This window comes from Pseudophryne corroboree, chromosome 10 (genome assembly GCF_028390025.1).
Source record: "Pseudophryne corroboree isolate aPseCor3 chromosome 10, aPseCor3.hap2, whole genome shotgun sequence".
NCBI classification, from domain to species: Eukaryota; Metazoa; Chordata; class Amphibia; order Anura; family Myobatrachidae; genus Pseudophryne; species Pseudophryne corroboree.
The window spans coordinates 297,103,754-297,175,842 of NC_086453.1; the positions used below are offsets into that span (position 1 = coordinate 297,103,754).

The window sequence follows — 72,089 nt, forward strand, 5'->3', positions numbered from 1 at the left end:
GAATTCCCCCCAAATATGTGCTTGCGATACCGACCTAGTCCCTATCACACAGTCAGAATCGGGGTTAGCCCAAATATTACCATGTGTACACACCTTTAGAATTAAAAATTATACCAAAAACATGCTGCCTGTACTGCGTGCAGCTGAGCACCACCCCAAACGAAAGCACTGGTTACACGTTTACTAAACAGAAATAAAAACGATTAAATTATAAAATAGCAGTAATAATAATAATAATAATAATAATAATAATAACAACAATAATAATAATAATAATAATAATAATAATAATAATCAGGGCTGCCATCAGATATTGTGGGGCCCGTGGCTGACAAAATAGGCAGCCCCCCCCCCCCAAAATAAATAAATAAATTAAAAATGTATTTATATAGAATGTAAGCTCTTCCCTCATGTGCTTATCATTTTTCTTACTTTAATAATCTTCAAGTGCACCAAATCCATCAGTCTTCTGCCACCTGATACTTATTCCAGTGTCATCTGCTGTTGTAGCTATGTTTATTTACCCTGTACCATACTTGCCTACCCTCCCGGAATGGCCGGGAGGCTCCCGAAAATCAGGTGACCCTCCCGGTCCCCCCGGAAGAGCAGGCAAGTCTTCCGATTACAGGGGTCCCCCCCTGCCCGGCTGCCCACTTAGCGAGTGAAGTGGGCGGTCTGGGCAGGCGATGACGCGATTATTGTTGAATCGCGTCATGCAAGCCACGCCCCCCACTGTATAATGCCGGTAATTGCGGCATTGCACAGTGGGGGGCGTGGCTTGCATGACGCGATCCAGCAGCCACGCCCCATCCATCCTCCGGCCCGCCCCCCTCCTCACATCAGCTCACTGCCCGGCGTGCCCGCCCCCCTGCTGAGCCGACTGGCTGCTCTCTCCCGGAGAGAGCAGCCCAAAAGTCAGCAACTATGCCCTGTACTTGTCCTATATTGTCGTCAACTGTAAGTTGCTGTTTTCCTGTTTTTGATTATTTGTTTATGTACTCTGTAATTGGGCGCTGCGGAACCCTTGTGGTGCCATATAAATAAAGGATAATAATAATAATAATAATAATAATAATAATAATAATAATAATAATAATAATAATAATAATATACTAGCTGGAGTACCCGACATTGCCTGGGATTTTAAGAATGTCTGTTACAAATATAAATGTAAATATTAAACACACAGTGTAAATAACATTGTAGATAGCTGAATACCCATGCTTCGCTACAGCATGAGGATGGTAAATTAGAATGATAATTGTTTGCTAATTTACGTTGGTTGGAGATCTAGTATATAGTAGTGATCAGGGGTTAAAGTGGGCCGGAACGGGGCGGAACTGCGTTCCGTCACCTCCTTCTGGAGGCGGAACCGTTCCGCCTCCGCCAGCCCACCTTCCCCTGCTTATACCCGAACAGCTACTGCTGGTGATGCGCCGCGCTGCATATTTAAATAGACGAGGGAGGCGGGCGGCACTACAGTGACATGGCCCGCCTCCCCCATCCGATGGCAGGCTGGGAATGAGACGCGGTGACATCATGGAGGGACGTCTGCCTCGTTCCCTGCGCTGCGCCACACACGCCGCACAGAGAGCAGCAGAGGAGCTGCTGCTGGGGTCGAAGCTGGATCCATGCTGCTGGATTTACAAGGCGGTAAGCATGCCGTCGCTGCACAGATTAGGAGCGGGCACACAGATAGGAGTACTCGGCCAGCCCTACCTTACATGCAGCTGAGCCCACTCTGTTGTTGGCTGTGGGAGGTGCACACAGCAGCCCACAGGTTAGCAACAGTGGGTGAATGCTGGAGGAGGTGTGTGTGTGTGGAGGGGGGGGGCTATTTATATCACATATGTCTAAAAAGTATTGAGGTTTGGGTTGTTGTTGTTTTTTTTTTTTTTGGGGGGGGGGGGTGTTGTTACTAGTCATTGAGAATTGCTAGGGGTGTAATTAGTGAATGTGGGTGTGGGTGCTCTGGGTTTTTTATTAATGAATGATGGTGTGGGTGCTCTGGGGTGTTATTAATGAATGTGGAATGTGGGTGCTTTGGGGTGTAATTAATAAATGAGGGTGTGGGTGCTTTGGGGTGTAATTAATGGGATGGCGCTGGAGAGATGAAGGCAGGGATGGCGCTGGGTAGATACAGGAATGGATGGCATTAATGAGACAGGGGGAGGGAAGGTGCTGGAGAGACGCAGGGAGGCGGGGATGGCGCTGGGTAGATACAGGGAGGGATGGTGATGAATAGGCAGAGGGAGGGAATGCTGGAGTGACGCAGGGATGGCGCTGGGTAGATACAGGGAGGGATGGCATTGAAGAGACAGGGAGGGAAGGTGCTGGAGAGATGCAGGGAGGCGGGGATGGCGCTGGGTAGATACAGGGAGGGATGGCGGTGAAGAGACAGAGGGAGGGATGGTGCTGGAGAGACTCAGGGATGGCGCTGGGTAGATAAAGGGAGGGATGGTATTGTAGAGACAGAGGGAGGGATGGTGCTGGAGAGACGCGGGGATGGCGCTGGGTAGATAAAGGGAGGGATGGTATTGTAGAGACAGGGAGGGAAGGTGCTGGAGAGATGCAGTGAGGCGGGGATGGTGCTGGGTAGATACAGGGAGGGATGGTGATGAATAGGCAGAGGGAGGGAAGGTGCTGGAGAGACGCGGGGATGGTGCTGGGTAGATACAGGGAGGGATGGCGTTGAAGAGACAAAGGGAGAGATGGTGCTGGAGAGACGCAGGGAGGCAGGGATGGTGCTGGGTAGATACAGGGAGAGATGGTGCTGGAGAGACGCAGGGAGGCAGGGATGGCGCTGGGTAGATACAGGGAGAGATGGTGCTGGAGAGACACAGGGAGGCAGGGATGGTGCTGGGTAGATACAGGGAGGGATGGTGCTGGAGAGACGCAGGGAGGCAGGGATGGCGCTGGGTAGATACAGGGAGAGATGGTGCTGGAGAGACAAAGGGAGAGATGGTGCTGGAGAGACACAGGGAGGCAGGGATGGTGCTGGGGTAGATACAGGGAGAGATGGTGCTGGAGAGACACAGGGAGGCAGGGATGGTGCTGGGTAGATACAGGGAGGGATGGTGCTGGAGAGACGCAGGGAGGCAGGGATGGCGCTGGGTAGATACAGGGAGAGATGGTGCTGGAGAGACGCAGGGAGGCAGGGATGGCGCTGGGTAGATACAGGGAGAGATGGTGCTGGAGAGACGCAGGGAGGCAGGGATGGCGCTGGAGAGACGCAGGGATGGCGCTGGGTAGATACAGGGAGAGATGGTGCTGGAGAGACGCAGGGAGGCAGGGATGGCGCTGGGTAGATACAGGGAGAGATGGTGCTGGAGAGACGCAGGGAGGCAGGGATGGCGCTGGGTAGATACAGGGAGAGATGGTGCTGGAGAGACGCAGGGAGGCAGGGATGGCGCTGGGTAGATACAGGGAGAGATGGTGCTGGAGAGACGCAGGGAGGCAGGGATGGCGCTGGGTAGATACAGGGAGAGATGGTGCTGGAGAGACGCAGGGAGGCAGGGATGGCGCTGGGTAGATACAGGGAGAGATGGTGCTGGAGAGACGCAGGGAGGCAGGGATGGCGCTGGGTAGATACAGGGAGAGATGGTGCTGGAGAGACGCAGGGAGGCAGGGATGGCGCTGGGTAGATACAGGGAGAGATGGTGCTGGAGAGACGCAGGGAGGCAGGGATGGCGCTGGGTAGATACAGGGAGAGATGGTGCTGGAGAGACGCAGGGAGGCAGGGATGGCGCTGGGTAGATACAGGGAGAGATGGTGCTGGAGAGACGCAGGGAGGCAGGGATGGCGCTGGGTAGATACAGGGAGAGATGGTGCTGGAGAGACGCAGGGAGGCAGGGATGGCGCTGGGTAGATACAGGGAGAGATGGTGCTGGAGAGACGCAGGGAGGCAGGGATGGTGCTGGAGAGACGCAGGGATGGCGCTGGGTAGATACAGGGAGAGATGGTGCTGGAGAGACGCAGGGAGGCAGGGATGGCGCTGGGGTAGATACAGGGAGGGATAGTGCTGGAGAAACGCAGGGAGGCAGGGATGGCTCTGGGGTAGGGAGGGATGGTGCTGGAGAGACGCAGGGATGGCGCTGGGGTAGATACAGGGAGGGATAGTGCTGGAGAAACGCAGGGAGGCAGGGATGGCTCTGGGGTAGGGAGGGATAGTGCTGGAGAGACGCAGGGATGGCTCTGGGGAAACGCAGGGGAAAGCTGTAGGAGGATGGTGTCTCCAGCATGTTTGTTCAGGGAAGTTCACCTTTACCCTGCCCCAAACAATATTTAGTTAAACCTTTATTATATTAAGATGACAATACTATTCCTATGCAAACAGGTGGCTTCCGGGACACATCTCCTATATGTATACTTTACTGAATACCATCTCAAGACATTGTCTGCACAGGGAGACTCCCCCGATGCAAAGAAACCACCAAACAGGTAAGAAAAGACCCAAACACAGGGTATACATACAGTAGGGGTTGCCAAAAAAAAAAAACATTAAGTGACGAAGACTTGGATACCCAATTAAAAAAACAGAAACGGGTGGCAGAAAAATAATTGCGTGGCATAGAATTTTTCTTTTTCTTTTTAAGAGACCTAATATTGTAATCGCAGCTGGTGAAAGGGGTGTTAAAAAGCATCTAGAATGTATAACACACTATCATAGCCCCTACAGCTTCTGGGGGCCTAAGCGGCCCCCAGGCACCCGGCTATTCACTTTCAATTTCCTATACACAACAGTGTGTTTACATGTGCACATGGTATTCATTCCATGTGTATTGATGTTTAACACCATGGGGGTAATTCCAAGTTGATCGCAGCAGGATTTTTGATAGCAATTGGGCAAAACCATGTGCACTGCAGGGGAGGCAGATATAACATGTGCAGAGAGAGATAGATTTGGGTGTGGTGTGTTCAAACTGAAATCTAAATTGCAGTGTGAAAATAAAGCAGCCAGTATTTACCCTGCACAGAAACAAAATAACCCACCCAAATCTAACTCTCTGCAAATGTTATATCTGCTCCCCCCTGCAGTGCACATGGTTTTGCCCAACTGCTAAAAAATTTCCTGCTGCGATCAACTTGGAATTACCCCCCATGTTCTTATGCTGAAATTATTTGTGTTGCTAGTGTGTATTTTAGTACCTATATAACTACATTTTTTTCAAGATATTAAGTGCAACACTTCTTATATGTGTTCTACACACCAACCCTAGTTGGTTGCAAATCCGGCAGTGGCAAGACACCATTTCAGGGTAGCTCCCCACCTAGCACATGGGGAAGGGGGTTTGGAGGACATGGTAGGGGGGGGGGGTGTAAGCTGGCGATGATGGGTGAGTTCCACCACCTCTCCAGGACCACTTTAAGCACTGGTAGTGATGAGCGGATTCGGTTTTACTCGGTTCTCAAAACCGAATCTTATTGGCTCACTGATGTCACGTGTTTTGGATAGCCAATAAGAATCGGTTTTGAGAACCGAGTAAAACCGAATCCGCTCATCACTAGTATATAGGCATATCTTGCTTCCCTGGCGCACTTTGTGTAGTGGCCGGACCCCTTTTTGGTCCCCCAAGGGACCCTGCTCTTCTCACTATACAATTCTCAGTCTGTGGCTTCCTGCTGCCTCCATTCCCCTCCTCACATCATGTCATTGCCCCTGTGAAATTATCGATTTTTTTACAGTTTCTTATATAGCGCAGCACATTATGTATCTCCTGATATACTCTGTGCTGCTGGGGGACCCGGCTACTTCCACTATATAACTCTCAGTGTGTGGGTTTGTGCTACCTGCATTCCCTCCTCACACCATGTCACTAGCCCTGTTACATGCAGCCCTGTCATCACTGACATATCATGCATGTCCTGATATAGTATGTGCTGCTGTGCCACCCCTAGGGGTGCTGGTGGTATGTTACCCCCAGAGTGTTTGTTCCCGGAGTGTAAGTCATATGTGTACCAAGTTTGGTGTACATTGCTCCAGGCATTCCAGAGTTATGCTGTCTGCTGAAAAACTCTGTGCTGCTGCCTCACCCGTAGGGGTGCTAGGAGTGTCTTACCCCCACAGTGTTTGTTCCCAGCTTGTAAGTCATATGTGTACCAAGTTTGTTGTAATTTGGTCCAGGCATTCGGGAGTTATGCTGTCTCCTGCAATACTCTGTGCTGCTGTCCCACCCCTAGGGGTGCTAGGGGTGTCTAACCCCCACAGAGTTTGTTCCCAGATTGTAAATCAGATGTGTACAAGTTTGGTGTAAATTGCTCCAGGCCTTCCACAGTTATGCTGTCTGCTGACATACTCTGTGCTGCTGTCCCACCCCTAGGGGTGCTAGGGGTGTCTGACCCCCACAGTGTTTGTTCCCACAGTGAAAGTCATATGTGTACAAGTTTGGTGTAAATTGCTGCAGGCATTCCAGAGTTATGCTGTCTGCTGACATACTCTGTGCTGCTGTCCCACCCCTAGGGGTGCCTTCCCCCCACAGTGTTTGTTTCCAGATTGTAGTACCAATTTTTTAGTACATTGCTCCAGCAATTCTGGAGTTATGCTGTCTCCTGATATACTCTGTGCTGCTGTCTGCCCCCCTAGGGGTGCTAGGGATTTCTAATTGTTTTAGTTGCCTCCGCCGTGTTTTAATACACTCGTATGTAAAATTTCACGATCTTTGCTTGTAAACTGTGGATTTGTATAGAAAGATAGAAGGACGGATTTTCGCTTTTATATAGTAGGTATATAATGATAAAGGCGCTTAACTTTAGTGATCCACTCAGCAATCGTGCAAGGTGCTTTGTATGAAATTGTCTCTGTATATGCACTCCCTGCATTGTCCAGTGGCTGCCGAAAACCCGATCCTATGTCTCCATAGGCAAGATTCCTGTGGTAAAAAAGTGGCAAAAGGCGCCCCCTAGTGCATTAAATATGGGTTTTCAAGCTGACATATAAAAGGTATTCATCCACATGTACCCAAATTAAAGTATACCATTTGGGCTGAAAGCACTTGTATATAAATTCCTCTGCATATATTCTCAGCAACACAGATGTACTAAGCCTTTGACAGTGATAAAATGGAGAGAGATAAACAGGGTCGGTCCAAGGTTGTTCGGCGCCCCCTGCAAACGATAAATTTGCACCCTCCCTTCCATAATAAAGGGAGAGTGTGCACGGGACACCGTCTGCCGTAATATGTAAAAAGGGGTCCTGGCTGCCGCAATGTGTAAAAACGGGTACACCGTCTGCCGTAATGTGTGAAAACGGGGACGCTGTCTGCTGTAATGTGTAAAAAGGGGACGCTGTCTGACGTAATATGTAAAAAGGGGGCCTGGCTGACGCAATGTGTAAAAAGGGGTACTGGCTGCCGCAATGTGTAAAAACGGGGATACCGTCTGCCGTAATGTGTAAAAACGGGGACGCTGTCTGCTGTAATGTGTAAAAAGGGGACACTGTCTGCCGTAATATTAAAAAAGGGGACGTTCTCTGCTGTAATGTGTAAAAAAGAGGGACGCTGTCTGCCGTAATGTGTAAAAAAGGGGACGCTGTCTGCCGTAATGTGTAAAAAGGGACGCTGTCTGCCGTAATGTGTAAAAAGTGGGACTGTCTGCTGTAATGTGTAAAAAGGGGGACACTGTCTGCTGTAATGTATAAAAGGGGCTCTACCTGGTGTAGTGGCGCTACTGTGCAGCGTAATTTGAATAATGGAGACTACTGTGAACCCTAGTATGAATTGCTATTATTTTGTGGCCACGCCCCTTCCCCATGAAGCCACGCCCCTATATAACTGCCCCTATCTTACATGGGGGGGGGGGCGCCAATGTCATCTCTTGCACACAGTGCTAAAATGCCTAGTTACGGCACTGCTGGCCGGATCCTCACTGTGCAACACAATCTCTCGGGTCTCCAGCTACTGCACAGCTGGAAGGCTTTGGCAGCAAGGAAGGGCAACTGCCTCACATAGGCACTTCAGCGGCACCCAGAGTGTGGAGGAAGTGAGAGATGTGGCCGCACCACAGCACGGAGAATGCAGGAACCCAGACGCCAACAGCCGGGAGAAGGGACGCCAGCTCAATGCAGGCCGAGTGTACAGCCTCCGGACCCCGGGCTGCTCAGCCAGGCAGCGCCTATGTATAAGGGACACTGATGTGTTACTGGTGCTTTTCGGTTTAGCCATGACCCCCTTACATCGCCGGCTCCTCACTCTGGGTTGCTGTCGGATGCAGTGATGTGCGGTGAGGTAAGTGGCTGGGGAGGGGGTGGAAAAAAAACAAAAGAGTGTAGTCCCCCACACATCACTAAAACCAGCACCAGGCAGAACCAGCCAGGGGGGATAGTGCCATAGCAGGGGAGACACTCAGTGTGGGGTCCCCCTGCCATAACATTAGTCACCCCCCAAGCCAGTCAGCCCAGGGCTGGAATTCCTTGGAAAGTGGGGACCCCAAAAAATAGAAATGGGGTCCCCCCTCCCGAGGCCCTAGGCAAGATTTTGGCTGGTGCCCCCTAGCACCGCCGCTAGTTCTGCCGGAGATGCCTGGCATGAGTCAGCTGGTAGCTCTGCTAACGTCGGGTTCCTTTTGTTTATGAAAATGCATCATATTATTTGCATTACTATGTGTCAAGGATGCACAAGCAGCTTCTGCTGATTAAAATGATATGCAGCATGCCTATATTCTGTGTGCGACTGCAGCTGTATCTGCATACATTACAGTGATTTCCAGGAATAAACTGTAACGTAGCATTTCGTATGCAGATACAGACGCAGTCACACACAGAATATAGGCATGCCGCATATCATTTTAATCAGCAGAAGCTGCTGGTGCCCCTAAGCATACCAAATGCCCTAGGCATTTGCCTAGTTTGCCTATGCCTAAGGCCGGCTCTGCCTGCATCCCTGGTGGCGGTGGGTGTGGGGTTCATTGTATGTTAATATTGTTCTTTACAGGTGGCCTACAGGTCCCAGCAAGCCTGCCCCAGCATGCTGGCACTTGGAGAACCACATAAAGGGCCCGCTGGCACCTGTAGTCCACCTGTAAAGAAAATATTAAAATAAAACACCACACTGTCTCAAAAAAAAGTTTTATTAGACAGGGTCTTCACCTGGGGGCGGCGGCCTTTAAGCTCTTTTGCATGGCCACCGCCTTCCCAGGGTTTCCGGCATCTTCACCTGGGGGGGGGGGCTCCGCCTCCCCAGGGCTTCCAGCATCTTTACCTGGGAGGTGGCGGCCTTTAAGCTCTATTGCATGGCCGCCGCCTCCCCAGGGCTTCCGGCATCTTCACCTGGTGGGCGGCGGCTGTTAAGCTCTTTTGCATAGCTGCCGTCCATCCAGGACTTCCACGGCGTCTTCTTTCTTCAGGAGCTCTTCACTGCTCCTCCTCTGCCGTTGGACTGACGCCGCTGCCTTGCACTGACTTATATAAGTCAGCCGAAGGGGGCGGGGCAATGACGCAGCGATCCGTGATTGGCTCGCGGCGGTCATCTTGAATTTAGGTGCCATTTTTGAAACTGGTACCGCTCCGCTGCCCAACTCTGCAGAATCCAGGCATACTATCACATCCCGCCGCCCACACCACCGCCACACTCACCACCGCCACATCCCGCTGCCCGCACCACCGCTGCATCCCGCCGCCCGCACCCCCGCCACATCCCGCTGCCCACACCTCCGCCGCCACCGACGCCCACACAGTGATGACAGCGGATCCAGTGACGGATCCGCTGGCCAATCACTGTGGCCTCACTGACAGGGGCGTGCTTTCATTGGTTGAAAGCACATCCCTGTATGAAAGTGGCACCTCTAATGGTGCCGCTTTCCCATGCATTTTCAATGAGCTGTTACTGCCCATGGCTTGGCCCCGCCGGCGCCCGCCCCCTGCTCCCACACCTTTCCTCATTGACAACAGGAGGCACCACGATCAGTGCCTCCCAAACCCATCCTAACATTAGAAAGGATTAGATTAATATAAAGGAGATACTTATGACACAGAATATGTGTCATAAGTATCTTCTTTGTATTATTTTAATCATTAATGACAGGGGAGGCATTGCCTCCCCTGCCTTCCCTGACTGCACGTCCCTGGTCGGATGTCACGTGATGTCTGCAGGCCAGAGCACCGAGACAGTCACATAGGAGGAGCGAGCGCCATTGATGATAGATGCTGCGCTTGGTGGCTCCTCTACTACAGCAACTGCATAATGGGTACAACAGAAGAAGTGCCCCCTTCTGGGCTGGAACCCGGTGGCAACAGACTCCATTGTCTCCGGCAGTTCCGCCCCTGGACAGACACATAGATCCGCCTATAGGGGAGTGTATTTTAGCATAGCAGGGCTGCGATCACTTGTGCAGCCCTGCTATGCTAAAAAAGTTTATCACAAATCAAGACCAGCCCTGGACATACTTACCCTGTGTGACGGATCCAGCGATGATGGTCGCGGCTTTGACGTCAGACATCCGCCCTCCGTTCGCCTGGACACGCCTGCGCTTTTCTTACCACTCCACGAAAACGTCCTCCTACGTCCTCCTATGTCTGTATGTGCTCTTCTATGTCCATATGTGCCTACAGTATGCATATATGTGCTCCTCTATGTCCGTATGTGCCTGTGTCTGTATGTGCTCTACTATGTCCATATGTGCCTACAGTATGCCTAAATGTGCACCTCTATGTCTTTATGTGCCTATGTCTGTATGTGCTCCTGTATGTTCGTATGTACCTTTGTCTGCATGTGCTCCTCTGTGTCCATATGTGCCCATGTCTGTATGTTCTTTTGTATGTCTGTATGTGCCTATGCATATATGTGAATCTCTATGAGTTGGGTGCGGGATCCCGACAGCGAGGATGCTGGCAGTCAGAATCCCGACACTTCTTGGTAAGTAAACTAATCCTATCCCTTAACCTCTCCCTAAACCTCCTGCAGCCTTAACCTAACCCTCCCCTCATGCAGCCTAACCCTAACCTTCCCCCACAGCCTAACCCTAACCTTCACCCTAGTGCCTTACACAGAGAGAGAGAAAGAGAGTTAGAAAGGGGAGACAGAGAGAGAGAGAGACAGAGATAGAAGGGTGGGAGATACACACTGTGGGCCAGATGTACTAAGCTTGATAAGTGATAAATATCACTGTGATAAAGCACCAGTCAATCGGCTCCTAACTGCCATGTCACAGGCTGTGTTTGAAAAATGATAGTTAGGAGCCGATTGGCTGGTACTTTATCACCGTGATATTTATCACTTTTCAAGCTTAGTACATCTGGCTGATTGAGAGAAGGGGGAGACAAAAAGAAAGAGAGAGAGAAGGGTGGGAGACACACACACAGAAGGGGAGAGAGAGAGAAGGGTTAAGAAACAGAGAGAGAGAGAAATGAAGGGGGGAACAGTGAGATAGGGGGGAGAGAGAGAGAGAGAGAGAGAGAGAGGAGGGTGACAGAGAGAGAGAAGGGAAAGACACACAGAGAGAGAGAGAGAGAGAGAGAGAGAGAGAGAGAGAGAAGAGGGAGACAGAGCAAGAGGGGAGAAGTGTGTGAGAGAGAGGGTTGAGAAAGGATTGGACAGGCACTCTCCCCCCTCCCCCAATCCAGTACTGGCATCACTGTAACACTACCCCCCTTCCCCCTGTATAGGTGGCACTGAGTACCTCCTTCCTCTCTCCCGCCCTGCGGGCGGCACTGTACCTTCGGCAACAGCAGTTCTGCTTGTCAGTGGTGTCGGCTGCAACGGATCCCCGTCATTTGGTTTTCACGCTGATGGTGATGTTGAGCCCCGGCAACACAGCTTCAGAGAGGAGGCAGTAGAGGACTGGCAGGAAACGTGAGTGGCGGGGAGACGCTGGACTGCCTCCTCCTGTTTTGTTTCCGCCCGCAGACAGCATAGCACTAGATTCGGAAAAGGCGCAGCTACTACTACTACTGCGCTGGCTGCACAGAGATGGTGCCGTTGTAGTGTACATGGGCACTAAGTCAGGTGGAGGGTGCGAGGGAGGGGGTGGGCGGTTCTTCGGATGGCCACTGATGGTGACAGACAAAAAAATTCTTTCTTGTCACCAATGTCTACCATCACTGCCTGGGCCTATTTTCATGGGGGAGGGGGGGGGGGGGGGGGCTGGAGCTGCAGCTCCACCCAACCCATTGTTAATCCAGCTCTTGTTGTTGGGATCCCAGCGTTAAGGAGACAGAAGTCAGAATTCCAACACCGCCGATAAACAGACAGCCGGAATCCCGACAACAACCAGGTATTCCCAGTCGGTTGGAGGATCCACACCGCCAGCCAAGTGGGAATAGAACCTGTGGCAAGCGTAGCAAGCCTCTAGGCCCAATGCGTGGTGTGCGCAGCAAGCCCGCAAGTGGACTCACTTCCCCCTCTGCTTGGATTACACTGTCGGTATATTGACAGCCGGCATCCCATCTACCAGCATATCCTATGTATTCCGATTCAGCAGTTAGTAACACAGACTCTCAGATAATGACAGGGGCGTATCTACACATTAGCCAGGATGGCACTCGCCAGGGGCACCAGCCAAGGAAGGGGCGCCACCTGGCAGTGCCACCCTCAGCCAATGGGTGTACTCACTTAGTAGTACCATCACCTGGGCTGGAGGTTTGCACAGTAAGCAGGAACAGGCGCTAGCATTCGGCACTACAATGAAGAAGTGAAAATAAACTACAGCTCCCAGCAGCCCTTGCTGTCGGGAGCTTCAGGCAGCAAGGGTTGCTGGGAGCTGTAGTATATTTTCACTTTCTTCAAGTCTGGTGTTCCTGCCTACTGTGCGATCCTCCAGCCCAGGCGATGCCCAGCTCATCAAACTAGGTATTGCAAAATATTACGGATACAGTATGTGCTTCGAGGGGGGAGACTACGTCCTGGGAGGAGAGATGACTATATGCAAAGAGGGGAGAGATCATGTGCTGGGAGGTGGATGGGGACTATGGATATGTGCTGGGAGGGGGATGGAGACTACTTCTATGCGATGGGAGGCCCGGAGGGGGATGGGAACTGTGGCTATGTGCTGGGGGGAGACTATGGCTATGTGCTGGGGGGAGACTATGGCTATGTGCTGGGATGGGGGCTATGGCTATGTGCTGGGGGGAGACCATGTCTATGTCCTGGAGGGGGATGGAGACTATGGCTATGTCCTGGGAGGGGGATGGAGACTACGGCTATGTGCTGGGAGGGGGTGGGGACTACGGCTATGTGCTGGGAGGGGGATTTAGACTACACCTATGTGCTGGGAGGGGGTGGGGACTACGGCGATGTGCTTGGAGAGAGTGGGACTATGGCTATGTGCTGGGAGGGGGATGAGGACTACTTCTATGTGCTGGGAGGGGGATGGGGACTACTTCTATGTGATGGGAGGGGGATAGGGACTATGGCTATGTGCTGGGATGGGGGCTATGGCTATGTGCTGGGGGAGACTATGGCTATGTGCTGGGCTGGGGGGTATGGCTATTTGCTGGGGGAGACTATGGCTTTGTCCTGGGAGGGGGATGGAGACTATGGCTATGTTCTGGGGGGAGAATATGGCTATGTCCTGGGAGGGGAATGGAGACTACGGCTATGTACTGGGAGGAGGTGAGGACTACGGCTATGTACTGGGAGGGGAATGGAGATTACGCCTATGTGCTGGGATGAGGAGGGGGATTACGGCTATGTGCTGGGAGGAGGAGGGGGACTACGGCTGTGTGCTGGGAGCGGGATGGAGACTACGGCTATGTGCTGGGAGTGGTACGGGGACTACATCTATGTGCAGGGAGGGGGTGGGGACTACGGCTATGTGCTGGAAGGGGGTGGAGACTACTTCTATGTGATGGGAGGGGGATAAGGACTATGGCTATGTGCTGGGGGAGACGATGGCTATGTGCTGGGATGGAGTCTATGGCTATTTACTGGGGGAGACTATGGCTTTGTCCTGGGAGGGAGATGGAGACTATGGCTATGTGCTGAGAGGGGGATGGGGACTACTTCTATGTGATGGGAGGATGATAGGGACTATGGCTATGTGCTGGGATGGGGGCTATGGCTATTTGCTGGAGGAGACTATGGCTTTGTCCTGGGAGGGAGATGGAGACTATGGCTATGTGCTGGGAGGGGGATGGGGACTACTTCTATGTGATGGGAGGGGGATAGGGACTATGGCTATGTGCTGGGATGGGGGCTATGGCTATGTGCTGGGGGAGACTATGGCTATGTGCTGGGCTGGGGGGGTATGGCTATTTGCTGGGGGAGACTATGGCTTTGTCCTGGGTGGGGGATGGAGACTATGGCTATGTTCTGGGGGGAGAATATGGCTATGTCCTGGGAGGGGGATGGAGACTATGGCTATGTGCTGGGAGGAGGTGAGGACTACGGCTATGTGCTGGGGGGGGGAATGGAGATTACGCCTATGTGCTGGGATGAGGAGGGGGATTACGGCTATGTGCTGGGAGGAGGAGGGGGACTACGGCTGTGTGCTGGGAGCGGGATGGAGACTACGGCTATGTGCTGGGAGTGGTACGGGGACTACATCTATGTGCAGGGAGGGGGTGGGGACTACGGCTATGTGCAGGGAGGGGGTGGAGACTACTTCTATGTGATGGGAGGGGGATAGGGACTATGGATATGTGCTGGGATGGGGGCTATGGCTATGTGCTGGGGGAGACGATGGCTATGTGCTGGGATGGGGTCTATGGCTATTTACTGGGGGAGACTATGGCTTTGTCCTGGGAGGGAGATGGAGACTATGGCTATGTGCTGGGAGGGGGATGGGGACTACTTCTATGTGATGGGAGGATGATAGGGACTATGGCTATGTGCTGGAATGGGGGCTATGGCTATTTGCTGGGGGAGACTATGGCTTTGTCCTGGGAGGGGGATGGAGACGATGGCTATGTTCTGCAGGGAGAATATGGCTATGTCCTGGGAGGGGGATGGAGACTACGGCTATGTGCTGGGAGGAGGTGGGGACTACGGCTATGTGCTGGGAGGAGGTGGGAACTATGGCTATGTGCTGGGATGGGAATGGAGATTACGGCTGTGTGCTGGGAGCGGGATAGAGACTACGGCTATATGCTGGGAGTGGTACGGGGACTACTTCAATGTGCTGGGAGGGGGTGGGGACTACGGCTATGTGCTGGGAGGGGGTCGGGACTACGGCTATGTGCTGGGGACAGGAGGTTATCTACCAATTGGGTGGCACTCACCAGGTGCACTGGCCGAAGAGGGGGCACTGCCTGGTGGTGCCACCCTTGGTCAAGGGGTGGAATCACTTAGTAGTGGCAGTGTATGGGCTGGTGGTTCGCACAGCAGCCAGAAGTTGGTGCCGGAATTTGGCACCGCAATGCACCACAGTGAAGAAACTCAAAATAAACTACTAGAATGCTTTTCTTAATATATCACTACATCACCAATACTAGGTAGTGCGCATAGATACCTATTCACTGCCATTAATATTTAATTATACCCCCTGGTCGCGGGTGGCATCGCCGGGTGGTGCCCCTCCTTGGCCGCGCCAGGCACTGCTGATCTCTCCACACTGTGACAAGGATTACTGTGTTGGCATGATGTGTAAGGGGCACTATTGTGTGACATAATGTGTATAAGGGGTTACTACTGTGTAACGTAATTTAAATTAGGAGTAATATTGGGGGTAATTCCAAGTTGATCGCAGCAGGATTTTTTTTAGCAGTTGGGCAAAACCATGTGCACTGCAGGGGAGGCAGATATAACATGTGCAGAGAGAGATAGATTTGAGTGTGGTGAGTTCAATCTGCAATCTAAATTGCAGTGTAAAAATAAAGCAGCCAGTATTTACCCTGCACAGAAACAAAATAACCCACCCAAATCTAACTCTCTCTGCAAATGTTATATCTGCCCCCCCTGCTGGGTTTAGCCCTGCCAACGGCGTTCTAACCCTTCCCGCAACCGCCTCAATCAGGCAGAGGCGATCGCAGATAGTGAAGATGCTGATAGCATCTCACTGGGCTTCCGGGGTGCGCACGCGCAGTGCGGCCGCTGCACGTGCACACTCCACAAAGTGATTCAAACTGCAGTCTGAATTACCCCTCTGGTTTTGCTCATTAGCTAACAAATTTGCTGCTGCGATCAGGTCTGAATTAGGCCCTTAATCCTAAACTAGAGATTAGCGGGTTCGGATTTATTCGGTTCTTTACGCCAGAATTATCGCCATTTCTTATTTTCTGGATTTTTTTTATTGGCTAACCAAAACACGTGACGTCCGATAGCCAATAAGGAGATTCGGGTAAATCCGAGTAAATCCAAGTAAAACCGAACCCGCTCATCTCTATTCTAAACCAGTGGCAGTACTACCACCAGTGCAAGCGGTGCCTTGTCAAGGGTCCCAAAACCAGCGGCATATAATGACTCAAACGAACTCATTACATGCCGCTTTGTGCTGCGGGCCAACGAAGAGGAGAGGAGCAGCAGAGCGCAGGGACGCAGCCACGGGGAGAAGGAGGAGGAGGGAGGGGGACTAGGGAGCCGCAGCAGCGCAATGTAATTGGTGGCGGCGCCGCTGCAGCTGTCCTTCTCCTTCCAAATAAGCTGGACCCTGCCGCTGTGAATGCTGGGATGCGCTTCCCTCATCTATCTATCTATTCTGGCTGCCGTAATGTGTAAAAAGGGGTACTGGCTGCCGTAATGTGTAAAAAGGGGGACTCTGGCTGCTATAATGTGTAAAAAGGGGGACTCTGGCTGCCGTAATGTGTAAAAATGGGGACTCTGCTGTAATCTGTAAAAAGGGGACTCTGTCTGCCGTAATGTGTAAAAAGGGGGACTGGCTGCCGTAATGTATAAAAAGGGGACTCTGTTGTAATGTGTAAAAAGGGGACGCTGTCTTCTGTAATGTGTAAAAAGGGGTACGCTGTCTGCCGTAATATGTGAAAAGGGGATGCTGTCTGCCGTAATGTGTAAAAAGTGGATGCTGTCTGCCGTATTTGAAAAAGGTGGATTCTGTATGCCGTAATGTGTAAAAAGGGGACGCTATCTGCCGTAATGTGTAAAAAGCATAATCTGTCCGCCGTAATGTGTAAAAGGGGCTCTACCTGGTGTAGTGGCGCTAATGTGTGGCGTAATTTGAATAATGGAGACTACTGTGCTCCGTAATATGAATTGGTATTATTTTGTGGCCACAACCCTTCCCCATTAAGCCACGCCCCTATTTTTTTTCCTGCGCGCCTACGGGAGCATGCAAAGAATCCCTAATTTGGAGTTGGGGGTGAGTGGGTGGACTTGGACGGGATGAGGGGTAGGGGGGAGGCAAAGCATTTTGTTGCACCTGGGGCCACCGCCCGCTAGTTCCGCCACTGTCCTAAACAGTGCACCATATTAGCTAAGAAGCTGATTCGGAGATAGACACTATTCACACAGCCTAAGATTAACTTGCAAATCAAAAAACAAGAATTTTGTTTACATAAATATACTAGTTAGATACACTCTATTAGAAAGCGCATCTATCCAATAAGTATCATTGTCACTGATTTACAGTATAAGAGGCCACAGTGAAGGACAGTGTGGGAAACTGGGAATACATAAAATAGAGGCATACAAGTTACATAAAGCACATTGTAACACTGTTACATACTGTAGAAAATGTGTATTATTTATGTTACTTCCCTTCTCCGCTACGGACATTGCAGAGGCTGTGAGATAAAGCTCTAACAATTGTCTGTTGCAAGGGGTGAGGTAGATAGAGGGATAAGAGCATGTGGGGTACACAGTTATAAAATTCAGTCACCATGGTGACAGCTCTATGGTTTTCAAACATAAGTTAGTAATCATTAATTGCAGAATAAAATAAACTAAATACTAATGCAATATTTTCGCAAATTCAGGCCTGGTTGGTATATATGATTGGTATAATCATATAATTACACAAAAAAAGTCTTGAAATGCAACTTTGAAGCTGCTCCAGTGGCGCAATCGGTTAGCGCGCGGTACTTATAAGACAGTTACTGATGAGCAATGCCGAGGTTGTGAGTTCAAGCCTCACCTGGAGCAGTTTTTTTTATACATACATTTCCTCATATATCATCTACTAAATTGTTGCTCATGAATGTTCACAACAAAAACCACACAATGCTCAGTATGATGATGTGTTTCAATTATACTAAAGTCTATGAACAGTAAACAAATATCAGCTACCAATATTCAATCTGTAAGCACATGATACTAGTGAGCAATGCTTAGGTTGAGAGTTCGAGTTTCGCCTCATGATCTTGTTTTACATTACACTCTGTAATGTGGGGAGACCTGGGGAGAAGTAATAAGTGGAAAAGTTGCACATAGTAACCAATCAGTTTTGAAGTAACATTTATCAAGTACATTCTATATAGTGATTGATATAAGCTGATTGGTTGCTATAGGCAACTTCTCCACTAGTCCATTTCTCCACTCCATTCACCCTTTGATGCATCTCACCCCTAGTGCCATGAAACACATAATCAAGGCCAGAGCCGGCCCTAACCAATATGATGCCCTAGGCAAGATTTTGGCTGGTGCCCCCTAGCACCACCGCTGGTTCTGCCTCTGACCTTGCACCTCTTTCCCAGCACCATCACCCCTCACCCATAGCAGTCCTTGTACCCCCTATATTTTAAATAGGAACAGTTCGCACATTTGACGCACAGCCCAAAAAGGGGCATCTTCTTGCTGGGAAGGAGCATGGCCACACAATAGTAACCCCAATTCCAATTACGCCACACAGTACTGCAACTTTATTCACATTTTATCTTGTGATAGTGTCCATAATTCATATTACATACCACAGTAGTATCACTTTACCTTATAAACGTTACTCCTCACAGTATAGCTCCATATTCACATTACATCACACTGAATTGCTCCTTATTCACATTACACCACACCTTATTGCTCTTTATTCACATTAGATGAAACAGTAGTGCCCTTTCTATATGCAACGCCACATAGTAGAGCACCTTATACACATAATGCCACACATTAGTAATGCATTTTTACACAATTCCACGCAGTAATGCCCCTTACACATATGAGACACATTAATGTCCTAATAAACATAATGCACCTTACACATTATGACAACCTTTAGTAATGCCCTTTTACACATAATGTCCCTTACACATATGCCGCACATTATTAATGCCCTTATACACATAATGACACACATAGTGCCCCCTACACATTTGCTGCACATTATTAGTGCCCCTATACACATAATGACACACATACAGTAGTACCCTGTTACACATATGCCGCACATTATTAATGCCCTTATACACACAATGACACACACAGTGGCCCTTTACACATATGTTGCACATTATTAATGCATTTTTACATGACACACATAATGCTCCTTACACATATTCTGAACACTACTGCACAACCAACCCACTCACATGCACACAGCACTCACACTTCCACTAACACTGTGACCTCTGCCTCTGCTTGGATACAGATGTGTCCTCACAAATCTTGCATCAATGCTAACGTCTGGCACCTTTTTTTAATGAAAATGCATCTTATTTGCATTGCTATGTGGCTAGGATGCACAAGCAGCTTCTGCTGATTAAACTGATATGCAGCATGCCAATATACTGTGTGAGACTGTGGCTGTATCTGCATATGAAATGCTACATACAGAATATAGGCATGCCGCATATCATTTTAATCAGCAGAAGCTGATGATGCCCCTAGGCATATCAAATGCCCTAGGCAATTGCCTAGTTTGCCTATGCCTATGGCCGGCTCTGATCAAGGCCCTGCCCTCGATTCAAGGTATTTTGCAGCAGGAGGCAGGGCCACAAAGAGCACAATTCACAGTAATTTGCATGGTCACGGTCCAGTCCTGCCAATGTTACTGCAGATGCAGATGGAGGGTAGTTTACTATCAGGTCTATTCAATGCCTATCGGATCCTCTCTGACGGAGAGGATCCTACAGTTCAGTATTCAATTTCTGGGCATTTCTGAGAGGTTTTGCCCATTTTTGACAATGCTGATCCAACTTTTTTTTTAAATTCGAATCAGCATTATCGAAAACGGGCCAAAAGCCTGTCGGAAATGGCCGCAAATTTGACAAAATACGTGGCCGCTGCAGCGATGCAGTCGGAATTATCCCCCTGGTTTTGCCCACTAGCTAACAAATTTGCTGCTGCAATCAGGTCTGAATTAGGCCCTTACTCCTAAACACTGCACCATATTAGCTAAGAAGCTGATTCGGAGATAGACACTATTCACACAGCCTAAGATTAAGTTGCAAATTGAAAACAAGAATTTTGTTTACATAAATATACTAGTTAGATACACTCTATTCGAAAGCGCATCTATCCAATAAGTATCATTGTCACTGATTTATAAGAGGCCACAGTGAAGGACAGTGTGGGAAACTGGGAATACATAAAATAGAGGAATACAAGTTACATAAAGCACATTGTAACACTGTTACATACTGTAGAAAATGTGTATTATTTATGTTACTTCTCTTCTCCGCTACGGACATTGCAGAGGCTGTGAGATGAAGCTCTAACAATTGTCTGTTGCAAGGGGTGAGGTAGATAGAGGGATAAGAGCATGTGGGGTACACAGTTATAAAATTCAGTCACCATGGTGACAGCTCTATGGTTTTCCAACATAAGTTAGTAATCATTAATTGCAGAATAAAACTGAATACTAATGCAATATTTTAGCAAATTCAGGCCTGGTTGGCACTCCAAAAGTATAATCATCTAATTACACAAAAATGTCTTGAAATAAAACTTTGCAGTTTCTCCAGTGGCGCAATTGGTTAGCATGTGGTACTTATAAGACAGTTACTGATGAGCAATGCCGAGGTTGTGAGTTCAAGCCTCACCTGGAGCAGGTTTTGTTAATACATACATTTCCTCATATATCGTCTACTAAATTGTTGCTACAAAAACTCAGGAATAGAGGGGAGTGCCATAAAACCACACAATGCTCAGTATGATGATAATCAGCTACCAAGATGCAATCTGTAAGCACATGATACTTACTAGTGAGCAATGCTTAGGTTGAGAGTTCGAGTTTCGCCTCATGATCTTGTTTTACATTACACTCTGTAATGTGGGGAGACCTAGGGAGAAGTAATAAGTGGAAAAGTTGCACATAGTAACCAATCAGTTTTGAGGTAACATTTATCGAGTACATTCTATAAAATAATTGATATAAGCTGATTGGTTGCTATAGGTAACTTTTCCACTAGTCAATTTCTCCACCCAATTCACCCTTCGATGCATCTCACCACTAGTGCCATGAAATGCATAAACAAGGCCCTGCCCTCGATTCAAGTTATTTTGCAGCAGGAGGCAGGGCCATAAATAGCACAATTCACAGCAATTTGCATTGTCACGGTCCAGTCCTGCCAATGTCACTGCAGATGCAGATGGAGGGTTGTTTACTATCAGGTTTATTCAATGCCTATCGGATCCTCTCTGACGGAGAGGATCCTACAGTTCAGTATTCAATTTCTGGGCATTTCTGAGAGGTTTTGCCCATTTTTGACAATGCTGATCCAACTTTTTTTTTAAATCGAATCAGCATTGTCGAAAACGGGCTAACAGCCTGTCGGAAATGGCCGCAAATTTGACAAAATACGTGGCCGCTGCAGCGATGCAGTCTGAATTATCCCCCTGGTTTTGCCCATTAGCTAACAAATTTGCTGCTGCGATCAGGTCTGAATTAGGCCCTTACTCCTAAACACTGCACCATATTAGCTAAGAAGCTGATTCGGAGATAGACACTATTCACACAGCCTAAGATTAAGTTGCAAATTGAAAACAAGAATTTTGTTTACATAAATATACTAGTTAGATACACTCAATTAGAAAGCGCATCTATCCAATAAGTATCATTGTCACTGATTTATAAGAGGCCACAGTGAAGGACCAGTGTGGGAAACTGGGAATACATAAAATAGAGGCATACAAGTTACATAAAGCACATTGTAACACTGTTACGTACTGTAGAAAATGTGTATTATTTATGTTACTTCTCTTCTCCGCTACGGACATTGCAGAGGCTGTGAGATGAAGCTCTAACAATTGTCTGTTGCAAGGGGTGAGGTAGATAGAGGGATAAGAGCATGTGGGGTGCACAGTTATAAAATTCAGTCACCATGGTGACAGCTCTATGGTTTCCCAACATAAGTTAGTAATCATTAATCGCAGAATAAAATAAACTGAATACTAATGCAATATTTTAGTAAATTCAGACATGGTTGGCACTCCAAAAGTATAATCATATAATTACACAAAAAAAGTCTTGAAATGCAACTTTATAACTGCTCCAGTGGCGCAATCGGTTAGCGCGCGGTACTTATAAGACAGTTACTGATGAGCAATGCCGAGGTTGTGAGTTCAAGCCTCACCTGGAGCAGGTTTTTTTATACATACATTTCCTCATATATCGTCTACTAAATTGTTGCTCATGAATGTTCACAACAAAAACTCAGGAATAGAGGTGAGTGCCACAAAACCACACAATGCTCAGTATGATGATGTGTTTCAATTATACTAAATTCTATGAACACTAAGTAAATATCAGCTACCAAGATGCAATCTGTAAGCACATGATACTAGTGAGCAATGCTTAGGTTGAGAGTTCGAGTTTCGCCTCATGATCTTGTTTTACATTACATTCTGTAATGTGGGGAGACCTGGGGAGAAGTAATAAGTGGAAAAGTTGCACATAGTAACCAATCAGTTTTGAAGTAACATTTATCAAGTACATTCTATAAAGTGATTGATATAAGCTGATTGGTTGCTATAGGCAACTTCTCCACTAGTCCATTTCTCCACTCCATTCACCCTTTGATGCATCTCACCCCTAGTGCCATGAAACACATAATCAAGGCCCTGTCCTCGATTCTGACGGAGAGGATCCTACAGTTCAGTATTCAATTTCTGGGCATTTCTGAGATGTTTTGCCCGTTTTTGACAATGCTGATCCAACTTTTTTTTTTAAATCGAATCAGCATTATCGAAAACGGGCCAAAAGCCTGTCCGAAATGGCCGCAAATTCGACAAAATACGTGGCCGCTGCAGCGATGCAGTCGGAATTATCCCCCTGGTTTTGCCCACTAGCTAACAAATTTGCTGCTGCAATCAGGTCTGAATTAGGCCCTTACTCCTAAACAGTGCACCATATTAGCTAAGAAGCTGATTCGGAGATAGACACTATTCACACAGCCTAAGATTAAGTTGCAAATTGAAAACAAGAATTTTGTTTACATAAATATACTAGTTAGATACACTCAATTAGAAAGCGCATCTATCCAATAAGTATCATTGTCACTGATTTATAAGAGGCCACAGTGAAGGACCAGTGTGGGAAACTGGGAATACATAAAATAGAGGCATACAAGTTACATAAAGCACATTGTAACACTGTTACGTACTGTAGAAAATGTGTATTATTTATGTTACTTCTCTTCTCCGCTACGGACATTGCAGAGGCAGTGAGATGAAGCTCTAACAATCGTCTGTTGCAAGGGGTGAGGTAGATAGAGGGATAAGAGCATGTGGGGTACACAGTTATAAAATTCAGTCATCATGGTGACAGCTCTATGGTTTTCAAACATAAGTTAGTAATCATTAATTGCAGAATAAAACTGAATACTAATGCAATATTTTAGCAAATTCTGGCCTGGTTGGCACTCCAAAAGTATAATCATCTAATTACACAAAAAATGTCTTGAAATAAAACTTTGTAGTTTCTCCAGTGGCGCAATTGGTTAGCATGCGGTACTTATAAGACAGTTACTGATGAGCAATGCCGAGGTTGTGAGTTCAAGCCTCACCTGGAGCAGGTTTTGTTAATACATACATTTCCTCATATATCGTCTACTAAATTGTTGCTACAAAAACTCAGGAATAGAGGTGAGTGCCACAAAACCACACAATGCTCAGTATGATGATAATCAGCTACCAAGATGCAATCTGTAAGCACATGATACTTACTAGTGAGCAATGCTTAGGTTGAGAGTTCGAGTTTCGCCTCATGATCTTGTTTACATTACATTCTGTAATGTGGGGAGACCTGGGGAGAAGTAATAAGTGGAAAAGTTGCACATAGTAACCAATCAGTTTTGAGGTAACATTTATCGAGTACATTCTATAAAATAATTTATATAAGCTGATTGGTTGCTATAGGTAACTTTTCCACTTGTCCATTTCTCCACCCAATTCACCCTTCGATGCATCTCACCACTAGTGCCATGAAATGCATAATCAAGGCCCTGCCCTCGATTCAAGGCATTTTGCAGCAGGAGGCAGGGCCATAAAGAGCACAATTCACAGCAATTTGCATTGTCACGGTCCAGTCCTGCCAATGTCACTGCAGATGCAGATGGAGGGTTGTTTACTATCAGGTTTATTCAATGCCTATCGGATCCTCTCTGACGGAGAGGATCCGACAGATCAGTATTCAATTTCTGGGCATTTCTGAGAGGTTTTGCCCATTTTTGACAATGCTGATCCAACTTTTTTTTTAAATCGAATCAGCATTGTCGAAAACAGGCTAACAGTCTGTCGGAAATGGCCGCAAATTGACAAAATACGTGGCCGCTGCAGCTATGCAGTCTGAATTATCCCACTGGTTTTGCCCATTAGCTAACAAATTTGCTGCTGCGATCAGGTCTGAATTAGGCCCTTAATCCTAAACACTGCACCATATTAGCTAAGAAGCTGATTCGGAGATAGAAACTATTCACACAGCCTAAGATTAAGTTACAAATTGAAAACAAGAATTTTGTTTACATAAATATACTAGTTAGATACACTCTATTAGAAAGCGCATCTATCCAATAAGTATCATTGTCACTGATTTATAAGAGGCCACAGTGACGGACAGTGTGGGAAACTGGGAATACATAAAATAGAGGCATGTACGTTACATAAAGCACATTGTAACACTGTTACATACTGTATAAAATGTGTATTATTTATGTTACTTCTCTTCTCCGCTACGGACATTGCAGAGGCTGTGAGATGAAGCTCTAACAATTGTCTGTTGCAAGGGGTGAGGTAGATAGAGGGATAAGAGCATGTGGGGTACACAGTTATAAAATTCAGTCACCATGGTGACAGCTCTATGGTTTCCCAACATAAGTTAGTAATCATTAATTGCAGAATAAAATAAACTGAATACTAATGCAATATTTTAGTAAATTCAGACATGGTTGGCACTCCAAAAGTATAATCATCTAATTACACAAAAAAAGTCTTGAAATGCAACTTTGAAACTGCTCCAGTGGCGCAATCGGTTAGCGCGCGGTACTTATAAGACAGTTACTGATGAGCAATGCCGAGGTTGTGAGTTCAAGCCTCACCTGGAGCAGGTTTTTTTATATATATTTCCTCATATATCGTCTAGTAAATTGTTGCTCATGAACAGTGTCGTTTCTAGCGGCGGGCGAGCCGTGCAACCGCACGGGGCGCCCGCCGCGGCACTTTGTTACTCCTTCTCGCCTCTCCCGAGCGCTCCTGCTCGGGGGGCGGAGTTTCGCGGAATGACGCGTTGCGTCGTGACGTCACGACGCAAACGCGTCATTCCGCGAAGCCCCGCCCCCCGAGCAGGAGCGCTCGGGAGAGGCGAGAAGGAGATAAGCATGAAGGAGGAGGCGGCCGGCGCGATGGACGTGAGGCGGCGGGACCGAAGAGCGGGAAGACGTAAGTATTCTCTCTCTCTCTCTCTCTCTCTCCCCCCCTCTCCCCCTTCCTTCCTCTCAACTTGAAACCTGCCTGCCGCTGCCGCACTGTGTAAAATGGGGACACCTGCGTACTGTGTAATATGGGGGCATCTGCCTGCGTACTGTGTAATATGGGGGCACCTGCCTGCGTACTGTGTAATATGGGGGCATCTGCCTGCGTATTGTGTAATATGGGGGCACCTGCCTGCGTACTGTGTAATATGGGGGCACCTGCCTGCGTACTGTGTAATATGGGGGCATCTGCCTGCGTACTGTGTAATATGGGGGCATCTGCCTGCGTACTGTGTAATATGGGGGCATCTGCCTGCGTACTGTGTAAAATGGGGATATCTGCCTGCCGCGCTGTGTAAAATGGGGATACCTGCCTGCCGCACTGTGTAAAATAGGGATACCTGCCTGCGTACTGTGTAATATGGGGGCATCTGCCTGCGTACTGTGTAAAATGGGGATATCTGCCTGCCGCGCTGTGTAAAATGGGGATACCCGCCTGCCGCACTGTGTAAACTAGGGATACCTGCCTGCGTACTGTGTAATATGGGGGCACCTGCCTGCGTACTGTGTAATTTGGGGGCATCTGCCTGCGTACTGTGTAAAATGGGGATATCTGCCTGCCGTGCTGTGTAAAATGGGGGCACCTGCCTGCCGCACTGTGTAATATGGGGATACCTGCCTGCCGCACTGTGTAATATGGGGGCACCTGCCTGCGTACTGTGTAAAATGGGGATATCTGCCTGCCGTGCTGTGTAAAATGGGGATATCTGCCTGCCGTGCTGTGTAAAATGGGGATATCTGCCTGCCGTGCTGTGTAAAATGGGGATATCTGCCTGCCGTGCTGTGTAAAATGGGGATACCTGCCTGCCGCACTGTGTAAAATGGGGATAACCGCCTGCTGCACTTTGTAAAATGGGGGCACCTGCCTGCGTACTGTGTAAAATGGGGATACCTGCCTACCGTACTGTGTAAAATGGGGATACCTGCCTTCCGTACTGTGTAAAATAGGGACACCTGCCAGCGTACTGTGTAAAATGGGGGCACCTGCCTGCGTACTGTGTAAAATGGGGATACCTGCCTACCGTACTGTGTAAAATGGGGATACCTGCCTTCCGTACTGTGTAAAATGGGGACACCTGCCTGCCGCGCTGTGTAAAATGGGGACACCTGCCTGCCGCGCTGTGTAATATGGGGACACTTGCCTGCTGTAATGTGTAAAAAGGGGACTTTTTTTATTTTAATTTTTTTTCCCCTGTGGTGGGTGTGATGATATCAGATGAAGCCATGCCCACTCTAATGAGACCACGCCCATTTTAATCAGGCCACACACCCTTTACGGGAGCGCGCGCGCCTAAGGCGCGCGCATGCTTTTTCTTTTTATTGCTATATGGGGGGGGGGGGGCACACATTTTTTTTTTAAAGCAATAGGGGGGGGGGGCGCATTTTGAAATCTCGCACTGGGAGCCAAATTGTCTAGAAACGGCCCTGCTCATGAATGTTCACAACAAAAACTCAGGAATAGAGGTGAGTGCCACAAAACCACACAATGCTCAGTATGATGATGTGTTTCAATTATACTAAAGTCTATGAACAGTAAACAAATATCAGCTACCAAGATGCAATCTGTAAGCACATGATACTAGTGAGCAATGCTTAGGTTGAGAGTTCGAGTTTCGCCTCATGATCTTGTTTTACATTACACTCTGTACACTCTGGGGAGAAGTAATAAGTGGAAAAATTGCACATAGTAACCAATCAGTTTTGAGGTAACATTTATCAAGTACATTCGATAAAATAATTGATATAAGCTGATTGGTTGCTATAGGTAACTTTTCCACTACTTTATTACTCTACTATTTCTCCACCCAATTCGCCCTTCAATGCATCTCACCCCTAGTGCCATGAAACACATAATCAAGGCCCTGCCCTCGATTCAAGGTATTTTGCAGCAGGAGGCAGGGCCACAAATAGCACAATTCACAGTAATTTGCATGGTCACGGTCCAGTCCTGCCAATGTCACTGCAGATGCAGATGGAGGGTAGTTTACTATCAGGTCTATTCAATGCCTATCGGATCCTCCCCGATGGAGAGGATCCGACAGTTCAGTATTCAATTTCTGGGCATTTACGACAGGTCAGAAAAACAGCAACTTGTTTGAATAGGTCGAATCCTGATTTGACCTAAAAAAAGTCGGGGAGAGAGGCAGCTGCAGAAGCAGTCACTCCTCTCTCTCCCTGGCTGCATGATCGATTGCACCCACCCGGCGCCTATCAACCCCCATGCACCTGTTACGCACACCAGTGCTAACAGGAGTATACCGGTGTATGAGCAGAGAGGGAAGCGAAGCAAACAAACTCACAGACAGTATAACATAACATACAAAGGAGGTGATGGAATAACTAATAAACACAAAGTGAACGGAGAAGCCCAAAGGCTCAGGAATTGGGTGTCTCCCTAGTGTCAGGAATGCTCAGATGGAATAGAGCGGACAATGAAGCGATGTGTAGTGATTTCACATGTGGAGCACCTGAAATGATGTTGCTAAGAGCAACAGGAAAAACCCCAAAGGGTTACCAACGGGTGTGGGAATAAACTCCTTGGTCAGAGATAGAAATATAGACACAAGGAGAGTATCCACAATCCTAACCCCCACTTGCAGGGCACAGGTTCAGCTTACTGCCACTAAACTGACACCTGGACGCCCTGCACAGTGAGAGAGGATTAAGCAAGCAGGTCTGAGAGTACAGCCGCAAACCTGCTGGGTTCACAGAATAGCAAAAGAACCCCAGCAGGTCAAACAACTGACTCCAGTCTTACTGCTAGGCCCTCGATTCAAGGTATTTTGCAGCAGGAGGCAGGGCCACAAAGAGCACAATTCACAGTAATTTGCATGGTCACGGTCCAGTCCTGCCAATGTTACTGCAGATGCAGATGGAGGGTAGTTTACTATCAGGTCTATTCAATGCCTATCGGATCCTCTCTGACGGAGAGGATCCTACAGTTCAGTATTCAATTTCTGGGCATTTCTGAGAGGTTTTGCCCATTTTTGACAATGCTGATCCAACTTTTTTTTTTAATTCGAATCAGCATTATCGAAAACGGGCCAAAAGCCTGTCGGAAATGGCCGCAAATTCGACAAAATACGTGGCCGCTGCAGCGATGCAGTCGGAATTATCCCCCTGGTTTTGCCCACTAGCTAACAAATTTGCTGCTGCAATCAGGTCTGAATTAGGCCCTTACTCCTAAACACTGCACCATATTAGCTAAGAAGCTGATTCGGAGATAGACACTATTCACACAGCCTAAGATTAAGTTGCAAATTGAAAACAAGAATTTTGTTTACATAAATATACTAGTTAGATACACTCTATTAGAAAGCGCATCTATCCAATAAGTATCATTGTCACTGATTTATAAGAGGCCACAGTGAAGGACAGTGTGGGAAACTGGGAATACATAAAATAGAGGAATACAAGTTACATAAAGCACATTGTAACACTGTTACATACTGTAGAAAATGTGTATTATTTATGTTACTTCTCTTCTCCGCTACGGACATTGCAGAGGCTGTGAGATGAAGCTCTAACAATTGTCTGTTGCAAGGGGTGAGGTAGATAGAGGAATAAGAGCATGTGGGGTACACAGTTATAAAATTCAGTCACCATGGTGACAGCTCTATGGTTTTCCAACATAAGTTAGTAATCATTAATTGCAGAATAAAACTGAATACTAATGCAATATTTTAGCAAATTCAGGCCTGGTTGGCACTCCAAAAGTATAATCATCTAATTACACAAAAATGTCTTGAAATAAAACTTTGCAGTTTCTCCAGTGGCGCAATTGGTTAGCATGTGGTACTTATAAGACAGTTACTGATGAGCAATGCCGAGGTTGTGAGTTCAAGCCTCACCTGGAGCAGGTTTTGTTAATACATACATTTCCTCATATATCGTCTACTAAATTGTTGCTACAAAAACTCAGGAATAGAGGGGAGTGCCACAAAACCACACAATGCTCAGTATGATGATAATCAGCTACCAAGATGCAATCTGTAAGCACATGATACTAGTGAGCAATGCTTAGGTTGAGAGTTCGAGTTTCGCCTCATGATCTTGTTTTACATTACATTCTGTAATGTGGGGAGACCTGGGGAGAAGTAATAAGTGGAAAAGTTGCACATAGTAACCAATCAGTTTTGAAGTAACATTTATCAAGTACATTCTATAAAGTGATTGATATAAGCTGATTGGTTGCTATAGGCAACTTCTCCACTAGTCCATTTCTCCACTCCATTCACCCTTTGATGCATCTCACCCCTAGTGCCATGAAACACATAATCAAGGCCCTGTCCTCGATTCTGACGGAGAGGATCCTACAGTACAGTATTCAATTTCTGGGCATTTCTGAGATGTTTTGCCCGTTTTTGACAATGCTGATCCAACTTTTTTTTTTAAATCGAATCAGCATTATCGAAAACGGGCCAAAAGCCTGTCCGAAATGGCCGCAAATTCGACAAAATACGTGGCCGCTGCAGCGATGCAGTCGGAATTATCCCCCTGGTTTTGCCCACTAGCTAACAAATTTGCTGCTGCAATCAGGTCTGAATTAGGCCCTTACTCCTAAACAGTGCACCATATTAGCTAAGAAGCTGATTCGGAGATAGATACTATTCACACAGCCTAAGATTAAGTTACAAATTGAAAACAAGAATTTTGTTTACATAAATATACTAGTTAGATACACTCTATTAGAAAGCGCATCTATCCAATAAGTATCATTGTCACTGATTTATAAGAGGCCACAGTGACGGACAGTGTGGGAAACTGGGAATACATAAAATAGAGGCATGTACGTTACATAAAGCACATTGTAACACTGTTACATACTGTATAAAATGTGTATTATTTATGTTACTTCTCTTCTCCGCTACGGACATTGCAGAGGCTGTGAGATGAAGCTCTAACAATTGTCTGTTGCAAGGGGTGAGGTAGATAGAGGGATAAGAGCATGTGGGGTACACAGTTATAAAATTCAGTCACCATGGTGACAGCTCTATGGTTTTCCAACATAAGTTAGTAATCATTAATTGCAGAATAAAACTGAATACTAATGCAATATTTTAGCAAATTCAGGCTTGGTTGGCACTCCAAAAGTATAATCATCTAATTACACAAAAATGTCTTGAAATAAAACTTTGCAGTTTCTCCAGTGGCGCAATTGGTTAGCATGTGGTACTTATAAGACAGTTACTGATGAGCAATGCTGAGGTTGTGAGTTCAAGCCTCACCTGGAGCATGTTTTGTTAATACATACATTACCTCATTATATCGTCTACTAAATTGTTGCTACAAAAACTCAGGAATAGAGGGGAGTGCCACAAAACCACACAATGCTCAGTATGATGATGTGTTTCAATTATACTAAATTCTATGAACAGTAAGTAAATATCAGCTACCAAGATGCAATCTGTAAGCACATGATACTAGTGAGCAATGCTTAGGTTGAGAGTTCGAGTTTCACCTCATGATCTTGTTTTACATTACACTCTGTAATGTGGGGAGACCTGGGGAGTAGTAATAAGTGGAAAAGTTGCACATAGTAACCAATCAGTTTTGAGGTAACATTTATCAAGTACATTCTATAAAATAATTTATATAAGCTGATTGGTTGCTATAGGTAACTTTTCCACTAGTCCATTTCTCCACCCAATTCACCCTTCGATGCATCTCACCCCTAGTGCCATGAAATGCATAATCAAGGCCCTGCCCTCGATTCAAGGCATTTTGCAGCAGGAGGCAGGGCCATAAAGAGCACAATTCACAGCAATTTGCATTGTCACGGTCCAGTCCTGCCAATGTCACTGCAGATGCAGATGGAGGGTTGTTTACTATCAGGTTTATTCAATGCCTATCGGATCCTCTCTGACGGAGAGGATCCGACAGTTCAGTATTCAATTTCTGGGCATTTCTGAGAGGTTTTGCCCATTTTTGACAATGCTGATCCAACCTTTTTTTTTAAATCGAATCAGCATTGTCGAAAACAGGCTAACAGTCTGTCGGAAATGGCCGCAAATTGACAAAATACGTGGCCGCTGCAGCGATGCAGTCTGAATTATCCCACTGGTTTTGCCCATTAGCTAACAAATTTGCTGCTGCGATCAGGTCTGAATTAGGCCCTTACTCCTAAACACTGCACCATATTAGCTAAGAAGCTGATTCGGAGATAGATACTATTCACACAGCCTAAGATTAAGTTACAAATTGAAAACAAGAATTTTGTTTACATAAATATACTAGTTAGATACACTCTATTAGAAAGCGCATCTATCCAATAAGTATCATTGTCACTGATTTATAAGAGGCCACAGTGACGGACAGTGTGGGAAACTGGGAATACATAAAATAGAGGCATGTACGTTACATAAAGCACATTGTAACACTGTTACATACTGTATAAAATGTGTATTATTTATGTTACTTCTCTTCTCCGCTACGGACATTGCAGAGGCTGTGAGATGAAGCTCTAACAATTGTCTGTTGCAAGGGGTGAGGTAGATAGAGGGATAAGAGCATGTGGGGTACACAGTTATAAAATTCAGTCACCATGGTGACAGCTCTATGGTTTCCCAACATAAGTTAGTAATCATTAATCGCAGAATAAAATAAACTGAATACTAATGCAATATTTTAGTAAATTCAGACATGGTTGGCACTCCAAAAGTATAATCATCTAATTACACAAAAAAAGTCTTGAAATGCAACTTTGAAACTGCTCCAGTGGCGCAATAGGTTAGCGCGCGGTACTTATAAGACAGTTACTGATGAGCAATGCCGAGGTTGTGAGTTCAAGCCTCACCTGGAGCAGGGTTTTTTTATATATATTTCCTCATATATCGTCTAGTAAATTGTTGCTCATGAACAGTGTCGTTTCTAGCGGCGGGCGAGCCGTGCAACCGCACGGGGCGCCCGCCGCGGCACTTTGTTACTCCTTCCCGCCTCTCCCGAGCGCTCCTGCTCGGGGGGCGGAGTTTCGCGGAATGACGCGTTGCGTCGTGACGTCACGACGCAAACGCGTCATTCCGCGAAGCCCCGCCCCCCGAGCAGGAGCGCTCGGGAGAGGCGAGAAGGAGATAAGCATGAAGGAGGAGGCGGCCGGCGCGAGGGACGTGAGGCGGCGGGACCGAAGAGCGGGAAGACGTAAGTATTCTCTCTCTCTCTCTCTCCCCCCCCCTCTCCCCCTTCCTTCCTCTCAACTTGAAACCTGCCTGCCGCTGCCGCACTGTGTAAAATGGGGACACCTGCGTACTGTGTAATATGGGGGCATCTGCCTGCGTACTGTGTAATATGGGGGCACCTGCCTGCGTACTGTGTAATATGGGGGCATCTGCCTGCGTATTGTGTAATATGGGGGCACCTGCCTGCGTACTGTGTAATATGGGGGCACCTGCCTGCGTACCGTGTAATATGGGGGCATCTGCCTGCGTACTGTGTAATATGGGGGCATCTGCCTGCGTACTGTGTAATATGGGGGCATCTGCCTGCGTACTGTGTAAAATGGGGATATCTGCCTGCCGCGCTGTGTAAAATGGGGATACCTGCCTGCCGCACTGTGTAAAATAGGGATACCTGCCTGCGTACTGTGTAATATGGGGGCATCTGCCTGCGTACTGTGTAAAATGGGGATATCTGCCTGCCGCGCTGTGTAAAATGGGGATACCCGCCTGCCGCACTGTGTAAACTAGGGATACCTGCCTGCGTACTGTGTAATATGGGGGCACCTGCCTGCGTACTGTGTAATTTGGGGGCATCTGCCTGCGTACTGTGTAAAATGGGGATATCTGCCTGCCGTGCTGTGTAAAATGGGGGCACCTGCCTGCCGCACTGTGTAATATGGGAAATCCTGCCTGCCGCACTGTGTAATATGGGGGCACCTGCCTGCGTACTGTGTAAAATGGGGATATCTGCCTGCCGTGCTGTGTAAAATGGGGATATCTGCCTGCCGTGCTGTGTAAAATGGGGATATCTGCCTGCCGTGCTGTGTAAAATGGGGATATCTGCCTGCCGTGCTGTGTAAAATGGGGATACCTGCCTGCCGCACTGTGTAAAATGGGGATAACCGCCTGCTGCACTTTGTAAAATGGGGGCACCTGCCTGCGTACTGTGTAAAATGGGGATACCTGCCTACCGTACTGTGTAAAATGGGGATACCTGCCTTCCGTACTGTGTAAAATGGGGACACCTGCCTGCGTACTGTGTAAAATGGGGGCACCTGCCTGCGTACTGTGTAAAATGGGGATACCTGCCTACCGTACTGTGTAAAATGGGGATACCTGCCTTCCGTACTGTGTAAAATGGGGACACCTGCCTGCCGCGCTGTGTAAAATGGGGACACCTGCCTGCCGCGCTGTGTAATATGGGGACACTTGCCTGCTGTAATGTGTAAAAAGGGGACTTTTTTTATTTTACTTTTTTTCCCCCTGTGGTGGGTGTGATGATATCAGATGAAGCCATGCCCACTTTAATGAGACCACGCCCATTTTAATCAGGCCACACACCCTTGTCGGGAGTGCGCACACATTTTTTTTTTTAAAGCAATAGGAGGGGGGGGGGGGGGGCGCATTTTGAAATCTCGCACTGGGAGCCAAATTGTCTAGAAATGGCCCTGCTCATGAATGTTCACAACAAAAACTCAGGAATAGAGGTGAGTGCCACAAAACCACACAATGCTCAGTTTGATGATGTGTTTCAATTATACTAAAGTCTATGAACAGTAAACAAATATCAGCTACCAAGATGCAATCTGTAAGCACATGATACTAGTGAGCAATGCTTAGGTTGAGAGTTCGAGTTTCGCCTCATGATCTTGTTTTACATTACACTCTGTACACTCTGGGGAGAAGTAATAAGTGGAAAAATTGCACATAGTAACCAATCAGTTTTGAGGTAACATTTATCAAGTACATTCGATAAAATAATTGATATAAGCTGATTGGTTGCTATAGGTAACTTTTCCACTACTTTATTACTCTACTATTTCTCCACCCAATTCGCCCTTCAATGCATCTCACCCCTAGTGCCATGAAACACATAATCAAGGCCCTGCCCTCGATTCAAGGTATTTTGCAGCAGGAGGCAGGGCCACAAATAGCACAATTCACAGTAATTTGCATGGTCACGGTCCAGTCCTGCCAATGTCACTGCAGATGCAGATGGAGGGTAGTTTACTATCAGGTCTATTCAATGCCTATCGGATCCTCCCCGATGGAGAGGATCCGACAGTTCAGTATTCAATTTCTGGGCATTTACGACAGGTCAGAAAAACAGCAACTTGTTTGAATAGGTCGAATCCTGATTTGACCTAAAAAAAAGTCGGGGAGAGAGGCAGCTGCAGAAGCAGTCACTCCTCTCTCTCCCTGGCTGCATGATCGATTGCACCCACCCGGCGCCTATCAACCCCCATGCACCTGTTACGCACACCAGTGCTAACAGGAGTATACCGGTGTATGAGCAGAGAGGGAAGCGAAGCAAACAAACTCACAGACAGTATAACATAACATACAAAGGAGGTGATGGAATAACTAATAAACACAAAGTGAACGGAGAAGCCCAAAGGCTCAGGAATTGGGTGTCTCCCTAGTGTCAGGAATGCTCAGATGGAATAGAGCGGACAATGAAGCGATGTGTAGTGATTTCACATGTGGAGCACCTGAAATGATGTTGCTAAGAGCAACAGGAAAAACCCCAAAGGGTTACCAACGGGTGTGGGAATAAACTCCTTGGTCAGAGATAGAAATATAGACACAAGGAGAGTATCCACAATCCTAACCCCCACTTGCAGGGCACAGGTTCAGCTTACTGCCACTAAACTGACACCTGGACGCCCTGCACAGTGAGAGAGGATTAAGCAAGCAGGTCTGAGAGTACAGCCGCAAACCTGCTGGGTTCACAGAATAGCAAAAGAACCCCAGCAGGTCAAACAACTGACTCCAGTCTTACTGCTAGGTCCGGATTGGCAGAATGAAGTACCGAATCCCAAGGCCTATTCGCAGTAAGCAACAAGTAAATACAAAGTCACACAGTACTAGCTAACTCTCTGGAACTGACTAACAAACAAAGATTCAGCAGCATTTGCCTAGCCTGAGAGGATGGTTTATATAGCAGGTGCTGTCCACGCCCCACTCAGACCTCACAGACTGTGAGCACAAAACCAGCGCCGGATTCCCTACCGTGCACAGAGCCTGTAACCACTACACAGTAAAAACCCGGACCGGAGTATCAGCTGCGCTCAGGTTACTTCGCTAACACTTGCCTCCCGGTTGCCATGGCGACGTGGCAGCACAGAGCAGGGGATCCTAACAGTACCCCCCCTCTGACGAGGGGTCAAAGAACCCCTACCACTGGGTTTATCGGGGAACTGCGAGAAGAAAGAGCGTATCAGTCTGGGGGCATGAAGATCACAACTGCGCACCCACGACCGCTCCTCCGGGCCATACCCCTTCCAGTGCACCAAAAATGACAGCCGACCCCGAACCATCTTGGAGTCAAGAACCCTTTCAACCACAAACTCCCTCTGACCCCGTATCAGAAGAGGAGAAGGTCTTCCACTGGAAGAAGGATTACTAACCGCCAGTTTTAAAAGGGAACAATGAAATGTTTTATTGATACCCAATGAACGGGGCAGATCTAACTGAAATGCCACCGGATTGATAACCCTGGTGATCTTATAAGGGCCGATGAACCGGGGGCCTAACTTATGAGATGGCTGTCTCAACTTCAAATTCTTGGTGGACAACCAGACGAAGTCTCCTAATTTAAAGCTGCAGGGTCTTCTCCGCTTATCAAAAACCCTTTTGGTCACTAATGACACAGACACAAGGGCTTTCTTCACTTTCCTCCAAATACCCCTAAGGACCGAAACAACAGAGGAACCACCAGGCGTGGAATCCAGGGGGTCAAAATAATTGGCCTTAGGATGATGCCCATACACACAAAGGAAGGGAGAGATCCCTGTAGCAGAGTGAGCCGCGTTGTTATAGGCAAACTCCGCCATGGACAGATGAGCAACCCAGTCAGTATGACACTTGGAGACATAACACCTGAGGAACTGCTCCAAGGACTGGTTCACCCTCTCAGTCTGCCCATTAGACTGTGGATGGTAGCCTGACGACAAGCTCACAGAAATCTGGAGATCAGAACAAAATGCCCTCCAGAATTTGGCCACAAACTGGGATCCACGGTCATAGACCACATCAAGTGGCAACCCGTGGAGGCGCACAACATGCTGCATAAATAACTCAGACAGGCGTCTGGCCGATGGCAACCCAACCAGTGGAACGAAATGCGCCATCTTCGAAAACCTGTCAACGACAACCCAAATGGCTGTCATCCCCGAGGATTTGGGCAAGTCCACCACAAAATCCATGGAAATGTGGGTCCATGGCTTAGACGGAATAGAGAGTGGATGTAATGGGCCGACAGGAACCCCTCTAGGAGTTTTATTTCGGGCACAAACATCACATGCCCGAACCCACTGATCCACATCCCTAGCCACCGAGGGCCACCACACCGCCCTAGACAGCAACTCCCGAGTTCTGGCAATACCCGGATGCCCTGCCGACCTCTTGGCATGGAATTCCAGGAACACTCGCTGTCTTAACCTAGGAGGCACAAACAAGAGACCTACCGGAAGGTCTGGAGGAGCCTGCTCCTGTGCTCTAAGGACTAATGACAAGAGGTCCTGGGTAATGCCCACTTTAATACATGATGGGGACACAATGGGCAATGGCTCCTCGGTGGTCTCTTGAACTGGAGCAAAACTCTGCGAGAGCGCATCAGCCTTGATGTTGTTTGACCCAGGGCGATATGTTATCAAAAAATTAAAGCGAGCAAAAAACAAAGCCCATCGTGCCTGCCTGGCATTGAGCCGCTTCGCTGACTCTAAATATGCCAGATTCTTATGGTCGGTGAGAATTGAGACCACAAACTTAGCCCCCTCAAGCCAGTGTCTCCACTCCCCGAGTGCACCCTTTATAGCCAACAATTCCCGGTTACCCACATCATAATTCATCTCGGCAGACGAAAATTTACGGGAAAAGTAAGCACAGGGATGAAGGCGATTATCAGACACCCCCATCTGAGAGAGCACTGCCCCAATACCTATCTCAGAGGCATCCACTTCTACCACAAAAGGACGCTCTGGATCTGGGTGTCGCAGCACCTTGGCCGAGACAAATGCCCTTTTGAGACGGGCAAAGGCCGCTTTGGCCTCACAAGACCAGTGAGCAACATCCGCCCCTTTCTTAGTGAGTGCCACCAAGGGGGCCACTATAGACGAAAATCCAGCGATAAACCGTCTATAAAAATTCGCAAAGCCCAGAAAACGCTGAAGCGCCTTCAAACTAGTGGGCTGCACCCAATCCAGGACTGCCTGTACCTTAGAACCCTCCATTTGGAAACCTTCTGAGGAGATAATATACCCTAGAAATGCGATTTGCTGGACTTCAAACTCGCACTTCTCCAGCTTCGCCCCAAGCTGGTGGTCTCTGAGTTTCTGGAGGACTAAGCGTACGTGCTTCCGATGTTCCTCCAGGGAATGAGAGAAGATTAGGATGTCATCTAGATAAACAACTAAGAATCTATCCAAATATTCCCTGAGCACATCGTTCATGAATTCCTGGAAGACTGCCGGGGCATTAGAGAGCCCAAAAGGCATCACCAAATATTCATAATGCCCTGAGTGGGTATTAAAGGCAGTCTTCCATTCATCCCCCTCTCTTATGGGCCCTACACACTGGCCGATATTTTGAAAGATATGAACGATCTCGTTCATAAATGAACGAGATCTCGTTCATATCTTTCAGTGTGGAGACTTAAGCGATGAACGATGCGCGTCCCCGCGCTCGTTCATCGCTGGTCTCCTGTCGGCTGTGCATGCAGGCCAATATGGACGATCTCGTCCATATTTGCCTGCACGTCTATGGAGCCGGGTGACGGGGGGAGTGAAGAAGCTTCACTCCCCCCGTCACTGCCCCCCCCGCCGCCGGGTCGCTCGTCGGCCGTATCGGCCGTCGGGCACCTCGGCCAGTGAGTAGGGCCCATAATTCGGATTAGATTGTAAGCACCGCATAGGTCAATCTTAGAAAAAATGGTGGCAGTACGAAGCTGGTCAAACAAAACCGAAATGAGAGGCAGTGGGTACGAGTTTTTAATCGTGATACGGTTCAATTCCCTGAAGTCGATGCAGGGTCGCAACGAACCGTCCTTTTTACCCACGAAAAAGAACCCCGACCCAACTGGGGACTGTGAGGGTCTGATAAATCCCTTAGCCAAGTTCTCCTGAATGTACTCTGCCATAGCCTGAGTCTCAGGACGTGACAGGGAGTACAACCTGCTCTTGGGAAGCTTAGCATACGGCAACAAATCAATGGCACAGTCATAGGGGCGATGGGGAGGTAGTACCTCCGCAACTTTTTTGGAGAACACATCTGCAAAATCTGCATAACATCCTGGCAATCCTGGCAAACTTAGCTGCGAGAGCCTGACTGGAAGGCTCAAGCAACTCCTGAAACAATCACTACCCCAACTAAGAATCTCCCCAGAGACCCAGTCAAATTGAGGGTTATGGGCCCTTAACCAGGGTAACCCCAAAACCAATGGGGCAAAAGAACAGACAGTCACATAAAAAGACAATTTTTCAGAGTGTGTGGCTCCAATAAACAAAGGAATTTGGCTGGTGCAGGAGGTAATTTTACCCTGGGACAATGGTTCCCCGTTTAACCCACAGATCTCAATCTCTGATGCCAAAGGTACTGAGGGAACAGAGTGTTCCAGGGCGAATTGACGGTCCATGAAAACCCCATCGGCCCCACTGTCAACAAAGGCCTCAGTCTTGACAGTTTGACCGAGGATCTCCAAAGTCACCGGAATGAGAAAAGTCTTTTTGGGAAATTCTGACTTCTGGCCTGACAGGATATTTCCCATCACCCTCAGGCCCTGAAGTTTTCCGGTTTTTCTGGGCATGATACTACAACATGACCTTTATTCCCACAGTACAAACACGAACCCTGCTGTCTCCTCCGCGTCTTCTCACGCGAGGAGAGGCGGGTAGCCCCAATCTGCATAGGCTCCTTGGAATATTCCTCAGAGTCTGAGGTTCCCTTGGGAAAAAAGGAAACTGCGGTCTCCCTTTCAAGCCTACGCTCTCTCAGCCGTCTATCCACCCGGATGGATAACTGCATGAGCTGATCTAAGCTATCAGGCGAGGGATATTGTACCAGTTGGTCCTTTATCTGGTCAGAAAGGCCCCTTCGGTACTGGTTTCTCAGGGCTGGGTCATTCCACTGGGTATCATGAGCCAACCTCCGAAACTCCGTACTATAAACCTCAGCTGGCCGTCACCCTTGCTTAAGAACTGTAATCTGAGCCTCGGCTGAAGCCATCTTGTCAGGGTCATCATACAAAATGCCCAGTGCCGTAAAAAAAGCATCAACACTTTTAAGCGACGGACGGTCTGGCTGTAACCCATATGCCCAGACCTGTGGGTCTGCTTGTAGCAAGGAAATCACCATGCCCACCCGCTGAATCTCCGACCCAGAAGACTGGGGCCTAAGCCTGAAATATAGCTTACAGCTCTCCTTGAAACAAAAGAACTGCGAGCGATCTCCAGAAAAACAATCCGGGAGATTTACTTTCGGCTCCTTAACCCCTGAACTTGCCGCTGCTGCTGCGGGAGCTCCGCTAGCGGCTTGCGGGGTGTTCATTTTAATGGACATCTCATTAAATTGTCGAGTCAGGACCTGCACCTGATCGACCATCTGTTGCAAAGTATTTTGAGGGGTATGCTCCATATTCCCACAAAATTTCAACAGGAGTAAGGCTGCTGAATATGTTACGCACACCAGTGCTAACAGGAGTATACCGGTGTATGAACAGAGAGGGAAGCGAAGCAAACGAACTCACAGACAGTATAACATAACATACAAAGGAGGTGATGGAATAACTAATAAACACAAAGTGAACGGAGAAGCCCAAAGGTTTAGGAATTGGGTGTCTCCCTAGTGTCAGGAATGCTCAGATGGAATAGAGCGGACAATGAAGCGATGTGTAGTGATTTCACATGTGGAGCACCTGAAATGATGTTGCTAAGAGCAACAGGAAAAACCCCAAAGGGTTACCAACGGGTGTGGGAATAAACTCCTTGGTCAGAGATAGAAATATAGACACAAGGAGAGTATCCACAATCCTAACCCCCACTTGCAGGGCACAGGATCAGCTTACTGCCACTAAACTGACACCTGGACGCCCTGCACAGTGAGGGAGGATTAAGCAAGCAGGTCTGAGAGTACAGCCGCAAACCTGCTGGGTTCACAGAATAGCAAAAGAACCCCAGCAGGTCAAACAACTGACTCCAGTCTTACTGCTAGGTCCGGATTGGCAGAATGAAGTACCGAATCCCAAGGCCTTTTCGCAGTAAGCAACAAGTAAATACAAAGTCACACAGTACTAGCTAACTCTCTGGAACTGACTAACAAACAAAGATTCAGCAGCATTTGCCTAGCCTGAGAGGATGGTTTATATAGCAGGTGCTGTCCACGCCCCACTCAGACCTCACAGACTGTGAGCACAAAACCAGCGCCGGATTCCCTGCCGTGCACAGAGCCTGTAACCACTACACAGTAAAAACCCAGACCGGAGTATCAGCTGCGCTCAGGTTACTTCGCTAACACTTGCCTCCCGGTTGCCATGGCGACGTGGCAGCACAGAGCAGGGGATCCTAACAGCACCCCCTCCACCCTTGCAGCGCATGCGGCTACTTGCGGGCGACACCAATTGTCTTCTCTTTATTCTTCTTTGATGCCCACTTTGGTGATACATTCCTGTTTCATATCAATCTATCCTCTCTGAACACGGTACTACAGGACAAGGTATGGGGAGAAACAGGGGAAAGGTCCGTCACATAGCCACCCAACACCTGTGATCTCTCAAACCACATAGATATAGCCACACAACCCGAGGTGTAACACCTGCACTTGCCATAGGAGAACAGGGTCTCATAAGAGGGGAAAATTCTCCTCTTCTAGATGGGAGGCTTCCTAATCAGAAATCTTTACATTTTAAGTGCAGCAGCGTGCTTCTATTTTCATCTGCATTACATTATTACTATATTAGTGAGGAAAGGTTTAGCCGAATCAGCAGCAAATCTTGCAGCTCAGACACCTTGAAGCAAATCTCTTCATTATAACTTAAATCCGAGAGTCTGTTAGTCAATGCAAAGCAAGCACTGTAAAACATAGATCTGTAGAGTCATGCTCAGCTCTGATTACATCACGAGGCATCTCCTTGTCTGTATGTACAGTGGTGCAGCTGGTTAGGAGCCGTGGTAGCTGTGTGGAGGTTGTAAGTTCAAGACTTGCCTGATCCAACTTTTTTTCCTGACATCAGCCAGACTCTGCACTCTGATAACCTGGATCTTTGGTCAGCACTGACTGTAAACCATAAATACATTTCCTAAGCATTAAGTTTGTGTTTTCCTGAGATTTTCCGTCACATTTGCAAATCATAGTTTTACTAAAGGAAAATCTGATAGAAATTTGCAGGGAAACCCTGACTTTAGATGGTAATAGACAGCAATAGAACATTACTGTTTTGTCCTCCTATATTCCCATACCTAGGGGCTCAGATGCCTGGGACTGGTTAATTTTTTGGGAGAAGGGGGGCAAAGCTTATTAATTGAAGCTTATTGATAAAACAAAGCCTGCACAGATCATGTGATCTGTGCAGTGCTTTAAATCTGCAGCAGATTGACAGCGGATTGTGGTGCAAAACAAAAAAACACACTAATGGTCAAAACCATGTTGCACTGCAGGTGGGGCAGATGTAACATGTGCAGAGAGAGTTAGGTTTGGGTGGGTTATATTGTTTCTGTGCATGGTAAATACTGGCTGCTTTATTTTTACACTGCAATTGAGATTTCATTTTGAACACATCCCACCCAAATCTAATCTCTCTGCACATGTTACATCTGCCCAACCAGCAGTGCAGCATGGTTTTGCCCATTAGTGTGATTTTTTTGGTTTGCTAATAAACCTGAATAAGGTCCTGTAGTTGGATTTGCTGTAGAATAGGGGGCTGAAATCCAACAGTTATCACGGGGGATCAAAAATGACAGTCAAAACCGACGCAGAGTAAACACTTTTGTTTATTAGACTGCATTCTGCTGTCATTTCCCATTAATTTCAATTCAACAGCAAATCCGATGCTTAGTAAAGTAACCCCAAAAGGCAAAGGTGGAAACAAGAACTATTTGAGCCCATTCATCGCTGCAGCAATTTAGCATTGCTCCGGTGCGGAGACAGCAGCCCCCCAAAAACCGCTGTCCCTGCAATCTGTAACACTGCTACTTCTGTAGTAGCGTTACTTACCCATCACCAACTTCTGCGCTAGTGTAACCTGAGGTCACGCATGTACAGTGCCGTTGCTCCCACAGTGAGCAGGCGGCAGAAGAATCTTGTCTGATCCCTCTTCGTATCCCTGGAAATCCTACCCATAGGAACAAGCGCCATCTTCGATGGTTCTCGCAGGCAAACTCCAAAAGCTTAAGTTTTCAGAGATTCCTGAATATCAGGCGGTCTTATTGGACCCCTGATAATGATTTGTCACTTAGTTATATAATCAGGGCCGGTGCTAGGGTGTTCGGCGCCCTCCTGCAAACTCTTAATTTTGCGCCCTCCTACAAATACAGATGTGGCTCTCTGATCCTAGCTACGCGCAGTCGCATCACGCTTGCGACTACCTGCGGAAATCTGGGTCCGAGACGTGGTTTACCAGGGATTTTGTTTCACCTGCCTCAGGCAGGCGAAACCAAATCCCAGGGAACAGCCCCGTAGCAACACAGCGCATCAGCAAGGTACAGCAGCAGAGTATTATGTTACCCAGGGCAAATTTAAAAAAAGCGCCCCTTAAATTGTAATTTCAAATTCTGGCTGAATTTTCATAGTCTATAAGTACTCAAATAAACATACATTGCAATACAGTACCCTCTCCTTGTTACCTCTTCATAGTTCCTCCCTAGTCTGTACTCTTGTCATACTGTAGTTCCCCCTTGTCCGAACTTTCCACATAATGTCCCCACTTGTCTGTACTCACCTCATAGTACCTCTCTTGTCTGTACTCATCTCACTATACAGAGGTTCATTATGACACTACACAGGGGTCCATTATATCAGTGCTGTACATAGACATTTTAGCGCTGTGTGCAAGAAACGGCATTGGCGGCCCCCCCCCCCTATGTAAAATAGGGGCAGTGCGCGCCGCAGGCGCTTGCAAAAAATATAGGGGCGTGGCTTCATGGGGGAAGGGGTGTGGCCACAAAATAATTCCAATTAATATTACAGTGCACATTAGTCTCCATTATTCAGATTACGCCGCACAGTAGCGCCACTACACCAGGTAGAGCCCCTTTTACACATTACGGCAGATTCCCCTTTTTACACATTACGGCAGCCAGTCCCCCTTTTTACACATTACAGCAGACATAGTCCCCCTTTTTACACATTACAGCAGACATAGTCCCCCTTTTTACACATTACGGCAGACAGAGTCCCCTTTTTACACATTACAGCAGACATAGTCCCCCTTTTTACACATTATGGCAGACAGCGTCCCCATTTTACACATTACGGCAGACAGCGTTCCATTTTTACACATTAAGGCAGACAGCGTCCACTTTTTACACAGTACGGCAGACTGCGTCCCCTTTTTACACAGATCGGCAGACAGAGTACCCTTTTTACACATTACGGCAGACAGAATAGATAGACAGATAGAAAGATAGACAGACAGACAGATAGATACTTACCATCTCTCCGCGGGCTCAGGCAGTCAGGCTCCTCAGTGTTGGCAGCTCCGGAGGCAGGGAAGAAGGAGGAGGAGGGAGGGGTAGGAGGGAGGAGGAGGAGGGAGCCGCAGCAAGGCAGTGTAATTGCTGGCGCCGCCGCATGCAACTGTCCCTCTCCTTCCACATTGGCTGACAACCGCCGGTGTGAATGCTGGGATGAGGAAAGCGCATCCCAGCATTCACAGCCGCGCGCTTGTAAAAGTATGCAGGGTTGGGAACTGGGAGTGAGGCAGTGAGTGCTGACAGGGATAGTGTGGAGAAGGCGAGGAGCAGAGGCAGACATATGGGGAGGGGATGATGGCTGCAGCCTCAGGGATATTGGTTTTGAATGCTGGATCATGGATGACACATGGGTCTGGTCCTGTGTAGCTCCGCCCCCTGATGTCCGTATAGCTCCGCCCCCTGAGGTCCGTGTAGCTCCGCCCCCATGAGGTCCCGTGTAGCCGTGCAGCCCCCTCCCTTTTCGGCAGAACATTGACATTGCCGTTGTCACAGGGGAGGGGGAGGAGTAGGCTACAACAAGCTGCCGGCGCCGCTACCTGTCAGTGTGACAGGCGCAGCACTGCAGCAGCCGGCAGCAGGGGAGACAGGCAGCGCAGCAGGGAAGGGATGCAGAGCAGGGACAGCGCCTCTCCAACCCTGGCGCCTCCCTGCACTGCATCCCTTCGCTGAGCCGGTAGCGCCGGGCCTGTATATAATGCCGTTTTACCTGAGCACTAATATATATTTTTAACACTCTTTCATAATTTGAAATCCTTGTTGGAAATATCTGGTCAGTTACTCACTCTCAGAGCATTTCAGAAGGTTAATAAGATGTGCAGTAAAATATATTGGCATATGTGACTGATGGCAGGGCCATAACGAGGCATGTGTGACCGGTGCCACTGCCCAGGGTGCAAGCACAGCCTCTTGCAGCTTGCGAGGTGCCTGGCGATGCAATCCACTAGCTAGAAAGGGTGGTCTTCAGTTTGCTGGCTGTCGGGATCCCGGCGCAAAGTATACCGGCGCCGGAATCCCAACAGCTGGCATACCGACAATTTTTCTCCCTCTTGGAGGTCCATGACCCCCCTGGAGGGAGAATAGATAGGGTGGCACGCTACAGTGTGGCGAGCGCAGCGAGCCCGCAAGGGGCTCATTTCATACTTGCCTACCTGACCCTCTCCACGAGGGAGAAAATGCTCTGTTCCTGGATTTTCCTGGTAATGTATGATTGCCATCGCCTGTGGTGAAACACCTTTCCTATCAATTAACTAGCTCACCACAGGTGATAGCAATCATACATTACCAGGAAAGTCCAGGAACAGAGCATTTTCTCCCTCATGGAGAGGGTCAGGTAGGCAAGTATGGCTCATTTGCGCTCGCCCAGCTGTTGGTATGCCGGCGGTCGGGATTCTGGTGCTGGTAAGCTGGTCCGGCTGCCAGCATACCCTACTACACCCACTAGAAAGACACAGGGCGTGTCCATAGAACACACAAGGTACTGGTCTTCCTGCTCCCCGTGATGTTCTGTGATGTCGTTATGTCACATGAGCAGGTTGAGAAGTGACAGGGGACATTAGTGCAGAGCCGGATTAATGGGCCTATTTATTAACATATTTCTACTAAAATAATGTGAAAAAGGGTGTAGTATCACCTGAATGTATTAAAGGGCATTTGGAGCCGTTTTCATGAAAAACTGCTCCAAACCCTTGCATTCTCCATACTTATAATGGGAAATGCGATCTGATCAGATTGAAAAAAAAAAAAAAAGTGAAAAAAATACCGCAGTGTGCCCCGTGATAATGTCGCCAGCTCAGGCTGGCAAGTTCACATGGCAGCACTGCAATAAGCACCCTTTTGCCCAGCTTTCTTTGCCCCTGGCAGTTATTCCGGACGTGGCGTGCCATTGCCCGGCAACCCATACTACACGCGGCCGCCGAGTGCATGATGTCACATAGCCGGCGCCACCTGGCGGAACAGCGTGAACGAGCACTGCACATGTGAGGTTTTATTCCTCCCTATACAAGGTACGTCCTTAGCACTTTGTACCCCTTATGCACCTGATGAAAAAGCTTGTTAGCTTTGAAACGTTGTGAATAAACAGCACCTTCTTATTTCACTTCAAAACCGGATGAGTGCCGCCTTTCCTTTGCTTCAAGGACATTGGTATGGTATACCTTTTCATTTGGGAAGACACCCCAGCATTGCCACAGCTCCCAGAGTGCCATTTCTACATATATATATATATATATATATTATAGCCAATTTGTTAGTGGCGGCACTCACTGGACTTATACATACAAATAAAGACACTGCGCTACCACCAGCACAGTACTAACATTTTGAAGTTTAATCCTTCATCAGAGTACTGTGCTGGTGGTAGCGCAGTGTCTTTATTTGTATGTATAAGTCCAGTGAGTGCCGCCACTAACAAATTGCCTGTCTAACTTCTTTAGGATGGCACCGGGGCCATTGTAACATCTATCAGGAGTGCCGGGCTCTGCTGCAGTTATATATATATATATATATATATATATATATGTATAACGTGCTCTAGCTGGTGCAATGTGTATGACGTGCTCTACCTGGCACATAGTGTATAACGTGCTCTACCTGGTGCAATGTGTATAATGTGCTTTACCTGGTGCAATGTGTATAATATGCTCTGCCTGGTGCAATGTGTTTAATGTGCTCTACCTGATGCAATGTGTATAACATGCTCTGCATGGTGCAATATGTATAATGTGCTTTACCTGGTGCAAAGTGTAAAATGTGCAATGTGTATAAGCGTCACTATTGTGTGGTGTAATGTGAATTGGCACTATTATGTGGCCATGCCCCTTCCTCACAAAGCCACGCCCCTAAAATTTTGCTGCGCGCCTACGGCGCACACTTTCCATGTGTACTTGTGATCAGGCCTTCTGAGCAGTAATCCCACCCAATTGACAGACTCCACTCCCTCACACAGACCCCACCCCTATTATGGTTGCTTCCATAAATTTCCCTGGCTGGTTTTCGATCCCAATCCGCCCCTGGACTGCACTCAGAGGAGCTGCTCGGTGACCACTGTTAGTGAGTCTCCTCCATTTTCAAAATGCAGCACTTGGAGGCCCCTAATGTATGTGGACCCCAGTTGGCCTCCCCTGTTGCCCCTCCCTTAATCTGGCCCTGCATGGGTGCAAACCCTGCTATGGCAATTACTGACTGAATGACAGAAGGTGAGAACGAATATTTTTGAAATATAGAATATTAATTAATTTATATAACAGTATATTTAAATCAGCAATCCTAAGTGGGTTTTGCTTACTTTAAAGTAGCGAGATAAGCATCTAATTGTTCTTAACTATCCTCCTAGAAATCATTATCTCCTTTTCAAAATGTCTCTGTAGGAAAAACAGGCAAAACCTGCTATGCAGCAAGCTTCGGAAAGCATCCTTTATCTGGGATTATGCACGATAGGCAATCCTATTTCTAGATAGCTTTGCCTATAGAAGGTTAGAAAATCGGGACAGTTGGGAGGTATGCGGTCTCTTATTTATTCATAAGTCCCAGTTTCAGAGATTGGTATCGCAGGATAAGGGGTTTTGCCATGCCTAGTACTGAACACCTGCCCCTTGTCTAATGTCGGCCTCTTTCCTGCACCTAGTGCTTTGCACACCAGTGGCAGGTGCACATGGCACCAGTTCCTTGCCACTCTGCATGGGCAGTCATACCTCCCAAACTGCCCAACCATCAGCACAATGTAGTCCTGATCATGACAGAAACCCTCAATAGGGACTCTCTCTCTGAAATCGGGATGGCTGGGAGATATGGTTATTATCCAGTTCCCACTGCACAATGCTACAAATGAAGGACTGTGATGATATGGATCACTGCACTTCCTACCCGGGTAAAAGTCATCTATTATGAATATGAAGTAAATTGCATGAACAAAAGATTTGTTTTGTAAATCATATGTGCCGTTTATCAAAGGGACTTAAGCCTGCAAGAGGTATGGGGTACTTTGTGCCTCATTGCCCAGTGATGTCACTGATCATCAGTACTTGGCCTAAGTTTCCAATTTAGAATGTTGTCAGGTATCCACTATAGCAGTGGTTCCAAAACTCAGGGAACGATTCAGACCTGATCGCTGTGCTGCTAATTTTCTTGTCCTGCGATCAGATAGGCGCCACCCAAGGGAGAGTGTAAATTCGCCCCGTGCAAGTGTGCGATCCCATGTGTACACCGTGCAAAAATGTCCCTCAGTCAGCGGACAGCTGCAAATCCGTTCACAACTCACTCACCATCGAATGGTTTTTCCAGTGTGTGCAGTGTGTGCTCAGCCCAGGACGTACTCCTACAGTGCAATGAGAACAGGCTGATCGGGGCCGGAGCTGACGTCAGACACCCTCCCAGAAAATGCTTCGGCACGCCTGTGTTTTTCCTGACACTCCCAGAAAACGCCCAGTTACCACCCACAAATGGCCTCTTCCTGTCAATCAGTTTGCGAATGGCTGTGCGATCGAAATTTTCGCACCATCCTGTCACTGTTTGGCAATGCGCGTGCGCATTGCGGTGCATGCGCAGTCAATCGATAAATGCCCGCTGTGCGAAAATGCACAGTGGCGATCAGGTATGAATCTGGCCCTCAGTCTTCAAGGTATCCTAACAGTTCAAGATTTAAAGATACCCATGGTTGAGCACAGATGGTTAAATCAAATTGACTGAGGTACTAATTAAGGGGGCCATTTATCAAGCCTTGAAGAGTGATAAATAGCACGGTGATAAAGTATCAGTCAATCAGCTCTGAACTGTCATCTTACAGGCTGTGTTTGAAAAATCAGGGACTCTGAGCGTGCTTGTGAGGAAGGGTGCATGGCCTTATGGCAGGGTTGCCTACCCTCCCGCATTCCCCGGGAGGCTCCCGCTTTTTCACTGACCCTCCCGCTGCCCCGCTTAACCTCCGGGTCCTCCCGGTTTTTCTGCGCAGTCCGCCGAAAATGCGGACTGCGCATGCGCGATCCTGACTGACAAGAGGCGGGCTGCAGCAGGTAGCAGCACAGGCAGGAGCAGTGGTGGTCTCTCCCTCACCCCCAAGGTAGCATATTACAATTAAAATGTAATTAATTAATTAATTTAAACAGCATCATGGAGCTGCGTGATGTCTGTGAAGGGAAGAGTGATTGAACTGTGGCAATGAGGCCTTTTTTTCTTTCAACTCTCTCTTATACAGAAGTCTGATTTCACTTTTACTTACTACTTGTGTTATGGCAGGGTTGCCTATCGCGGGAGGCTCACGTTTTTCGAGTGACCCTCCCACTGCCCCGTAAAAACCACTGGGTCCTCCCGGTTTTTAGGTACGGCTCAGGGAAAATATGTACTGCGCATGCGCAAATATGCCGGAATGCTGGTGGGCGGGTCTGCCCACATCATGACGTCGCCCGTGCAGTCCCCGGCATTCTGTACTCACACATGCGCAGTTCGCATTTTCCACGAGCGCAGAATGCCGGGTGCGAGGCTTCCCGGGTGATGTCATGAAGTGGATGTTATTTTATGTAAATGTTGGCCACCGCAGGGTTCTGTGCGCTGGGCAGCAGTGGACGATTGGAAGAGGGTTTTTTATATATTTAAATATAAGTTCCATAGGCGGCACTCCGATCATATCATAAAGAACAACACGAACACTGCTTCTTTGGCAAAATTTCTGGCACTGGGGGCATATCTATCTGGCACTGGGAACATATCTGACACTGGGGGCATATATGTATCTGGCACTGGGGGCATATCTGACACTGTGGGGGCATGTGTATCTGGCACTGGGGGCATATCTGGCACTGTGGAGACATGTGTATCTGGCACTGGGGACATTTCTGTATCTGGCATTGGAGGCATATATGTATCTGGCACTGTGGGGGCATGTGTATCTGGCACTATGGGGCATATATGTATCTGGCACTGTGGGGGGCATATCTGGAACTGTGGGGACATGTGTATCTGGCACTATGGGGCATATATGTATCTGGCACTGTGGTTACATGTGTATCTGGCACTGTGGGAACGTGTGTATCTGGCACTGTGGGGGCATATATGTATCTGGCACTGTTGGGGCATATCTGGCACTGTGGGGGCATGTGTATCTGGCACTATGGGGCATATATGTATCTGGCACTGTGGTTACATGTGTATCTGGCACTGTGGGAACGTGTGTATCTAGCACTGTGGGGGCATATATGTATCTGGCACTGTTGGGGCATATCTGGCACTGTGGGGGCATGTGTATCTGGCACTATGGGGCATATATGTATCTGGCACTGTGGTTACATGTGTATCTGGCACTGTGGGAACGTGTGTATCTGGCACTGTGGGGGTATATATGTATCTGGCACTGTGGTTACATGTGTATCTGGCACAGGGGACATATATGTATCTGGCACTGTGGGGGCATATATGTATTTGGCACTGTTGAGACACCCCTGTTTTGGTGTTTTTATATGTATGTGGCACTGTACTGGGGCATTATATGTATGTTGCACTGTACAACATGACTAAAAACGGGGTTATGACACAAGGTCATACTCCTGCAAACGTCATACGGAAAAATGGGGTGTGGCTTTGTGACAATTAGGCCATGCCCCCAATTTTTTTTGCGCGCGCGCCTTTGGCGCATGCATGACAGTTGCTCTTACCCTTAACTACCCTTAACTACAGATCTTTTCTGGCTCTTTGCCTTACGCCCCTTGGGTGGAACATGACACGCCCACTCAATGGCGTGCCACACATTCTGCTAACATCTACAATCTCCCTGAAACTACTTTTCAAAAGTAGGCAAGTATGCCTTATGGCACACTGATGCCAGTAAAATTCATGTGCAATGCAAAATAGTCCAGATTTAATTAAAAACTATTTTACATTTGTACATGAATATGATAGCAATATACTATAGAAAGCCACATACACCACAACACTACATACACATACACCACAAATAGCATTAATGAACACCATATATTGGATAGCATTAGTGTCCATCATATACAACAGACAAAACTACTGACCACCATATACTGCAGACAGCATTATACTAAAGAATAAGACAGAATTTGCAACTGACATATGATACAGACAGTATAAATCTCCTTTTCCACTGCCTCCTAAATCCCAGGGTTTTGCATGTGAACGAGCATCAACCCGGGATTTTTTGCAGTGGAAAAGGAAATGACCCACGTCTCCAATCCTGCTCTTTACCCGGGTCAGGGCCGAGACCCGGGAATTTGCCAAGTCTATAAACCTGGCAATTTCCTGGGTCGGCAATTTAAGAGAGGTATTAGTTACCCCCATATACTACAGACCGCATTAGTAACCACCATATACAGAAAATACAGAATACAGCAGATTGCATTAGGTCCTCAATAAAATACAGACAACATCAGTGACTGCCTGCCATATAATACAGACAGCATTAAACTGTTAAAAAACAATTAATTATTTAAATTATATACAGTATAATGGCATGAATGGTATAAAAACTGAAAACTCATTAACATGATTGGACATATTAGATCACATGACTGTGCATTATTTTCCAGTAATTGCACACCGCCCAGTGTAACCACACTCCTGAACTACTTCCAACTGTCACATGACCATCTGTAAACAAATCCAACTGTAACCAACAGCATCACTGACAGTGACACATTCCTCCCTCTCAGAAAATACATTCAATTGTGGCGCACCCCCTGCTGGCCACGCAAACGAATGGACGTCTATCAGAGTTATTCAACTGTTGCTCCAATCAGACGCTCATTAGCTGCGGCACACACGGTTTTTCACGCAGCCTCCTAAGGTGCGAGAAAAAATGTGTGAAAATTTTACCGTTTGGGCGCCCAAAGCGCCCAAACCTGGACTTTATGATGCCCAATTGAGAACTTTATGCTAATGAGCATCTGATTGGAGCAATAATTGAATAGCTCTGATAGACGTCCATTCGTATAGACGGCCAGCAGGGGGCACACGTCACAATTGAATCACCCCTATACATTTCTGACAGAAGATTTTAAAAAATGGATGAACTCCTAAAAGACTTCAAACAAATAAATATATACATTTTTGTTTGCACGTGCCCTGCCCTTAGCTCTCTTCCTGTGTTGGATGCATGGCGTGATCTCGGCACGCTGCGATTGAAATATACAGATAAGCAGCATGGTTTGGTATCCACTAGTATGCAATCATATATTTTACATTTGGTACGGGCATAGCCTGGTTCGCTTTATCTACGGGCTTACCTTTGTATAGGTAATGAAAACATTTATGCACCATAAAGCACCCCCTCTTTTTTACGTTTTTTAACAGATCCATCTTCCCCTGGGATCTTGACCTCCAGAGTCCCGCGGCGACGGCCCTACTGTGCAGGCACAAATCACTTGGAAAATGGACGCCGTTGCCATTTCCGAGTGATTTGCGATTGCGCACTGGAGATGTCCCCAGGAATAAGCGCAGGCGCCATGTTCCCGGAGACCTGCGTAGTAGACTCATTATGCCAGAGTCTATTAGCTGCCGGAGAGGAAGGGTCCCGCAATGGAGACTGCACGCAGGTCCCTCCTCTCTTAAAACGCCCCTGCATAGGTGCCAAGTGTGTGTTTAGCTGTGAGACTACTTTTATCTATGGTTTTTACATAAACTTTTCTGAGTGCACAGCATTGCATGGTGTGTCTGGGATTTACATTTTTTTTTTTTATTATTAATTTTAGTATAGAAACATATTTTAGGGCGGGTGACTGGCTTGCTCTCTGTAGCAGATCCGGCATTAAGTCTTGAGTTCTCACTGCTGCTGCTCCCGCCTACAGTGCGTCCCTCCTCCCAGCATGCATTGCGTGCCCATCAGAGAGGGAAAGGCACAACAGCGCTGACTTTGAAGTGATAATGGCGTTACTGCTCACCCCTTGCCCTGCATCTCCTCTCCTCCAGCATACTCATTACTTTGTTGCAGACAGTGGCGCAGTGATGGGTCGCATGTGATGAGTCAATCTGACTCATTGCAATGGCGTCAGCAGAGGGCCCCTTCATTGTGGTGGGCCTCGGTGCATTGGACCGTCTGCACCGCCACTAGTTCCACGCCTGCCCCAGACATTCCGGGAGAGTAGGCATGTATAGTATTAGTCACTCTTTTATATATGTCATATTGTCTTTTGTGTTCAGTTTTCCTATAATGACCGTTGTTCCAATTCTTATTTATTGGTGGAAATGACATTAGAACAACCAGGGCCATCTTTTCGGATGTGCTCAATGGGCAGTTGCCCGAGGCACCACGATTCTAGGGACCCGCAATAGTAGCAGGGCACGGACAAAAAACAGACTATCCCTGTTTTCCTGAGGACGAAAGGTCAGAGGTCACAGCCACATTTTGTGTATAAAGTAAAACTGGCCATTTATAACTAACTCCCTTTCTTTCCACTCCAACCTATACATTAAGAGATAGAGGTGACAGAGATAAGTAGTGTGTACAGTATGAATCTCTTGGAGCTTCTGACTGGCAGACAGAGAATGCTCTGCCTTGTTATATATTCTTTAAGAAACTATTACTAGAGAAGTCACTTAGGCACGGCAGGTTATTCTGGTGCTTCTGGTTCCACAGCTTTGAGCCACAGGCTGCCTAAAGCTGTATTAGAACATCACAGATCTTGCTGGACTTTTCAAATTAAGGGGGACATTTACTAAGCAGTGATAAGAGCGGACAAGTGAGCCAGTGGAGAAGTTGCCCATGGCAACCAATCAGCACTGAAGTAACATCTATAATTTGCATACTATAAAATTATACAGGGCTGCTGCAACTTCTCCACTAGCTCACTTCTCCACTCTTATCACTGCTTAGTAAATGTCCCCCCATGTTTTCTAACCTATCTAGTAATCAGCAGACAATCCCGGCTTCCCCCCTGCCAGACTCATATTGATGCCTGCTATACGGAATAGCCTCAATTAAATTATTTAAAAAATAATTATAGACATCAATAGCAACACTGACCCAGCTGTCTTTAGGAAGAACCCTGCATGTACTGAATGGAGAGGACTCTAATACCCCTTTTCTAATGCCACAATAACCTGGGATTTTGCCGGGTTAAACCGAGTTGCAGCTCATTGGCAAAGGGTCCCTGCAAAAATAACCCGAGTCCAGTGACATGGGAATCTGACCTGGGTAGTGAGCAGTATTTGACCCCGGAAGGACCTGGGTTATGGGACAGTATAAGTGGGTGACCTGGCTCATCCGACCGGGTCCCATTAAAATCATAGGATGAGCCGGATCACCAACGCTTAGAGATGATGTCATCACCAAGTGCTGCCAAAAAAAGACAGTACCCATATGCAGTGTAAACTACGTCATCCTGGAAATAACTCGTGTTACCAGTGCGGGGTGAATGGGCTTCCAACTCGTGTTGGACCCAGGAATTCAGTGTAAAAGAGACCTCACTAAATAATAAATATAACCAAGTCCAATAAGATGGCTGTGTAGTTAGAGCTATGGCCAATGGGAGGACACAGGGGCCCTAAGTAGGTCGGGGGCGGGGCGGGGCACTGATTACTCAGGTCTGGGCATGTTGTGCGGGCCCAGGCCAGCTGGTGAGCGATCCCCCTTTGAAGCACGCTTAGCATTTTATAATACTTTTTTTTTCCGGATGGTGCATAGTCTCACCTCCCTCAGTACCCGGACCCCGTGGATGTCTCAACAGCCCTGGAAGGATAATAAATGACTGTATGATCAGTGGGTCAGACATGGTGACCCTTGTGCCAACTGCCAAGGCAGAAAAAAAATTATTTTCACTATTAATACAGTTCTCAAAATATTTTGTAATCGTTAAAACATGTATGGGTGGGCTCGTCACGTTACCATCTCTGACCAACTAATATGCCCTTTGTGAAGACATTAGTCATACCAGTTGACACCAACATGACAAGTTTGTGTTACATTAGTCTTTGGGCATGACTCAGAGGTAGACACAATGGCTATGGATGGCGGACGCAAGCGCCAATGTTCCAAGTTTGTGTTTGTGTCTGAATCACACTACACATGTGTCCCAATGGTTACTGATCAGATGCGCAACAGAATCTGACGCGCGTTGTGTGGTGTTCAGTGGCCATTCCACACAGTGTAGCTGGAGCCCTGTAAATTCATTGTGGGCTCCCATCCCTGTAGACTGGCTGAGAGCATTATCTATATAATTCTGCAAGTCGTGAATGTGTGTGTATATATATATATATTTCTCTGACGTCCTAGTGGATGCTGGGAACTCCGTAAGGACCATGGGGATTAGCGGCTCCGCAGGAGACTGGGCACAACTAAAGAAAGCGTTAGGACTAACTGGTGTGCACTGGCTCCTCCCACTAAGACCCTCCTCCAGACCTCAGTTAGATTCTTGTGCCCGGCTGAGCTGGATGCACACTAGGGGCTCTCCTGAGCTCCTAGAAAGAAAGTATATTTAGGTTTTTTATTTTACAGTGAGATCTGCTGGCAACAGACTCACTGCAGCGAGGGACTAAGGGGAGATGAAGCGAACCTACCTAACTGGTGGTAGCTTGGGCTTCTTAGGCTACTGGACACCATTAGCTCCAGAGGGATCGACCGCAGGACCCGACCTTGGTGTTCGTTCCCGGAGCCGCGCCGCCGTCCCCCTTACAGAGCCAGAAGCATGAAGAGTCCGGAAAATCGGCGGCAGAAGACTTCGGTCTTCACCAAGGTAGCGCACAGCACTGCAGCTGTGCGCCATTGCTCCTCATGTACACCTCACACTCCGGTCACTGATGGGTGCAGGGCGCTGGGGGGGGCGCCCTGTGGGCAATATATGACACCTTGGCTGGCAAATCTACATCATATATAGTCCTAGAGGCTATATAGATGTAAAATTACCCCTGCCAGTATTCCAGAAAAAGCGGGAGAAAGACAGTTGAAAAAGGGGCGGGGCTTCTCCCTCAGCACACTGGCGCCATTTTCTCTTCACAGTGCAGCTGGAAGACAGCTCCCCAGGCTCTCCCCTGTAGTTTTCAGGCTCAAAGGGTTAAAAAGAGAGGGGGGGCACTAAATTTAGGCGCAATATATGTATACAAGCAGCTATTTGAGGAAAAATCACTCAGTTATAGTGTTAATCCCTGCATTATATAGCGCTCTGGTGTGTGCTGGCATACTCTCTCTCTGTCTCCCCAAAGGACTTTGTGGGGTCCTGTCCTCAGTCAGAGCATTCCCTGTGTGTGTGCGCGGTGTGTCGGTACGGCTGTGTCGACATGTTGGATGAGGAAGGTTACGTGGAGGCGGAGCAGAGGCCGATAAATGGGATGTTGCCCCCTGTGGGGCCGACACCAGAGTGGATGGATAGGTGGAAGGTATTAACCGACAGTGTCAACTCCTTACATAAAAGGCTGGATGACGAAACAGCTGTGGGACAGCCGGCTTCTCGGCCCGCGCCTGCCCAGGCGTCTCAAAGGCCATCAGGGGCTCAAAAAACGCCCGTTACCTCACATGGCAGACACAGATGTCGACACGGAGTCTGACTCCAGTGGCGACGAGGTTGAGACATATACACAATCCACTAGGAACATCCGTTACATGATCTCGGCAATGAAAAATGTGTTACGCATTTTCTGACATGAACCCAAGTACCACATAAAAGGGGTTTTATATTTGGGGAGAAAAAGCAGCCAGTGTTTTGTTCCCCCATCAGATGAATGAATGAAGTGTGTAAAGAAGCGTGGTTTCCCCCGATAAGAAACTGGTAATTTCTAAAAAAGTTACTGATGGCGTACCCTTTCCCACCAGAGGATAGGTCACGTTGGGAGATATCCCTTAGGGTGGATAAGGCGCTCACACGTTTGTCAAAAGGTGGCACTGCCGTCTTAGGATACGGCCACCTTGAAGGAACCTGCTGATAAAAAGCAGGAGGCGATCCTGAAGTCTGTATTTACACACTCAGGTTATATACTGAGACCTGCAATTGCCTCAGCATAAATAGGGCTGCTGCAGCGTGGTCTGATACCCTGTCAGATAATATTAATACGCTAAGACAGGGATAATATTTTGCTAACATTGAGCATATTTAAGACGTTGTCTTATATATAAAGGATGCACAGAGGGATATTTGCCGGCTGGCATCCAGAATTAATGCAATGTCCATTCTGCCAGGAGGGTATTAGAAACCCGGCAGTGGACAGGTGATGCTGCCTGTAAAAGGCACATGGAGATTCTGCCTTATAAGGGTGAGGAATTGTTTGGGGATGGTCTCTGGGACCTCGTATCCACAGCAACAGCTGGGAAGAAAATTTTTTACTTCAGGTTTCCTCACAGCCTAAGAAAGCACCGTATTTTTAGGTACAGTCCTTTCGGCTTCAGAAAAGCAAGCGGGTCAAAGGCGCTACCTTTCTGCACAGAGACAAGGGATGAAGGATCAAAAATCTTCCCCCGCTTCCTCTGAGTCCACCGCATGACGCTGGGGCTCCACAGGTGGAGACAGGTGCGGTAGGGGCGCGTCTCGGGAACTTCAGGGAGCAGTGGGCTTGCCCACAGGTGGATCTCTAGGTTCTGCAAATAGTATCACAGGGATACAGGCTGGAGTTCGAGGCGACTCCCCCTCGCCGTTACCTCACATCAGCCTTGCCGGCTGCCCTCGGAGAAAGGTAGTACTGGCGGCAATTCACAAGCTGTACTTCCAGCAGGTGAAAGCAAGGTACCCCTCCTTCAACAAGGCCGGGGTTACTATTCCAAAATGTTGTGGTACCGAAACCAGACGGTTCGGTGAGACCCATTCTAAAATTGAAAGCCTTGAACACTTATATACGAAGGTTCAAGTTCAAAATGGAATCGCTCAGGGCAATTATTGCAAGCCTGGAGAATTTCATGGTATCACTGGACATCAAGGATGATTACCTGCATGTCCCTATTTACCCTCTTCACCAGGAGTACCTCAATATTGTGGTACAGGATTGTCATTACCAATTCCAGACGTTGCCGTTGGTCTGTCCCCGGCACCGAGGTATTTACCAAGGTAATGGCCGAAATAATTATCCCGTACTTGGACGATCTCCTTATAAAGGCGAGGTCCAGGGAGCAGTTGTTCGTCGGAGTAGCACTATCTCGGGAAGTGCTACAACAGCACGGCTGGATTCTGAATATTCCAAAGTCGCAGCTGGTTCCTACGACGCGTCTACTGTTCCTGGGTATGGTTCTGGACACAGAACAGGATAAAAAGGGTTTCTCCCGGAGGAGAAGTCCAAGGAGTTGTTGTCTCTAGACAGAGACCTCCTAATACGTATACAGGTGTCGGTGCATCAATGCACGCGAGCCCTGGGAAAGATGGTAGCTTCTTACGAAGAAATTCCATTCGCCAGGTCCCATGCAAGGATTTTCCAGTGGGATCTGTTGGACAAGTGGTCAGGGTCGCATCTTCAGATGCATCGGCGGATAACCCTGTCTCCAAGGGTCAGGGTGTCGCTGTTGTGGTGGCTGCAGAGTGCTCATCTTCTAGGGGGCCGCAGATTCGGCATACAGGACTGGGTCCTGGTGACCACGGATGCCAGCCTTCGAGGCTGGGGGGCAGTCACACAGGGAAGGAACTTCCAAGGCTATGGAAAAGTCAGGAGACTTCCCTACACATAAATATTCTGGAACTGAGGGCCATTTACAATGCCCTAAGTCAGGCTAGACCCCTGCTTCAACACCGGCCGGTGCTGATCCAGTCAGACAACATCACGGCGGTCGCTCATGTAAACCGACAGGGCGGCACAAGAAGCAGGATGGCGATGGCAGAAGCCACAAGGATTCTCCGATGGGCGGAAAATCAGGTGTTAGCACTGTCAGCAGTGTTCATTCCCGGAGTGGATAACTAAGAAACCTCCACCTGGGAGAGTGGGGACTTCATCCAGAAGTCTTCCAAATGATTGTACACCGTTGGGAAAGGCCACAGGTGGACATGATGGCGTCCCGCCTCAACTAAAAGTTACAAAGATATTGCGCCAGGTCAAGGACCCTCAGGCGATAGCTGTGGACGCTCTGGTAACACCGTGGGTGTACCAGTCGGTGCATGTGTTCCCTTCTCTGCCTCTCTTACCCAGGGTAATGAGAATAATAATAAGGAGAGGAGTAAGAACTAGAGATGTGCACCGGAAATTTTTCGGGTTTTGTGTTTTGGTTTTGGGTTCGGTTCCGTGGCCGTGTTTTGGGTTCGAACGCGTTTTGGCAAAACCTCACCGAATTTTTTTTGTCGGATTCGGGTGTGTTTTGGATTCGGGTGTTTTTTTCAAAAAACCCTAAAAAACAGCTTAAATCATAGAATTTGGGGGTCATTTTGATCCCAAAGTATTATTAACCTCAATAACCATAATTTCCACTCATTTTCAGTCTATTCTGAACACCTCACACCTCACAATATTATTTTTAGTCCTAAAATTTGCACCGAGGTCGCTGGATGACTAAGCTCAGCGACCCAAGTGGCCGACACAAACACCTGGCCCATCTAGGAGTGGCACTGCAGTGTCACGCAGGATGGCCCTTCCAAAAAACCCTCCCCAAACAGCACATGACGCAAAGAAAAAAAGAGGTGCAATGAGGTAGCTGTGTGAGTAAGCTAAGCGACCCTAGTGGCCGACACAAACACCTGGCCCATCTAGGAGTGGCACTGCAGTGTCACGCAGGATGGCCCTTCCAAAAAACACTCCCCAAACAGCACATGACGCAAAGAAAAAAAGAGGCGCAATGAGGTAGCTGTGTGACTAAGCTCAGCGACCCAAGTGGCCGACACAAACACCTGGCCCATCTAGGAGTGGCACTGCAGTGTCACGCAGGATGGCCCTTCCAAAAAACACTCCCCAAACAGCACATGACGCAAAGAAAAATGAAAGAAAAAAGAGGTGCAAGATGGAATTGTCCTTGGGCCCTCCCACCCACCCTTATGTTGTATAAACAGGACATGCACACTTTAACCAACCCATCATTTCAGTGACAGGGTCTGCCACACGACTGTGACTGAAATGACGGGTTGGTTTGGACCCCCACCAAAAAAGAAGCAATTAATCTCTCCTTGCACAAACTGGCTCTACAGAGGCAAGATGTCCACCTCATCATCATCCTCCGATTCATCACCGTGTACATCCCCCTCCTCACAGATTATCAATTCGTCCCCACTGGAATCCACCATCACAGCTCCCTGTGTACTTTGTGGAGGCAATTGCTGCTGGTGAATGTCTCCATGGAGGAATTGATTATAATTCATTTTAATGAACATCATCTTCTCCACATTTTCTGGAAGTTACCTCGTACGCCGATTGCTGACAAGGTGAGCGGCGGCACTAAACACTCTTTCGGAGTACACACTTGTGGGAGGGCAACTTAGGTAGAATAAAGCCAGTTTGTGCAAGGGCCTCCAAATTGCCTCTTTTTCCTGCCAGTATACGTACGGACTGTCTGACGTGCCTACTTGGATGCGGTCACTCATATAATCCTCCACCATTCTTTCAATGGGGAGAGAATCATATGCAGTGACAGTAGACGACATGTCCGTAATCGTTGGCAGGTCCTTCAGTCCGGACCAGATGTCAGCATCAGCAGTCGCTCCAGACTGCCCTGCATCACCGCCAGCGGGTGGGCTCGGAATTCTGAGCCTTTTCCTCGCACCCCCAGTTGCGGGAGAATGTGAAGGAGGAGATGTTGACAGGTCGCGTTCCGCTTGACTTGACAATTTTCTCACCAGCAGTTCTTTGAACCTCTGCAGACTTGTGTCTGCCGGAAAGAGAGATCCAAGGTAGGTTTTAAATCTAGGATCGAGCACGGTGGCCAAAATGTAGTGCTCTGATTTCAACAGATTGACCACCCGTGAATCCTTGTTAAGCGAATTAAGGGCTCCATCCACAAGTCCCACATGCCTAGCGGAATCGCTCTGTGTTAGCTCCTCCTTCAATGTCTCCAGCTTCTTCTGCAAAAGCCTGATGAGGGGAATGACCTGACTCAGGCTGGCAGTGTCTGAACTGACTTCACGTGTGGCAAGTTCAAAAGGTTGCAGAACCTTGCACAACGTTGAAATCATTCTCCACTGCGCTTGAGACAGGTGCATTCCACCTCCTATATCGTGCTCAGTTGTATAGGCTTGAATGGCCTTTTGCTGCTCCTCCAACCTCTGAAGCATATAGAGGGTTGAATTCCACCTCGTTACCACTTCTTGCTTCAGATGATGGCAGGGCAGGTTCAGGCGTTTTTGGTGTTGCTCCAGTCTTCTGTACGTGGTGCCTGTACGCCGAAAGTGTCCCGCAATTCTTCTGGCCACCGACAGCATCTCTTGCACGCCCCTCTCGTTTTTTAAATAATTCTGCACCACCAAATTCAAGGTATGTGCAAAACATGGGACGTGCTGGAATTTGCCCATATTTAATGCACACACAATATTGCTGGCGTTGTCCGATGCCACAAATCCACAGGAGAGTCCAATTGGAGTAAGCCATTCTGCGATGATCTTCCTCAGTTGCCGTAAGAGGTTTTTAGCTGTGTGCGTATTCTGGAAAGCGGTGATACAAAGCGTAGCCTGCCTAGGAAAGAGTTGGCGTTTGCGAGATGCTGCTACTGGTGCCGCCGCTGCTGTTCTTGCGGCGGGAGTCAATACATCTACCCAGTGGGCTGTCACAGTCATATAGTCCTGAGTCTGCCCTGCTCCACTTGTCCACATGTCCGTGGTTAAGTGGACATTGGGTACAACTGCATTTTTTAGGACACTGGTGAGTCTTTTTCTGAGGTCTGTGTACATTTTCGGTATCGCCTGCCTAGAGAAATGGAACCTAGATGGTATTTGGTACCGGGGACACAGTACCTCAATCAAGTCTATAGTTGGCTCTGCAGTAATGATGAATACCGGAACCACGTTTCTCACCGCCCAGGATGCCAAGGCCTCAGTTATCCGCTTTGCAGCAGGATGACTGATGTGATATTTCATCTTCCTCGCAAAGGACTGTTGGACAGTCAATTGCTTGGTGGAAGTAGTAAAAGTGGTCTTACGACTTCCCCTCTGGGATGACCATCGACTCCCAGCAGCAACAACAGCAGCGCCAGCAGCAGTAGGCGTTACACGCAAGGATGCATCGGAGGAATCCCAGGCAGGAGAGGACTCATCAGAATTGCCAGTGACATGGCCTGCAGGACTATTGGCATTCCTGGGGAAGGAGGAAATTGACACTGAGGGAGTTGGTGGGGTGGTTTGCGTGAGCTTGGTTACAAGAGGAAGGGATTTACTGGTCAGTGGACTGCTTCCGCTGTCGCCCAAAGTTTTTGAACTTGTCACTGACTTATGATGAATGCGCTGCAGGTGACGTATAAGGGAGGATGTTCCGAGGTGGTTAACGTCCTTACCCCTACTTATTACAGCTTGACAAAGGCAACATACGGCTTGACAAATGTTGTCCGCATTTCTGTTGAAATACTTCCACACCGAAGAGCTGATTTTTTTGGTATTTTCACCAGGCATGTCAATGGCCATATTCCTCCCACGGACAACAGGTGTCTCCCCGGGTGCCTGACTTAAACAAACCACCTCACCATCAGAATCCTCCTTGTCAATTTCCTCCCCAGCGCCAGCAACACCCATATCCTCCTCATCCTGGTGTACTTCAACACTGACATCTTCAATCTGACTATCAGGAACTGGACTGCGGGTGCTCCTTCCAGCACTTGCAGGGGGCGTGCAAATGGTGGAAGGCGCATGCTCTTCACGTCCAGTGTTGGGAAGGTCAGGCATCGCAACCGACACAATTGGACTCTCCTTGTGGATTTGTGATTTCGAAGAACGCACAGTTCTTTGCTGTGCTTTTGCCAGCTTAAGTCTTTTCATTTTTCTAGCGAGAGGCTGAGTGCTTCCATCCTCATGCGAAGCTGAACCACTAGCCATGAACATAGTCCAGGGCCTCAGCCGTTCCTTGCCACTCCGTGGCAAGGAACGGCATATTGGCAAGTTTACGCTTCTCCTCCAACGATTTTATTTTAGATTTTTGAGTCCTATTGGCATATTGGCAAGTTTACGCTTCTCCTCCGACGATTTTATTTTAGATTTTTGAGTCCTTTTTTTACTGATATTTTGTGTTTTGGATTTTACATGCTCTGTACTATGACATTGGGCATCGGCCTTGGCAGACGACGTTGATGGAATTTCATCGTCTCGGCCATGACTAGTGGCAGCAGCTTCAGCACGAGGTGGAAGTGGATCTTGATCTTTCCCTATTTTTGGAACCTCAACATTTTTGTTCTCCATATTTTAATAGGCACAACTAAAAGGCACCTCAGGTAAACAATGGAGATGGATGGATACTAGTATACTTATGGATGACGAGTGACTGACGACACAGAGGTAGCTACAGCCGTGGACTACCGTACTGCGTCTGCTAGTATAGAGATGATAATGATATAAAAAATATATATATATCACTACTGCAGGTATATATAATATAATGACGGACCTGCTGGACACTGTCAGCAGACTCCTAAACTACTAGTATGAAGAAGATAGAAAAAAAAACCCCACCACAGGTAGGTATACAATTATGGACGAGCACTGACGACACAGAGGTAGCTACAGCCGTGGACTACCGTACTGCGTCTGCTAGTATAGAGATGATAATGATATAAAAAAATATATATATATATCACTACTGCAGGTATATATAATATAATGACGGACCTGCTGGACACTGTCAGCAGACTCCTAAACTACTAGTATGAAGAAGATAGAAAAAAAAAACCACCACAGGTAGGTATACAATTATGGACGAGCACTGACGACACAGAGGTAGCTACAGCCGTGGACTATCGTACTGCGTCTGCTAGTATAGAGATGATAATGATATAAAAAATATATATATATCACTACTGCAGGTATATATAATATAATGACGGACCTGCTGGACACTGTCAGCAGACTCCTAAACTACTAGTATGAAGAAGATAGAAAAAAAAAAACCACCACAGGTAGGTATACAATTATGGACGAGCACTGATGACACAGAGGTAGCTACAGCCGTGGACTACCGTACTGCGTCTGCTAGTATAGAGATGATAATGATATAAAAAATATATATATATCACTACTGCAGGTATATATAATATAATGACGGACCTGCTGGACACTGTCAGCAGACTCCTAAACTACTAGTATGAAGAAGATAGAAAAAAAAACCCACCACAGGTAGGTATACAATTATGGACGAGCACTGACGACACAGAGGTAGCTACAGCCGTGGACTACCGTACTGCGTCTGCTAGTATAGAGATGATAATGATATAAAAAATATATATATATCACTACTGCAGGTATATATAATATAATGACGGACCTGCTGGACACTGTCAGCAGACTCCTAAACTACTAGTATGAAGAAGATAGAAAAAAAAAACCCACCACAGGTAGGTATACAATTATGGACGAGCACTGACGACACAGAGGTAGCTACAGCCGTGGACTACCGTACTGCGTCTGCTAGTATAGAGATGATAATGATATAAAAAATATATATATATCACTACTGCAGGTATATATAATATAATGACGGACCTGCTGGACACTGTCAGCAGACTCCTAAACTGCTAGTATGAAGAAGATAGAAAAAAAAACCCCACCACAGGTAGGTATACAATTATGGACGAGCACTGACGACACAGAGGTAGCTACAGCCGTGGACTACCGTACTGCGTCTGCTAGTATAGAGATGATAATGATATAAAAAATATATATATATCACTACTGCAGGTATATATATAATATAATGACGGACCTGCTGGACACTGTCAGCAGACTCCTAAGATACTAGTATGAAGAAGATAGAAAAAAAAACCCCACCACAGGTAGGTATACAATTATGGACGAGCACTGACGACACAGAGGTAGCTACAGCCGTGGACTACCGTACTGCGTCTGCTAGTATAGAGATGATAATGATATAAAAAATATATATATATATCACTACTGCAGGTATATATAATATAATGACGGACCTGCTGGACACTGTCAGCAGACTCCTAAACTACTAGTATGAAGAAGATAGAAAAAAAAACCCCACCACAGGTAGGTATACAATTATGGACGAGCACTGACGACACAGAGGTAGCTACAGCCGTGGACTACCGTACTGCGTCTGCTAGTATAGAGATGATAATGATATAAAAAAAATATATATATCACTACTGCAGGTATATATATATAATATAATGACGGACCTGCTGGACACTGTCAGCAGACTCCTAAACTACTAGTATGAAGAAGATAGAAAAAAAAAAACCCACCACAGGTAGGTATACAATTATGGACGAGCACTGACGACACAGAGGTAGCTACAGCCGTGGACTACCGTACTGCGTCTGCTAGTATAGAGATGATAATGATATAAAAAATATATATATATATATCACTACTGCAGGTACATATAATATAATGACGGACCTGCTGGACACTGTCAGCAGACTCCTAAACTACTAGTATGAAGAAGATAGAAAAAAAAAACCCCACCACAGGTAGGTATACAATTATGGACGAGCACTGACGACACAGAGGTAGCTACAGCCGTGGACTACCGTACTGCGTCTGCTAGTATAGAGATGATAATGATATAAAAAATATATATATATATCACTACTGCAGGTATATATATAATATAATGACGGACCTGCTGGACACTGTCAGCAGACTCCTAAACTACTAGTATGAAGAAGATAGAAAAAAAAACCCCACCACAGGTAGGTATACAATTATGGACGAGCACTGACGACACAGAGGTAGCTACAGCCGTGGACTACCGTACTGCGTCTGCTAGTATAGAGATGATAATGATATAAAAAATATATATATATCACTACTGCAGGTATAAATAATATAATGACGGACCTGCTGGACACTGTCCGCAGACTCCTAAACTACTAGTATGAAGAAGATAGAAAAAAAACCCCACCACAGGTAGGTATACAATTATGGACGAGCACTGACGACACAGAGGTAGCTACAGCCGTGGACTACCGTACTGCGTCTGCTAGTATAGAGATGATAATGATATAAAAAAAATATATATATCACTACTGCAGGTATATATATAATATAATGACGGACCTGCTGGACACTGTCAGCAGACTCCTAAACTACTAGTATGAAGAAGATAGAAAAAAACCCCCCACCACAGGTAGGTATACAATTATGGACGAGCACTGACGACACAGAGGTAGCCACAGCCGTGGACTACCGTACTGCGTCTGCGTGTATAGAGATGATAATGATATAAAAAATATATATATATATCACTACTGCAGGTATATATAATATAATGACGGACCTGCTGGACACTGTCAGCAGACTCCTAAACTACTAGTATGAAGAAGATAGAAAAAAAAAAACCACCACAGGTAGGTATACAATTATGGACGAGCACTGACGACACAGAGGTAGCTACAGCCGTGGACTACCGTACTGCGTCTGCTAGTATAGAGATGATAATGATATAAAAAAAATATATATATCACTACTGCAGGTATATATATAATATAATGACGGACCTGCTGGACACTGTCAGCAGACTCCTAAACTACTAGTATGAAGAAGATAGAAAAAAAAACCCCACCACAGGTAGGTATACAATTATGGACGAGCACTGACGACACAGAGGTAGCCACAGCCGTGGACTACCGTACTGCGTCTGCTAATATAGAGATGATAAAGATGATAGAGATGAACAAAAAAAATATAACACTACTGCAGGTAAATATTTATATAATATAATGAATGACGGACCTGCTGGACACTGTCAGCAGAATGCGTTTATAGAATAAATAAAAAAAACACCACAGGAGTGTTTAACTTTTTCAGGCAGACAATATACTGGTGGTCACTGGTCAGTCACACTGGCAGCAAAAGTGTGCACTGTACTCCTGCTATAACTGCACCCCAGTCTCCCCCACAATTCAGCTGTGTGAGCAGTGAGCACTCAGCACAGTCAGATATACATAGATATATCATGCAGCACACTGAGGCTGAGCACAGATATGGTATGGAGCGTTTTTGTCAGGCAGAGAACGGATAAAAAAAAACTAGCAAAACTCTGCACTGACTGTACTCCTCCTAACAGCTCTCCCCAATCTTCCCCACAATAAGCTAAGCAGCAATCAGATCAACTAACTACTAACAATAACTATAAACGGAGAGGACGCCAGCCACGTCCTCTCCCTATCAATCTCAATGCACGTGTGAAAATGGCGGCGACGCGCGGCTCCTTATATAGAATCCGAGTCTCGCGATAGAATACGAGCCTCGCGAGAATTCGACAGCGGGATGATGACGTTCAGGCGCGCTCGGGTTAGCCGAGCAAGGCGGGAAGATCCGAGTCTGCCTCGGACCCGTGTAAAAAGGCTGAAGTTCGGGGGGGTTCGGATTCCGAGGAACCGAACCCGCTCATCTCTAGTAAGAACTATACTCATTGTTCCGGGTTGGCCAAGAAGAGCTTGGTAACCAGAACTCCAAGAAATGATCTCAGAGGACCCATGGCCTCTGCCGCTCAGACAGGACCTGCTGCAGCAGGGGGCCTGTCTGTTCCAAGACGTACCGCGGCTGCGTTGACGGCATGGCGGTTGAACGCCGGATCCTGAAGGAAAAGGGAATTCCGGAGGAAGTTATCCCTACGCTATTTGAAGCTAGGAAAGAAGTGAACGCAAACCATTATCACCGCATATGGCGGAAATATGTTGCGTACTGTGAGGCCAGGAAGGCCCCAAAGGAGAAATTTCAGCTAGGTCGATTTCTGCACTTCCTACAGTCAGAGGTGACTATGGGCCTAAAATTGGGTTCCATTAAGGTCCAGATTTCGGCTCTATCGATTTTCTTCCAAAATTGAACTGGCTTCACTGCCTGAAGTTCAGACTTTTGTTAAGGGAGTGCTGCATAGTCAGCCCCCGTTTGTGCCTCCAGTGGCACCGTGGGATCTCAACGTGGTGTTGGATTTCCTGAAGTCGCATTGGGTTGAGCCACTTAAATCCGTGGAGCTATAATACCTCACGTGGAAAGTGGTCATTCTGTGGGCCTTGGCGTCGGCCAGGCGTGTATCAGAATTGGCGGCTTTGTCATACAAAAGCCCTTATCTGTATTTTATATGGATAAGGCGGAATTGAGGACTCGTTCCCAATTCCTTCCTAAGGTGGTATAATTTTTTAATGTGAACCAACCTATTGTGGTGCCTGCGGCTACTTGGGACTTGGAGGATTCCAAGTTACTGGATGTAGTCAGGGCCCTGAAAAGTACATGTTTCCAGGACAGCTGGAGTCAGGAAAACTGACTCGCTATTTCTCCTGTATGCACCTAACAAGCTGGGTGCTCCTGCTTCTAAGCAGACGATTGCTCGCTGGATCTGTAGCACGATTCAACTTGCACATTCTGCGGCTGGACTGCCGCACCCTAATTCTGTAAAAGCCCATTCCACGAGAAAAGTGGGCTCTTCTTGGGCGGCTGCCCGAGGGGTCTCGGCTTTACAACTTTGCCGAGCTGTTACTTGGTCGGGTTAAAACATTTTTGAAAGAGTCTACAAGTTTGATACCCTGGCTGAGGAGGACCTAGAGTTTGCTCATTCGGTGCTGCAGAGTCATCCGCACTCTCCCGCCCATTTGGGAGCTTTGGTATAATCCCCATGGTCCTTACGGAGTTCCCAGCATCCACTAGGACGTCAGAGAAAATAAGATTTTACTCACCGGTAAATCTATTTCTCGTAGTCCGTAGTGGATGCTGGGCGCCCATCCCAAGTGCGGATTGTCTGCAATACTTGTTTATAGTTATTGCCTAACTAAAGGGTTATTGTTGAGCCATCTGTTGAGAGGCTCAGTTATATTTCATACTGTTAACTGGGTATAGTATCACAAGTTATACGGTGTGATTGGTGTGGCTGGAATGAGTCTTACCCGGGATTCAAAATCCTTCCTTATTGTGTCAGCTCTTCCGGGCACAGTACCCTAACTGAGGTCTGGAGGAGGGTCTTAGTGGGAGGAGCCAGTGCACACCAGGTAGTCCTAAAGCTTTCTTTAGTTGTGCCCAGTCTCCTGCGGAGCCGCTAATCCCCATGGTCCTTACGGAGTTCCCAGCATCCACTACGGACTACGAGAAATAGATTTACCGGTGAGTAAAATCTTATTATATATATATATATATATATATACTAGGTGCTTCATCGCGCCCTACGGGCGCTCTTCACACCGTCGGAAGGGGCTACGCCCCCTTAACCCCTGCACGCCTTTCTGGGGTTCAATATATGGAGTATTACCTGCATTCTTAGTTTTGTTAGTGTTTGAATATTGCACAATGATAGGGCGTCCGATGGTGAAGGGGGCGTAGTCCCTTGCAACAGGAAGGGGTTTGGGGAGTGGGGACCGCGGATGGGGGAGGGGGTATGAAGGCGCTGTGGGTGGGGTAGGAGCAGGGGTGTCGCAGGTGGGGGATGGCAGCTGCAGGGCTGTTGCGGATGGAGGAGGGGTTTCCGAAGGCGCTGCAGATGGGGAAGGGGTGGGGGCGGGTGTGCAGTGGATGGGGGAGGTGTCCAGGGGGCGCGGTGGGTGGGGGAGGGGTGGATGCGGTGGTAACGTGGGTGGGGGAGTGGCGGGTGCGGTGCTGTTGCGAATGGTGTAGGCGATGCGGATTGGGAAGGGCCTGCTGCGTGGGTGGGGTAGGGGATCCAAAGGTGCAGCGGGCGGGGGAGAGCCAGATGCGGGGTGTGGTGGATGGGGGAGGGGCTGCTGCAGATGGGGGAGGGGTTTGGAAGACACTGCGGGTGGGGTAGGGGGTCCGAAGGCGCAGTGGTTGGGGGTGCCACGGGTGGTGGAGGGGCAGGTGCAGGGGTTTGCGGGGGATGGGGAGGGGTCCAGGGGCGCTGCAGGTGGTGGAGGGGCAGATATCAGTGCACATAGTCTCTGTGGTAGTTAGTGAGGGTTGGTGATGGTGTGAGAGGGGTGAAGGCCAGTACACAGACAGGCAGTTAGAGAGCAGGATGAGGGTGACAGGGCATAGTGACGGGGAGTACTTAGCAGATATAGGGGTGGGCTACAGGTGTGATGTCACAGTGTGTGTACCTTTGCTCTCATGTGTGAGGTATGTGAGGTATATGTGAGGTATATGTGAGGTATGTGTGAGGTATGTGTGAGGTAAGGATGTGCGGGTCGTGGTGGCCACTAACCTCCAGGCTGCTGCTGTGAGATGGTGACTGCAGAGAGAGGGAGCTCAGACCCAGCAGCAATGGGTCGTGGTCAGCATTCCTTCCTGGCCCCGTTCCGCCGCACACTGTCCGCCCCGTCTGACGGGCGTCATTCCTCCATCCTGCATGGCAGCGTCAGCTGCTGTGATCGCGGAGCATAGGTAAGCGTCCGGAGCCCTGTGGGCGGGCAGGCATGGTGTTTCCCTGGAGAGGTGCGGCGCGCGTCCTTAGGCTGCAGACGGAGGGAGCTCCGGCCCAGCAGCAATGTTGATTAGTGCATGTCCCGTCCTGGCGCTGTCCCGCTGCACATGCTCCGCACCGCTTGCCGCTGAGCATGGCAGCCCTTGTCTGTATGCTGCAGATGCTGATCTAGCGGTGCCTGAGCTAGCGCCCTCTCCCTGGGGTGTGGGTGTCAGGCGGCAGGTATGGTGTGTAGGTGGGAGAGGAGCTGCGGGCGGCGACTCGCTGCCTGCAAGTACCCTCCATATCAGCGCTGTTCCCCTCCCTGCAGATAGTGTCAGTGGCCGTGGTGTACTTTTGCTACTGGTGGCCAGGGCCGGTGCTAGGGTGTTCGGTGCCCCCCTGCAAACTATGAATTTTGCGCCCTCCCATATTCCTTTGTTGTGCATCGGGAAAAGTGGTGTGGTCTCACAACTAAGGGGCATGGCCACACAATAGTACCCCCATTTAAAATTACGCCACAATGTAGCACAATCTTATTCATTTTATACGTAATGCCCCACCCGTAGTAGTAGCGTCCTTATACGTAATGCCCCACCCGTAGTAGTAGCGTCCATATACGTAATGCCCCCCCAATAGTAGTAGTGTCCTTATACATAATGCCCCCCCAGTAGTAGTAGCAGTTATATGTAATGCTCCCCAACAGTAATAGTAGCGTCCTTATACATAATGCCCCCCCAGTAGTAGTAGCATCCTTATACATAATGCCCCCCCAGTAGTAGTAGCGTCCTAATACATAATGCCCCCCCAATAGTAGTAGTGTCCTTATACATAATGCCCCCCCCAGTAGTAGTAGTAGCAGTTATATGTAATGCCCCACAACAGTAATAGTAGCATCCTTATACGTAATGCCCCACCCGTAGTAGTAGCAGTTATATGTAATGCCCCCCAACAGTAATAGTAGCGTCCTTATATGTAATGCCACCCCTGTAGTAGTAGCATCCTTATACATAATGCCCCCCCAGTAGTAGTAGCATCCTTATACATAATGCCCCCCCAGTAGTAGTAGCGTCCTAATACATAATGCCCCCCCAATAGTAGTAGTGTCCTTATACATAATGCCCCCCCCAGTAGTAGTAGCAGTTATATGTAATGCCCCACAACAGTAATAGTAGCATCCTTATACGT

The 72,089-nt window shown here is 47.7% G+C and overlaps 4 non-coding genes across 4 annotated transcripts; all 4 read left to right on the forward strand.

Moving 5' to 3' along the window:
* Window positions 1-17,870: 17,870 nt before the first annotated feature.
* On the forward strand, window positions 17,871-17,963 carry TRNAI-UAU (transfer RNA isoleucine (anticodon UAU)). The gene is given in 2 exon segments: window positions 17,871-17,908; window positions 17,928-17,963. It is a non-coding gene; the product is annotated as a tRNA-Ile (tRNA).
* Window positions 17,964-22,242: 4,279 nt separating this feature from the next.
* Window positions 22,243-22,335, forward strand: TRNAI-UAU (transfer RNA isoleucine (anticodon UAU)). The gene is given in 2 exon segments: window positions 22,243-22,280; window positions 22,300-22,335. It is a non-coding gene; the product is annotated as a tRNA-Ile (tRNA).
* Window positions 22,336-25,203: 2,868 nt separating this feature from the next.
* Window positions 25,204-25,296, forward strand: TRNAI-UAU (transfer RNA isoleucine (anticodon UAU)). Its single transcript is given in 2 exon segments — window positions 25,204-25,241; window positions 25,261-25,296. It is a non-coding gene; the product is annotated as a tRNA-Ile (tRNA).
* Window positions 25,297-32,431: 7,135 nt separating this feature from the next.
* TRNAI-UAU (transfer RNA isoleucine (anticodon UAU)) lies at window positions 32,432-32,524 on the forward strand. Its single transcript is given in 2 exon segments — window positions 32,432-32,469; window positions 32,489-32,524. It is a non-coding gene; the product is annotated as a tRNA-Ile (tRNA).
* Window positions 32,525-72,089: the final 39,565 nt, after the last annotated feature.